The 72,089-nt window shown below is 38.7% G+C and overlaps 4 protein-coding genes across 5 annotated transcripts; 2 read left to right on the top strand and 2 right to left on the bottom strand.

Annotated features, from left to right (window-relative positions):
* Window positions 1–4,388: 4,388 nt before the first annotated feature.
* On the bottom strand, window positions 4,389–8,732 carry kazald2 (Kazal-type serine peptidase inhibitor domain 2). The gene is made up of 4 exons (XM_062999757.1): window positions 8,246–8,732; window positions 7,575–7,735; window positions 6,864–7,011; window positions 4,389–4,513 (listed from the first exon to the last, which is right to left on the bottom strand). Exons 1-4 carry the CDS (start codon window positions 8,730–8,732, stop codon window positions 4,389–4,391), a joined length of 921 nt encoding a protein of 306 aa, XP_062855827.1.
* A 15,191-nt stretch (window positions 8,733–23,923) lies between these two features.
* Window positions 23,924–39,175, top strand: aup1 (AUP1 lipid droplet regulating VLDL assembly factor). Of its 2 annotated transcripts, none has more exons than XM_062999756.1 (12): window positions 23,924–24,021; window positions 26,594–26,731; window positions 27,481–27,631; window positions 28,909–29,099; window positions 29,586–29,658; window positions 32,685–32,758; window positions 33,028–33,094; window positions 34,492–34,597; window positions 35,152–35,295; window positions 35,466–35,605; window positions 38,189–38,277; window positions 38,720–39,175. In XM_062999756.1, the coding sequence occupies exons 2-12, from the start codon at window positions 26,628–26,630 to the stop codon at window positions 38,763–38,765; spliced, it is 1,185 nt and encodes a 394-aa protein (XP_062855826.1). In that variant the 5' UTR covers window positions 23,924–24,021; window positions 26,594–26,627; the 3' UTR covers window positions 38,766–39,175. The 2 variants fall into 2 exon arrangements, with proteins under 2 accessions (XP_062855826.1, XP_062855825.1); XM_062999755.1 differs by having other exon boundaries at window positions 23,932–24,170.
* A 5,196-nt stretch (window positions 39,176–44,371) lies between these two features.
* tubb4b (tubulin, beta 4B class IVb) lies at window positions 44,372–49,163 on the top strand. Its single transcript, XM_063000402.1, has 4 exons — window positions 44,372–44,490; window positions 46,415–46,523; window positions 47,648–47,758; window positions 47,907–49,163. The coding sequence occupies exons 1-4, from the start codon at window positions 44,434–44,436 to the stop codon at window positions 48,965–48,967; spliced, it is 1,338 nt and encodes a 445-aa protein (XP_062856472.1). The 5' UTR covers window positions 44,372–44,433; the 3' UTR covers window positions 48,968–49,163.
* Window positions 49,164–51,006: 1,843 nt separating this feature from the next.
* On the bottom strand, window positions 51,007–67,966 carry loxl3a (lysyl oxidase-like 3a). Its single transcript, XM_063000401.1, has 14 exons — window positions 67,877–67,966; window positions 66,231–66,513; window positions 64,943–65,106; window positions 63,471–63,676; window positions 58,479–58,683; window positions 57,879–58,059; window positions 56,571–56,722; window positions 56,191–56,361; window positions 55,729–55,888; window positions 54,899–55,142; window positions 54,186–54,301; window positions 53,803–53,939; window positions 51,710–51,821; window positions 51,007–51,477 (listed from the first exon to the last, which is right to left on the bottom strand). Exons 2-14 carry the CDS (start codon window positions 66,508–66,510, stop codon window positions 51,404–51,406), a joined length of 2,202 nt encoding a protein of 733 aa, XP_062856471.1. The 5' UTR covers window positions 66,511–66,513; window positions 67,877–67,966; the 3' UTR covers window positions 51,007–51,403.
* Window positions 67,967–72,089: the final 4,123 nt, after the last annotated feature.

Genomic DNA, 72,089 nt, shown 5'->3' with positions numbered 1-72,089 from the left:
TGTTTAAAAACTCCATCAGCATTGCTGTGTCTTATCCACTCATACCAGCACAACACACACTAACACACCACCACCATGTCAGTGTCACTGCAGTACTGAGAATGATCCACCACCTAAATAATACCTACTCTGTGGTGGTCCTGTGATAGTCCTGACCATTAAAGAACAGCATGTAAGGGGGCTAACAAAGCATACAGAGAAACAGATAGACTACAATCAGTAATTGTAGAACTACAAAGTGCTTCTATATGGTAAGTGGAGCTGATAAAATGGACAATGTGTGTAGAAACAAGGAGGTGGTTTTAATGTTATGGCTGATATATATATAAAGCTATATACATATATTAAATTTATGATGATGTGTATTTAAAAGAAAATGCTGTCTTGTTTTGTATTCCTGGAACATATTTGGAAAATTATTGTTCATGAGTTTTTTTCCCACAGGCTATTGAACCACGACTTACTGAAATTAGCTGAATGCAACATCATCAACATCAGCTCAGTAATAGCTGACAACTGTCGACTCAGAGAGGATTAGCAGTCAATATCATCTTGTCTTTCTCTCCTGTGTATATTCATGACATATTCCTTTGACTGGGGCATTTTAAAATGTCTATCACAGTCTGTCTGGACACGTTCACTAAATGTGCTCTTTTGTAAGTAAACAATTAGAGGGAAATATTTGTGAGCACACTCATTTTTGTAAATATTGCTCATAAAATGTAATTCTACACAAATGTATTTTACCAAGGTTAATAACACAACAGTACATCTCATGTCTTATTCCCTTACAGCATAAAGGGTCTGGGTTTGATTCTTTAGCTGGGGGACCAGGGTCCTTTCTGTGTGGAGTTTGCATGTTCTCCCTGTGTCCATGTGGCTTTCCTCCTAGTGCTTCGGTTTCCTCCCAAAAGTCTAATAACATGCAATCAGGTCAACTGCAGACACTACAAATTTCCCCTAATATATATGTGTGCTTTGGGGGGGGTGTTGGGGGGGTGTTGGGGGTGCTTGGTTTCCCTGTAATGGACTGACGACCTGTTTGGGTGTTTCCTGCCTTTTGCCCAATGAGTCAGACTCACCGATAAAGCAGTGGTAAAACAATCAGTGAATTAATGTATTATTGATGTGTTTAAATCTATAATTAATATAATAAGAGTTTGATTGGTCCCATATTTAGGGGACTCAACCACTAATCTGGTCCGCATAACAAACTTGGCACAGTTTTTATGCCAGATGCCCTTTCCTAAGGCAGCCCTTCTATTTTTATCATGTGACATGTGACCGGCACTGAGAGTGCACCTCTCAATGGCTAGGTTCTTTGGGCATCCCCCCTCCACCTCGAATATAACCCAACCATGTCCGTGCAGACGTCCGACCAGTTGTTAGCACAGCTGAGATTTGAACCCCGGATACCCATATCCCCAGATCTCAGTAGTAGTGGACTAACATACTTTAACTCCACTTTCTCTCGAGGTCAGGCTGGTCAATGGGTAAACTAACCCTGCTTTTTACTGGGCTGTCCATTATAAGCAGCCTTCTGCCCATGACCTTTGACCCTCGATGACCCCTGCACATGGTGCTACTGGCTGAGGGAACTAAGCTCTGCTAACCCTACACCTCCCTTCCCTAACATGAGCTCACACTCTCATCGGAGAAGGAATCATTAAGCCGGCCTTGAGAAAGAGGGCCAGGGGAGAACTTTACCCAGCCAAACACCATCATGAGGAAGAGTGTCCATTCTAATAATCACAGATACAGTTACACAAAAGTGAGAATGAATCATCTTTTAATTGCATTCTCTCTTTTCACCTTCTGTTTTTTTTTCCAACCACTATCTCTGCCGGCCCCTCCATTTCTCTTTCTCTCTCACACACATATACATAGAGTCACTTTCTCTCGACTGTCATCTCTCTCCATTCATTAACACACATCCACTGGCAAATAGATGCGCCGCATTTTAGCCAGGGATTCATTTTCAATTAAACACTTTCACAGACGAATCTGAAACCCATTTATTTTAAATGATGCGTTTATTTTAAAGGTCCGAGTCGGATCGTTTACCTGGGCACTTTGTCAGTAAGCTGTGAAGAAACCCTGCCACGTGCATCTAAAAATAAAAGCCACATTGCCCTCTTTAAATGCTTAGATAAAGTTTCAATGTGGCTTTCTCACCCTGGATGTCTCGCTCTTCCAGCCAGCCACAGCAGCCTGGGAGCCGGCGGTGTTGAAAACTTACACCTGACCCCCCTTAACTGCCTCCCTTTTGGTCATTGTCACCTATCGGAGCTCTGGCAAGCTATCACCTGCACCGTCAGGATCCCGGCTGAACCTGATTGAATTCTGATTGATTTCTGCCCAGGAAAGAGGAGGAGAATTTAAAGGTCTTCCTTTTTAATTGGGTATTTGGTGTGTGCTGGTGAGAGGACTGTGGCCATCCCGGGGGATCCTTTATGGGGCAATAATGGTGCTCGGCTACAGCTTTGTCTGCTCGTTCTCTGGAAGGCCATAACCCCACATTTGTACTGAGTGCTTTTCTATTATGCATTGATAGTTGAGTATCAATCAATATGAGAGAGGGAAACAGAAAACCCAGTGAAACCAACTTCTTAAGTGTAAAACGCCTCTTAATACAGAAGCTTTCAAACAACTTAACCTCAGTTTTGTTTTGGTTTTTTTGGGTCTAGCTCTGCTTCTGGTTCTCTCAGAGGAGACAAATATGGGGATGGCTTACTTAGTGATGGCTTACCTAGTTAAAGGAAAGTGGTTCTACTCTCAGTGCACATTAGGATAACGTTTTAGCTTTTTATTTGGTACTAGTATGTACATTCTAGTGTTTTTATATTGATTCTGAGTATACACTTACTGACTGTAGCCTTTCTGTTGCTCTGTACACTTCAACACCTCCTGCACCGTGCTTATTAATCAAAAGGGACCCTAATACCACCACCACTGACCAGATGTTATTTTTGGTGGTGGAGCATTCTCAGCAGTGCAGTGACACAAACATTATAATAACAGTGTAATTACACAATAGTGTGTGTTGTTTTAATATGAGTGTATTAGGCTAGTCCGCCACTGCTAAGATCTGGATTTGAATCGCTGCGGAGCTATCGGCTGGCTGGGTGTCTACACAGACATGATAGGGTATGTCTGAGGGGTGATGGTTTAGGCCCTGTGATGGAAAGGCGCCCTGTACAGTGTATTCTTGCCCTGCATCCATACTTTTTGGTGGAATTAGATCTGACATGACACAGACCAAAGTAAAGTAGTTGATGAAAATGAAATGAAACTTTTAAAAATGTGTGTAGCAGTGTTGCTGGAATATTTAAATACTTGATTGTCAATGCTGGAAGGAGAATAGTGCTCTTACCAAGAATTTAAAACCCACAGTGTCCTGTGATCTAAACAAAGAAAGAAAGAAAAAACTTGAGGAAGATTAACACACATTTACATGTGAAAAAAATAGCTTTTCTTTACTTTTTGTCTATACACCTACATCCAGTGCTGACATTAAAATCCATACACAAACACACACACACACACCTGAACTTGTAAAGTGTTTTTTACAGCTGACAGGGCTAAAGTTAAAAGCAGAAGTAAATCATATGCTGTAGACAAGAGCAGCATAATAGCTGTCAGCGAAACTGCTTGCTAGCACTAAGCATTATTTTACCAATGCATCAGGATGAGTTACAAGATACACACACACAAATCTGTCACCCATACGCTTTTGATTATAGCAAATCATGAGAACAATCTAGTTGCAATAGGGGTTTAATTTACTTCTTTCAAACTGTATGTCTTAAAGTGTAAGTCCAGCCCAAATTTAGTTAGTCCCACACTTGAGATGTCATACACAGTGTGTGAAAAAAGGCAGATCTTGTAGTCAGTGTGTGGCTAGTGTGGATAAGTGGGCTCAGAATAGGATCAGCTTCTCTTTATATTTATGGTATTTAGCAGATACTTTTATCCAAAGTGACTTAACATTGTGACCATATACAATGCAAGCAATTGAGGTTTGAGCGCCTTGCATTGGGCCCCAACAGAGCTCTATCTGAGATTCAGCAGACCATATTGTATCTACTTGCATCTATTCCTAGTAGTTTAGTCAAAACAAATTTAGCTGTTTGTCCATTTTCATTATACTCTATTACTTAGTGATGTGCAAATGTGCAGTTCAACTAACCTACATAACATAATGTATATACTTTTGGTAAATTTAGTATTTAAATAAAGTAAATTCAAAGCAAATGTAGAAAGATAATATATTTATTTACAGTGCTCAAACTATTGGTACAAACTAAAACAAGACATCTAATATTTACAGATAAAACTGTACAAAAGAACTTTTGTAAAAGAAATAGTTTTATGATTGTCTCATAATCCTACAAATACATATTTCCACTTGGTTGTCCCTCATAATCTTCATCGTCTTCACTCTCGGTTTTACTGATAGGTGTTCTGTGAACCTCATTTTTTCTTATGGATGGTTCTCTGTCTTGTTGAGACCCTGAAACAAATAAGAACAACTTATTATAATGGACAAAATATTGTACATTTTACTGACAAATGAAAAAGCAATTCTTCACACAGACACTCTGTGTTGCACAGAAAGCAATAAATTAATGTTACACATGAAATCTTGCTTGATCATTTCATAGAGCATCTATAAGCATTCTTCATTAGATTTGATTTATTTGATTTGATTTCATTTGATTAATTTGATTTTTTAAGCTTTACAGGGGGCATTTTGGATGAGCTGGGAAAAAGCATTTTGGCAAACAGTACAAAATGCCTAATATGACACACTCATGCTTGGTCAGTAATGACATACGGTATGCATGGTTAATAGAAGCTTCAACTTTGCAGCTCTGCCTTGATTAAATAGTACAATGTTGTCTGACACATACCATAACAGCAACTTAACTGGCATTAATGATTAATCAAATAACTACTTACCAACAAATAATCAGTGTTTGATGTTTTTAGTGTAAAAGATCATTTCATTTTAAAAGCTGATGATTGATATTAAGAGCAGAGCTGTGGATATCACACACTGAAATTCTATATATTGAGTCAGGGTTGTTCTTAAATCTGCATGAGATAAACTTGTTTTCTTTAAATATAGATTCTAAAAATATGCTGAAATAGCTCTTTATGTAACTATTCTATTTTTCTGCCTTGTTTATTCATTCAAGCTGGTTTTTTTTTTTAGACGTTCATATCGAGCGGCTTTCTGTGGTTCCTTATTTAAAGCATGAACCAGACTTTAAGGTGCTTCAGAGTTCTGCACTGTGTCTGGATTCACCTAGCTTCACCACATACAGTTCCCAGAGTTCATTGTGCTGAGGACATTCCGGGAAGTGGTAAGGAAAGTAGGGGGGAGTAAACTGTAGCTCAGATAAGAAGAAAAGAGAAGCAGACCCCCCAGAGAATAAAAAGATAACAACCAGACAGTCACACCAATGACTTGCCACATAATACAAAAATCCCCCCACCACCACCCCATTCGATTCAACTGAGACTCCTCATCCGAATCTCACCCGACTCCATCCTCTCGACCTCCTGTCATCACTAATACTGTGTTCTTTTAGGAGAAAGTCTGTGACTGGTGTAAAGCTATCTGCTGTTTCGTGGGATTTCTCGGAAAGCCAAGTTCACCTTAGCTGGTGCGGAGATGATGGGTACAGATAGTTGGGGGTCAAAATCGATTTTGCTTCCATTGTTGATGCTTATGCATGTCTGTTATGTCTACAGTGCAGACAGCAAAAAGTGGATATGGCATACCACTGACATTTCTAACAAAGGACGCAGAGTATGTGCTATGTGCATTATTAATGTTTTATTCTATTCGACCAACATGACACTGGGCCTTTTTTAATGCAGACTGTACCATAACTTTGGATATCAGAAAACTTAAACTGAGCTTTTTTATTGGCTTATAAATCATGATTTAATGTTACTGTACCTGTTTGGAACAAATAGCACCCATTAATATTTACACTTGTTCAGTTATGCATATTGCATTGCGCCAAACGGCATGCAACACAAACACACCAAGCACAGCGGAAAAGAAGCAAACCCATTTAACCTGCTGGCATGTTTTGGCGAGATGGAAGAATACCCCCTTAGATAATGGGGAACATGAAGAGGATCAAACCAAAATTAAATAGTGCACAACCACACTACCAACTGTGCCACACTATTTTTATTATTCATTATATTTAACTATTTAGTTTTGTAATCTATATGGTCCCCAGGAGTTGGAATTGACTTGACAGCTTTTAAGAAAAATTATGTTCATATTCAATGATATTTTAAAATTAATTATAGATTTATTAGTATAGATGAATTTAAAGCATGTTCTTATATATACACCTACATTTTACTCTGCAATATATGCACATACAATGAAATACAACAGTGAAATAGGAAATTTTTTACATCTATATTTATCTAATAATGAATGAAATGTCTGTTGTCTTTAATTGTACTCTTTGTCTAAAATATACATGCATGTGAATAATAAATGCAAATCATATTTAAATGTGGGCTTTACAATATAAATGTTTATCTATATTTGTCTCTACGTGACCTCGTGTTTAAAATGCAACCTTTATTGTCCACACCATTTGTGGGCCCTCTCAGCTACCCCAGGTAGTCAGTTGTTACTATTATTTTCCCCCTCTATGAGACCCCTGTGTTTGTGTGTATGTGTGTGTTTTCCTGCATGAGTGTGATGACTCCTACATTTTTGTTTTCTCAGGCAGTTGACCTTTTGACATTGTTTGCTAGACCTGTGTGTGTGTGTGTGTGTGTGTGTGTGTGTGTGTGTGTGTGTGTGTGTGTTTAAGACATACCTCTGTGCATAACTCGTAATCTGGCAGAGGCAGACACCTCACCATAAACGTTTCTGGCAACACATGTGTACAGTCCTGCATCATCGGGGCCAACTGTGTGAATCTGGAGCCAGCCGGTGAGCTCAAAGCGCCGAGGGCCACCTTGTGCCTGTAATTACACAAAAACACAATCATCCACCATCTGTAGCGGAGCTGTGGGAGGGGGTATATACATCTTTTAACATTGCCTTTAGATAAAAGGGTAGAATATACAGTAGGTACATGTATATTGTTTAATGGTTTTATTAATAATACACATGATTGATACATGTGAGTATTTATTTAACCCTTGATTTCAGGTCTTGGTCTGTTCAGTAGCACCCCACTGCTGAGATCCATATTCAGATTTCAGCGGTTCTGTCAGACAGACCGGCATCTAGACAGACAAAATTGGCTATGTGTGTGTCTGAGGTGTGTGGCCAAAGCCCTGCAATGGACAGGCACCCTTTTTATTGTATTTAATGCACTCAGTGTTTCCCGGTGTTCTAGTATGTGTAAAAACGAGTGGCAGTTCAGAATTTATATTTTATTTAGCGATTCATTTAATAGAACGTAGACATGTCAAAATTTCCCCCTCCAATTTATGTAGGAAATGTTAGTAAACAGGTCAGCTAGCTCATTGAACTTGCAGCACTAATACAAATGAATCTTAATGTATGAGAATACACATACCTGTATGGCTCTGGTTGAATCCTCGGCAGCCCGAAAGGTGCTGTCCCCCTCTTTTTTCCACTGGATGGACGCAATTGGGTATGATGACACCTCACATGAAAGCAGAACATCACTTCCCTCCAGAGCATCAATGTCCCGCGAGGCGTAGGTGATAATCGGCTCTGCAAAGTCAAGACAGGACAGAAATTAGAATTATACATGGACATACACCACAACTAGCATAATTCATGTTAATAGAGTGCAAAAAAATTTTTGTAAAGTGGGAGTTTTACCACTGAATGAGAAATCTGAGAAACTAAACAGATACTATTGAAAAGAAATGTGTGTTTTTTGCAGATTTAGGGTCAATATGTGACACAGCTGAAGATTTGAAACCTGCAGCCCAGTGGTACAGGGCTAGCGTAATTTACTGTTGTACCAACAAGTAAAATGATTGCTAGCTGTAGTGTAAATTGCTCAGCTTCTCTTTAAATTGTTAATAGTATTTAGGCAGGTTTGCCCATTAAAAGCAGGGGAGATGACGGTGATAAAAATGATTAATATGAGTGTTCTAATATAATAAGTTGTACCCATGTAAATTGAACATCTAATATTTTGGAATATAAAATAAAATCAGTATCCTTTTAACTATATTAAATAAAGTCATACTATTATACAGCACATTTACTTACTTGCTTTGCATAGTCCATGATGCACCACTGAAAGCTTCATCAGCTCACCCAGCCTGCGCTGAGTCGCTCGTAATTGGCACACATTTTCATACGTCTTGCCATCCGAACCACAAACCATCTCCTGCTTGGCGCACACACACACTGGCTTGGGTTCTTCCTTTGATGTGGGGTCCCTGCGTGAGGTTTTACACCGGAGTCCTTCAGTGCAGCGTCCAAAAACAGTCGCCCCAGTCCAGGGTTTAGGGTCACAGAGCTGGCCCTCTCCATTCCCACATTCCCAGCAACACCCGCACACGTCCCGGATCAGACCTGACGTGCAGCCCTGGAGCATTCTAGTGTCAGGGCATAGCTCCGGTTGGCACTTCGGCGGGCACCGTCCATTTGGTCGCATGCCTCTTTGCCAGTCTAAGTGCCTGAGGTGGTCCATGGGAAGACAATCAGAAAGAGAAGCTAGCAAGAGTGCTAAGACTGCTGAAAAGTATGGCATTTTCTGGTTCTTAGGTTAGATTTGTTGACAAAAATCACAGTCCAGTTTGGTCAAGAGGTTCTGTGACTGGAAAAGTTCCAAGTTCCTCAAAGAGCAGCTTTCATCTCAGCGCTGACAGACCAGCTTTTAACAAAGATGAGTGATCCTTAGCAGGCAGCAGGTCTCAGAGTCCCAGACTGCAAGTGTCGAGAGTGCAAAGCAGCGTATATACTTTCACTTCTAGGCTAAACCTTTCCTATAAAGAGAGAATTAAGATGTCTGACTTCACCCCAGGCCCAAACAAGCACACGGCTGAGAAAGTAGGTCAGAGCTTAAGATAAGGAAAGGAGAAAATAGAGAGCTGAGGTTAGACACCCTTCTTAAAATGCAGGGTGCCATCCACAAGATACAAGAAAGGTGTGATCAAGGATCTGCATCAGCCAATCACAAGGTGGAGTTTTGGGGGGAAGGGGGTGCACAGGGCACTAATCCGGCCTAAAGTGTAACAATCAGCAGGAAAGGTCATAAATTCAGCCTGAGACACCTGGTCCTTGCAATAGCTTGATTACCAACAGGCCCAAGTGTTTTCATGGCTCCAAATGGAACAGTATAACATCATGTTGTAGAGTTTTGTTCTAACCTGTGTTTAGTTTTCTTAGATCTGACATTAAAATGGACCCTTTGATTTGTATAGGAGTGGCAAACTCGAAAACAACATAAATCGTAAAATAAAAGCCTGCCAGATGCTTCCAGGCATGCGTAGTGCTTGATGCAATTAAACAATCTTCCAGCAATTTGTATAAATATGGTGAGCAGGCCTAGCTTACACGAATTTGAAATTTAAATGGAAAAACAAGAAAACATCTAAGTAACTTTAAATAGTGTAAAAACCACAAGGTACTGGTTAACAAATGATATTTTTAACTGGGTAAATGCAAGTGCGACATACACCAAGAGAACAGAGCACTATTAAATGCTTAACCATTACAATCAGGTCTGCTGGGGTGCTTTTCATGCTGTATTAGGCATGCTATTAACATGATTTGATTCGACATATCCCCTTAAAGAGAAAGGCAACTGAACATACAGAGTTGTTCTAACAGATCACCTAATCAATATCATAAAACATTTGTAACATATCCTGACAGAATTTGTCTCTTTTAGGATGGCAATGCCCCCAAACACATGGTGTGAAGCATTACTGGATGGTTAAAGGCTATTAAAATTAAGGCTAGGCCTTTAAGGTCACTTTAGTCTTTACTTAATTAAACCCCTAGACATTTTCTGACTGGAGTATTAGACAGAGCTCTTGATTGTCATTAAAACATCAGTTAAAAGAATATTAATTGGAAGCATGATGTTCCATCTCTGTATTACAGTTTGCCAAAGTGCATTAAAGCTTTGCTGGCAGCTTGTGTTGACCTAGCACTTTACTAAGACGCTTCACGTTGTTTTTAGCTTTAACTTTCTAATCTTATTCTCACATTCAAGTGTATATTTGACCTTTTTTTCTGAATGGCATTACAAGCTTTCTGTGGACTTTGTTTAGACGAGTAATTGAGCACACGTTCAGCGCCTCTCTCACTAATCTCTAAACCTACCTGCAGTTCTCACCTCTTCACGTTAGAGCAAAACAAACAATTAGGGGGCCATTAAGGGCCCATTGTTAATTCTAAATAATCCATCATTAATATTGATTAGCTGCAATGAACAGATCTCATTCAGCACATGCCTCCTAATGAGTTGGTCTTAGTGGGGCTAATTGCCTCAGGTCATCTCAATGGGCCGCTGGAATGAATGGGTTTGCTTATATGCAATGCGGGGAGGCTGCAGGCGGCACTACATGCAAACGCAGCATTATTAAGTATCAAGTTGAAATGGACTGTACTGCACCATATTAAGAATTTATTCAAATGCAATATAAAGAAATGCATATTCATGGTCTATTATATACAGCAAAGCATTTAAACTGTTTTATATAGAATATCATGGGTGGTAACTAATTAATAGGTTTTATCTTCTGAGTGCACCAGAATGAACCTTCTAAGATTGATCTTTTTGTTCACAGAGCTTGTTTCTTCTTGTTCTTGTCACTGGTGGGGTCATGACTTTAACTTAGTCTTACTCTAGCACTTTCCTTATTAAGGGGGAACTACATTATCAGTCCTCAAGCCAAAACTTCTCTGGTTCCAATGTGTCGTTCTGCTCTAAAATTGGTTTACAGTTTTCAACAGAAGGCAGCACAATCTTATACATATCACCAGCAAGCTGAACCCAGTAAGAGTATACACTAAAAATACAATGCCTTTATTTGTCATATATACATATCGGGGTGTACAGTACAACAAAATTCTTTTTGCGTATCCCAGCTCATTTGAAAGCTGGGGTTAGAGCACAGGGTCAGTGATTGTACGGCACCCCTGGAATTGAAAAGGTTAAGGGCCTTGCTCAAGGGCCCAACAGTGACTGCATGGCAAGAGCTGGGATTGGAATCCCTAACCTTTTGACTGATATCCCAAAGCTCTAAAATAATGCAAAACTCGAAGCAGATTAACCCAGTCAACTCTGGTCATTGTCTAATAGCATGCACTTCCCATTTCTGCATGAGTTTGCTCCAAGTAGGGCTGGGTGGTATGATAAAAAATGTGTTTCATGGTACATCATGGTATTGTCTTTTTACGGCTTATCCTACTGTCATAGGTACATAGAATATAAAATGTTTTAAGTATATAATGGTTTTGAGCACTATAAGCTTGCAACAGTTGCAATGAATAAAATTTTTATTGTTTATTTAATATTTAAGTATTGTACATTTACCCGTAGTTCTCCCTCGAACAAATAAAACGACGGTATGGCGGTATTTGAAAAATCCAGCTTATGAGACGGTATAATCAAAGACGGTATAGCGAATGTACCGTCATACCGCCCAGCACTACTTTGGTTTCATTGGGTTTAATGTAGTAACACACATTGTACAAGGTTCCAATAACTTATAGTGTTTAGGGAATATTTAAATTAGCCAATTTACCTACCACATGTTTTTGGAAGGCAGAAAAAAAACCACATGAGTAGCTGGTCCAAAACCCATGTTGACACAGACAGTGAGGGTAGAACCCAGTACCATTGGAAATTTGTTGCTCCACCATGGTGCCACATTGCACGATCATCATGTTATAATCACAGAACTGAGAATGAACCACCATCCCCAACACTGTTCCTGTTACACGGCTATTTGTTTCTTATTTTATTTTATGCTAGATGCTAAAATGAATATAAATACGATATGTGAGCACATAAAACTTGTGCATTAAATTGAGCTTTAGCTTCCGGATCAAACCTACTACTACAATCTACACATCTATTTCCATTTAGGCACTTTATTCCTATTATTAGTCACATATTTTGAAAAGTTTCACTAACACAGTGATTGTAAATGTTCTTTGTAATGGGTGCTTGCCTCTGATGATTCATTTTTAAATGGACATGTACTGTCAGAGCGATGAAGATCTATAACATCATCATCTCACCTCCGTTCTCCCCTCTCTCTCTCTCTCTCTCTCTCTCTCTCGCTCTCTCACTCTCTCTATGTTTTTGAGTATCTCACCCTCTCGTCTCTTTTAAAAAGCAACATACAAGCAGGCGAATAGGCGGAGAGGCCTTGCAGTCATTGCGGAGCCCGTGCAAATTCGATTCATTTATAACAATGACACAGAGGGGAGGTCATAGATGGTGCAAATGCCTCTCAAGCCATGAAGGCTGCTGTGTAGCTTATTAATTGGAGCTGAGATGTGATAAGCACAAACATGGAAAATACAGCAAACACAAAAAAAAGATTTTTTACCTCTTCTTCATTATGATATAATAATACCATAACCATTAAATAATGAAATAACGGTGACTGTTTAACAGTAAAGTCTTAGTGTTATGCTTATATGTACAGTGTATCACAAAAGTGAGTACACCCCTCACATTTCTGCAGATATTTAAGTATATCTTTTCATGGGACAACACTGACAAAATTACACTTTGACACAATGAAAAGTAGTCTGTGTGCAGCTTATATAACAGTGTAAATTTATTCTTCCCTCAAAATAACTCAGTATACAGCCATTAATGTGTAAACCACCGGCAACAAAAGTGAGTACACCCCTTAGTGAAAGTTCCTGAAGTGTCAATATTTTGTGTGGCCACCATTATTTCCCAGAACTGCCTTAACTCTCCTGGGCATGGAGTTTACCAGAGCTTCACAGGTTGCCACTGGAATGCTTTTCCACTCCTCCATGACGACATCACGGAGCTGGCGGATATTCGAGACTTTACACTCCTCCACCTTCCGCTTGAGGATGCCCCAAAGATGTTCTATTGGGTTTAGGTCTGGAGACATGCTTGGCCAGTCCATCACCTTTACCCTCAGCCTCTTCAATAAAGCAGTGGTCGTCTTAGAGGTGTGTTTGGGGTCATTATCATGCTGGAACACTGCCCTGCGACCCAGTTTCCGGAGGGAGGGGATCATGCTCTGCTTCAGTATTTCACAGTACATATTGGAGTTCATGTGTCCCTCAATGAAATGTAACTCCCCAACACCTGCTGCACTCATGCAGCCCCAGACCATGGCATTCCCACCACCATGCTTGACTGTAGGCATGACACACTTATCTTTGTACTCCTCACCTGATTGCCGCCACACATGCTTGAGACCATCTGAACCAAACAAATTAATCTTGGTCTCATCAGACCATACAACATGGTTTTAGTAATCCATGTCCTTTGTTGACATGTCTTCAGCAAACTGTTTGCGGACTTTCTTGTGTAGAGACTTCAGAAGAGGCTTCCTTCTGGGGTGACAGCCATGCAGACCAATTTGATGTAGTATGCGGCGTATGGTCTGAGCACTGACAGGCTGACCCCCCACCTTTTCAATCTCTGCAGCAATGCTGACAGCACTCCTGCGCCTATTTTTCAAAGACAGCAGTTGGATGTGACGCTGAGCACGTGCACTCAGCTTCTTTGGACGACCAACGCGAGGTCTGTTCTGAGTGGACCCTGCTCTTTTAAAACGCTGGATGATCTTGGCCACTGTGCTGCAGCTCAGTTTCAGGGTGTTGGCAATCTTCTTGTAGCCTTGGCCATCTTCATGTAGCGCAACAATTCGTCTTTTAAGATCCTCAGAGAGTTCTTTGCCATGAGGTGCCATGTTGGAACTTTCAGTGACCAGTATGAGAGAGTGTGAGAGCTGTACTACTAAATTGAACACACCTGCTCCCTATGCACACCTGAGACCTAGTAACACTAACAAATCACATGACATTTTGGAGGGAAAATGACAAGCAGTGCTCAATTTGGACATTTAGGGGTGTAGTCTCTTAGGGGTGTACTCACTTTTGTTACCGGTGGTTTAGACATTAATGGCTGTATATTGAGTTATTTTGAGGGAAGAATAAATTTACACTGTTATATAAGCTGCACACAGACTACTTTTCATTGTGTCAAAGTGTCATTTTGTCAGTGTTGTCCCATGAAAAGATATACTTAAATATCTGCAGAAATGTGAGGGGTGTACTCACTTTTGTGATACACTGTATATGAACTAAGTTGAGATGGTATTTTACAACCACTCTGGTTACCAGGACAACCCTCAATATTTTATAAAAATAAATGCCAAGTTTTCATACAGTTTCATAAGGAAGAATGTATTCCATGACAAACTTAAAAAAAAAAATTATTAAAAGCTTTCTTATCAGTGTATTGATACTAAGTTGCATTTAACTTTGCATAAATTTATATGCAGATTCATTAGGAAAACATTTAATTAATTGATTAATGTACTTAAATTGTTTACTTTTTCCTATTTTGTTTTGTAAAAACCATGGACAGGGTGCCAACCGACTGCAGGACATACACTCAAACATTCATCAACCCATTCACTCCTAAATGCGATTGAAAGCAGCCATTCCACCTTCTGCATGCTTTGAGAGGTTGGGAAAGAAAAGCTTCACTGTTACCTTGCCTTAATGTTTGGCTGCCATAATTCTAGCGGGCATAATTGGTAGTGCCTGCAGCTGACACAGTTCTGCTAGGGCGCGGTGACCGGACTATGTGGGTCTTCAAATTCTGCGTAAGGACCCTGATTGGCAGATATAGAGGCGCCTGTGCAGAGTGCATAGGTGAAAAGGGTTACACTAAGGGCTGCGCGCAGGTTGGAGGAGGTGAGGAGCAATATACCCACCTCGACTGTAATCAGGGATCCCCCAGCAGCGGAAGACAAATTGACTGTGTTAAATTGGGAGAAAACTGGGAGAAAATGCATAAATAAAATAGAAAAAAAAACATGAATTTATTGTAATGCATTTATTTCAGTTTGTGAAGTAAACATCTAACCAAATCTACTTTAAAGCTGTTATGTTAGGGGCGCCATAGCCTAGTGGTTAAGGCACAGGTCTAGTAATCCAAAGGTTGCTGGTTCAAGCCCCACCACTACTAGGTTGCTGCTGTTGGGCCCTTGAGCAAGGCCCTTAACCCTCAGTTGCTCAGACTGTATACTGTAACTGTAATGTAAGTCGCTTTGGATAAAAGCGTCTGTTAAATGCTGAAATTGTAAATGTAAATGTAAATGTAAAATGTAAATGTTATAACGAATTATTACACACCTGTCTGCCAGTCCAAAATGTGTCTATAGTATAAATACAATAAATAAATATATCAGTACTTGTTCACATAATAAGAAATTACTGTACACTAAATTAACTACGTGAACACTAAAGCTAGACTGCCTTTAATGCTTCATTTATCTGAGATTAATTTTAAAATTATGAACATTACATGGAGTTGGTTTAATTACTGCTGCTTTAACAGATTCCACTTTTCTTGGAAGATTTACCTGTCTGCATGACTGCCCAAGCATGTAATCCATCCATATGTTCTAGGTGCACATATCTCATGTTGACTTTGCTTCCAGAAACTATGCACACACCTTTTTCTAATGCTTCAGCACTCAGTCGACCCATTCTAAGAGCTTAATTTTTAATCTGCTTCATAGCTGAGTTGTTGTTGCTCCTAGATGTTTTCACTTTACAACGATAGTAGCCCAGGGCAGTTCTAGCAGGAGAAAAAATTGACTGACCCATATCAAGCTTTTCAGTAGGACCCATTTGAATATATAGATTTCACAGCCACATGCTACTGTATGATGCACCTAATCATTATTATGAACAGTGCTCACTGTAATATTCCTTTCACAATTAATTTAATTAATTTAATTTTCACTTTTTTTCATTTTTATTAACTAGAAACGAATAAATAAGAAGAAATTATAAACATAAACAGGGATCTGCATTTTGCAAACTGCACAGCTTGATCCCTCTACTCACCTGCAAAAAGCTGTTAATGCCAGATCTTTTAAGTGTATATTCACTGTTACATTAATCGCATCACCATATAACAGGTAGATCCTGAAGCGGTCATGGTATTTCCCAACAGTCACACCCAATGCCTAGCTTGAGCTGAATAATTAAAGTGATTGTGTATACAGTAATTCATTTGAAGTGCTCTCTCATTATTTTTACCCCTGGGAGGGTTCGAGCGGGAAAAGCTGTACTGTGAAACGCTTTTAAATAAATAAAATAAGCATTACGCTTCGGCCTAATGAGACTGGGGTAAGATATACAGCGCCCCACAGCCATTATAGAATTCATACACAGAATTCAGCTTTCCAGATAAGCAAATGTGTGTGGGTGTGTGTGTGGGTGTGTGTGTGTGTGTGTGTGTGTGTGTGTGAGCATCAGCGGAAAACACCAGAAGTGCATCTACTTAATCATTTTGTCCGTTGTGCAGTTTGCCATTTATCTCAAATAAGTTTTGGCAAAACTACACAACATATATTTGAATCAGTGTTTAAGAAAAATTAAGACCCTGGATTTTTGCAATAATTATTATAAAAATGTGTCTGATCTACTGTATATCTTGGTCATTTACAGTTTAGTCCAGGTTAGTAAAGGTTTATAAACTGGATTTCTGTAGTTTTATTTGTCATATATACATATACACATGAAATGCTTTGTCTGCATATGCCAGCTTGTTTGGAAGCTGGGATCAGAGCGCAGTCAGCCATTGTACAGCATCCAGGAGCCGAGAGGTCAAGGGCTTTGCCCAAGGGCCCAAAAGTGGCTGCACGGCAAAGGCAGGATTCAAACTCACAACCTTCCTGTTTGATGGCCCAAATCTCTACCCACCAGGCTGCCACTTTTTCTCTAAGATCAGATGAAGTCAGACTTGTACCATGGTATGACTACTCACCTTCTTCAGTTCATGTCACCTTATTTTAATTTTATTAAGGTCCGGACTCTTAATCCTCTGAACTCTTGGCATTGTTTATAACTATATCTTAAGCAGACCCATGCCATGATGATAGGGCAGTTGTAGCCCAGCTGTTAAGGTACTGGCTTAGTAATCGAAAGATCACTGGTTCAAGCCCCACTCCTGCCAGGTTGCCACTGTTGGGCCCCTGAGCACGGCCCTTATCCTTCAATTGCTTAGATGAAACACTGTCACAGTAATGTAAGTCGCTTTGGATTAAAGTGTCTGCTAAATGCTTAAAATAGGGCGGCATGGTGGCTAAGTGGGTAGCACTGTCGCCTCGCAGCAAGAAGGTCCTTTCTGTGTGGAGTTTGCATGTTCTCCCCGTGTCCGCATGGGTTTCCTTCGGGTACTCCGGTTTCCTCCCACAGTCCAAAGACGTGCAAGTGAGGTGAATTGGAGACACTAAATTGTCCATGACTGTGTTGGATATCACCTTGTGAACTGATGAACCTTGTGTAATAAGTAACTACTGTTCCTGTCATAAATGTAACCAAAGTGTAAAACATGACGTTAAAATCCTAATAAACAAACAAACAACTGCTTAAAATGTAATGTAATCCCTTCACCATGCTTTACAGTTACTTTGAATGAGGTTTTAGAGTTGTTGTGCATATTTCTCTTATTTGCATTTCAGACGACCCATTGTTCATGTTAACATATGGGTCAGGGCATCTCTTCAACCCCCACCTCATTATGGAGAAGTCTGGACTGTAAATAATTATTTAGTGGATTAAATAAAGACATTAAAAGTACAATTGTTTCCATTATTAGTTTGGACAGAATTTCTTCGTCTGTGATTATGTCTTGGATGAAGATCAGAATTCATTGGTTAAGAAATCTGGGTCGTTTAAAAAGAGTTGCTTGGAACTGTGAGAGAAAAGCAAAGACTTGTTTCTATTAAGAAGTATGAGCTATCTTTAAAAGATTTATGTATGATTAGGTGCCAGTCATAATGATAATAAATAATGCCTGAATATTCAACATTAAATGATTATTTCTTTGCTGGTAATTACCTCGAGTAATACAATAAATCTTAGAGATTAATTTCTCACAATTAGTAATAAGGAACGTTCATAAGGGAGAAATGGGAGCTTGTAATTCAGAACAGCAAATATAGATGAGCATCATCAAACCATAAATTTACCGTAATTGGACTCTGATGGGCTGTTTATAAATTATATTCTTAACACATCTGTCCATCTATGTATGGTAGGAACGTATGCTACATTTTAATTCTATAGTTAAAGTAGAACCATGTACAACAGCATCCATTCTGTACGTGCCATACCTTTTCATTAGTCATACATTTATTCATCTTCTATTACCACTTCATCCTGTTCAGGGTCAATGTGAAACCTGAGCTGACCTGCAAACACAGGTAGGAATACATCCTAGACAGGGTGCCATTTTAGCAGGACAATCAGACAATAACTTATTCACTTTTTACTCACACTGAGGAAAACACTGTTGAAGCCAATCCACCCACTGGCTTTTTAATTTGTGTCCATTGTAAAACATGGTAAAAATAAAAAGCAAGCCCTTGTTTCCATGTAGCTTTATCTGTGTACTAAAACTCAATGAGCAAGGTTATTAAAGGATGAAATGCTGAATGAAATGCTACCCTTGAAATGTAATCTTTTTAGTTATATTCCATTTGACTGTGTGCTGCCTCTAATGGGCCAAAACTACATGTCAAGTATCTTGTTGCATTTTGTTAAAATCTTATTATATTTTTAAGTCTGTAATAGAAGTAACAGCTTCACTGTAGTTAAAGTTTGGGCTGACATGGAAAGTTGTTTGCATTAACTGGTACAGTTACTCTGTGTAGAAGACAGATCACGCCATGAATCCGGCTTTTTTAAGCTCCCCACTGACTGGTTTACTATCAGATGTATTTTAAGAATTAAATATTTGGTTTATAGACACTTTTTCATTGTCACCTACATTTGAGCTGGTGACCCCATTTGCACATGTGACTAGACTTACCATGCAGGCAATGTTTATTGTTCTATGTTCCATTTTTATGTTTAAATTATGTCTTTCTATAAACTAAAATAATCATTCTAATAAATTATGCTCAGAAATTAAAAGTCACTTTACAAAAGTTTAACATAAAATAGGCACTCACTACATATACTACGGTCATTGCACTTTGCTTTACTAAACATTTCTATCATGATGAAAGTGGTCACTTTTAAGAAGGCAAAGCATTCATCTACAGCATTTAATCAGTATGACAACTATGTAAAATATATCTTATAAAACAGCAATAAAATACCAGTTAAAGGAATATCCTTTAAAAGAGTGGTGTTCTTTCCTTCAATACAATTTCAGAGACTTATAGACTAATGGATAATCGGTTACCAATCTGTATAAATAATGTAGTTGGTAACCACAACTTTTAAACAGCATTCTATCGACTAAGACACAGTACTTTCCATGTAGTTTTTCTATAGTCCATAACTCACCAGTTTGAGACTTGTCTATTTCACAAGCTGTTTGTGACCAGGTGTGAGGAGTTGATTGGCTCTGGTTTCAGCGTGGGAGGAAAAGAATTTGTTTTCCCAATCAATCATGCAATGGCAGCGAATCCAGTGCACCTGTGGGCTTGTATGATTGGAGGTGGGTGGGAAGTCCTTCTCCATACACTGTCTGAAACATATAGTGACCTGTTCACTGATTGATTATTGTATAAGTATTGTTAACCCAGCAGGTCTATTGATTGTAATGTTGCCGGTTCAAGCCCCATCAATTTGCCACTTTTGGGCTCCCGAGTAAGGCTCTTAAATTTTAATTGCTTGTATTTGGTCATAATTGTAAGTCTTTTTGGATAAAAACATCCGCTAAATGTCATACATACCATACATATAAATGAAAATAAGCTACTGCTAATAAAGATGTGGTTGGCTGGCTGAATATGTTTTAAAGGAAGCTCATGATAGCCTGCTCTCATCCATGAAAGATTCAGAAAGCTGTCAAACATAAAATAAAAGTATTGAAATATAAAAAACATTTTGCACCAGGGTCAGGGTTGCGGTGGGTCTAGTTTTTCACTGAATCACTGGGTGCAATGCAGCAACCCCATACAGGATACCAATCCATTGCGGGAACATTATTTTTACATTAATTAATTAATTTATAATTATGTACCATAAATACACTTAAGGGGACATTACATGTCACTTAAAAATAAAAAGTAAAAAAGCTCAGTTCTGTGGATACTTTTACCAAGTATATAAAGTAAACTTTAAATAGATTAATTGTAATAAAATGTAAAATATTAAGTGAAAACCCCTAATCTTTTCTAGATTTATTTTCTATATTAAACGACAGGGTTAGAGTACGATTCACTGGTGTGTTCTTTGTGTTATTAAATCAGATGATGTAAGCTCTCAGAGACAGACTACACAAATACAAACAGAGAGCGTACATGAACCATTGTCTCTCAGGCACGATGTTGTGCGGCACCAAAGTTCTACGGTTACACAAACTTTGCTTTTGCCCGTTCTAAATCAAACCCGTTTATGTGCGCCTGCCATCTGTTCCACAAGAATCTGTTTCACTCTCTGAGCCAAGCCCAGGCTTTATTGGTCTTAATGGCGCTATCAGCTGAGCCGCTAAACCAAATTACTGCTTAAAAAGGGAGGCCACCCCAGCTAATCATGGCCGTCTAACCTGATTTGGCTGTGATGAAGAGACGGGATAAAGAGCAGTTAATGGAGGGAGAATGATCTCACAAATACAAAAAACTCAATTCATTTCTCTGGGAGGGCAATCTGTCCGATTCAGCTCTAATGGAGTGGAGTTTCATTAGACTCGGGGCCTAAGCAGCCATCCCATCCTCTTTTATCATGCCAATGACAAATACTAGCAAATGTGTGCAAGTTCTTATTTGGCTAGTGTTTTATAAGGAACATGATGGCATGGTGACACAACATGGGTACTGGGGAATTGGGTTCAATCTTCACCTCTAGCCAGTGTTTGGAAAAACTTTCATGTGTATATGTGGGTTTCTTTCAAGTACGTAGGTCTCCTTACACCTCAAAAGATGCAGAAAAGATGGAATGGTTCTCCTAAAGTATACATATGTGTGATTGTGTGTTTGAGTGGACTGGCAAAAATGTCTTGCACCAAGTATGCATATGTGTGAGTGTGAACGTAATAATATGCATGGCATATTTATACCAAGGTTATCTGGTGGTGCGGCGGTAAATTACCCTAACCCACTATTACTAGATTCCAGGGTTTGAATCCCCAGTGGTGCTATCGACCCATTGCGTGTCTACATACAGACATGATGAGCATTATTATTACAGGGTGTGTTACATCACTGTGTCCAATGATTCTGGGGACCCATCGTGATTCTGCCAAAGATAAACCGGTAGTAAAACATACAAACATACATGTACTATGACATCTTTTTTACACATTTTACTTCCTGAAAACTTTACCAGGGTTAAGGATTAAGGGCCTTGCTCAAAAACAAAACAGTGGCAGTAATCTTTAACTTTCTGATCAATAGCTAAGAGCCCTAACCATTGAGCCACTGTATTTACAGAATTCAGAATCCATAATGACAATGCTGAGTGCACAATGTATTCTAATCTTGGGTTTTAGTGCATTCAACATGATGGATACAAGCACAGTACTATATATGTTCCATATACCAGATAAAATGATGGTCCTCTCTACCACTGTCCAATAGCTTTTAGCTTTTCAAAAACAAATCTCTCTCTCAGCTGCATCATGTGTAAATAAATGTATGTCCACCTGAGAGCTCAGACTCAGCAGGTTTCCCATCCTGTCCAACAGGCGAGCAAGAGAAGCAGAAGGGCAGAAGATCAGTGTTGGCCTGAGCAGAGCTGGGCCAGGCCTTACAGACGGACATTAGGCCAAGCTGGAGTTAAAATCCTATTAGTTTGAGTTGGAAATCGGATTATCGTCGTCGAGAATCACTCGTCTGGCAACTAGGGTCTAATTTGCGCCAATCAACAGCAATTATTGAGGGGAAGGGGAGCATCTATTAGGGAGGCTCATCCACTTAGGCTAATGAATGGGGCAGATTCAATCTCTTGCTGCAGAGACATATTGGGGCGATGCAGCTGGAGGCAAATGCACTGCACTGAACGAGGACCACTGTTATTCATCAGTGTAAGAGGAAATGAGATGGACTTCAGCTGGGAGTTACTCTTATAAATAGTAAAGAGTTAAGAAAGGCCTTGTTAAATTCTGTTCTTACTTCCAGATAGTAAATAAAGAAGTGTCTGTTGCCCTGCGATGGACTGGTGCCCTGTCCACAAGTTTTTAACTTACAGCCAGTGTTCCTGGGATAGACTCTGGACAATATGCTTTCTGATACTAAATCCAGTGATAAAATATTTAGTTTTTTTATTAAAGGCTTTAATGTAGACCACAAAAATCTTTTTACTATAAGCTACCAAGTATACAACATTGTTATATATTGTTTCTTTACTGTAACTTATTGCACTTTTTTACTGATTTTACCAATTCTGTGCAAGATATGTTATATTAAAAAAACATTAATTTATTTTATTCGTCTTATCATTGTGTTATATTTTTACCAGTAAATGCTGCCACAAATTTTATGGGTAATTGTGCCCTCTAGTGTGTAAACTGTCACTGTAAAAATAGTCATCAAAAAGTACACTGAGAAAAATGAAGTGAAATAAAAAAGATAATTAAATCAAATAATTGAATTTTTATTATAGTTTTATCCAGTTTTATTTTACTAGTTCAGTTATGAGATTGGAAATTTCACTTGTTTTTATCTTAAATTATCCAAAAGTTGAAAAGGCAAAATTTGGAAAAAAAAATGTGAAATATAAAACAAATAAACTGAAATTAAAAGTCCACATTTTACATTCTGCCGCCTTTATATATATATATATATATATATATATATATATATACTGTATATATATATATATATATATATATATATATATATATATATATATATATATATACAGTATATATATATACCGCAGAGAAAAGAGCTTTTTTTATTGTAATAACAGAAAAAAATATTATATAAAATTATTATAATATAATAACATAAATTATATAATACATAATATTATAATTATTTTTGAGAAAAAATTAAATAACACACTAAAAAGTCATAATAACATTTTGTCCATTAATCTTTTAGGTAGTTTACTAATTGTATAAAAAAAAAATATTATTATTATTATTATTATTATTATTATTATTATTATTATTATAAGGGGGCTTTTTAGTGACATTAGCAAAAAATTATAAACCTACAAACAGCAACTTTAATACTTTAATTATTATTTTGGTTGTCCAGAACTGTTATATAATGTCACTTAACGTTGTGTCAACTTTGTGGGGACTTTTCTGTGCTAATGATCTGTAAATAAGGCTAGTTTGGTTGCAACCAACAGTGGTTTCCTGTCTTTGTTGGGAATAACTTAAAACAGTAACTTAAACTTTATTCAAGACAATAAATTAAAAGCTGCTGGAACACACACGTAACTGTTCACTGTCGACAGAGCTTTACATGTGCTTTGAGGCTGCCTTAAAGGAAAAAGAAGTTACTGTTCCAATTATTTTTGCTTTTTCGCTCAAATGTTTTGATTTAAAAAATTTAGTTGCATTTTATAACCTTTGTGGTATTACAGAGGACCCTAATATTGCTGTTCCCCTTTAATGGACTCTTGTTAAACCCCTCCATGCAGCTAGAAGTCAGTGTTTAAAAAGAAAGCTGTGCGTTAGAAAGCCTGAGCTGTACCTTCACAGCCTGTCTGAGTTTCCCGCCTCATGCTGATCTGGAATCAGTCTACACTTTCACCTGCAGTGCGTGATCATTAGAGTTGCTGACGTAGCGCTGATCTGAGATCGGTGTTTGGAAGCGATTCTCGGGACTCCTTTCCTATAGCAAAATTTCATCATGGCGACAGACGTATTGCTGGTAAATAACAGGCTAGTGTGAGAATATACTGAGTTGTAACAGGGTGAAGAATAGCATGCAGCAATATAATCAGCACATATTGAGTGAAACGCACATAAGAGTTTGATAATGGAAACGCGGGGAATAGAGCAGATGTTTGATTTCCAGCGGTAAGAGTCACATTTACTATTAACGCTAGTGTTCGGCATTAGCTGGTTAGCTAACTGTGTTAGCATGAAGCTAGTTAGCTTTGAGTAAAGAATATGCAGGAGTGAACTGCGAGCATGCTAAGGTCATTTAAAAGTTAGCATATGGTTGTGGTAAACTAGTCAACTTATAGATAACGGGTCTAATCAGCAGATAGATATTGCTACAGCCAGATAGCTAACATGTCCTAGTTTCAATATAGTTAGCAATGCTAAGTTTAGGTCCTCTTGGTAGTGAGCACATAACTTAGTTCACTACCTGCAAAACTAGTTGTTAAATGTCTTGTAGTAAAGTAATGCTAATCTTTAGCATTGTTTAGTAAGTAGGGGGGAAACAAGCATTCATCCACTTTCGTTTTTGTTATCTAAAGGAGCACTGGTGAATATTTTGGCTGCTTGTACTATAACCAATTATGTCGAAATATCAGGAGGACACAATAATATATATTTATTAAAACAACCTAATCAAGCCAATGGCATCATATTCCTAAGAAAACAGTAGCTGAAATGCACATGTCAAGGCCAGACTTCTTGTTGTGTTTACTTCTGAACTGCCAGTCACATTGGGTGCATCCCAAATCACTTACTGTGGCCACCTTAACACCTAGCTCCTACATCCTCCAGCCAGTGACCTGGAAATTATTTAAAAATTGCAATCCCTAATGGCATCTCATGGCTAAGTGGGTAGCACTGTCGCCTCACAGCAAGAAGGTCCTGGGTTCGATCCCCAGGTGGGCCGGTCCGGGTCCTTTCTGTGTGGAGTTTGCATGTTCTCATTTTCATTTACATTTACATTTTCAGCATTTAGCAGACGCTTTTATCCAAAGCGACTTACACAATGAGCAATTGAGGGTTACGGGTCTTGCTCAGGGACCCAACAGTGGCAACTTGGTGGTGGCGGGGCTTGAACCGGCAACCTTCTGTTTACTAGTCCAGTACCTAAACCACTAAGCTATCACATGTTCTCACCGTGTCTGCGTGTTTTTACTCCGGGTGCTCCGGTTTCCTCCCACAGTCCAAAGACGTGCAAGTGAGGTAAATTAGAGATACTAAATTGTCCTTGACTGTGTTTGATATAACCTTGTGAACTGATAAACCTTGTGTAATGAGTAACTACCGTTCCTGTCATGGATGTAACCAAAGTGTAAAACATGATGTTAAAATCCTAATAAACAAACAAACATCTCATGGCTTTAAATGTGTCCAGATATTTATTTCGTTTATTTTGATTGATACAATTGACATTCAACACTGCTGGTAATACATCATGGAAAAGTATTGAGCCTTTATAAAAGCTTTTTTTTGTTTGGTCTGTCTAAGCACCAAAAGGTCATGAATAGAAATCCACTGTATAGATCCACATGTTATACAACCAATTACGGGTCTTTATGTTCATTAAACTAGGGTAAATAGTACAGTATTCTTATTCAAAAGTAGATTACCAACTTTATTGTTGTTGGGGATTTGAGCAAACATGTTATGTCATATGCCCAGCTCTGGTTTGTGAAGATCGTATCAACTTTCCTAATAGAAATTTCCAGTTGAGGGCCATTTTTCTTTTATCCTAGTCAGAAATTAAGATGCTGTCCTTTTGTTGGGTAGAACCTCTTAAAGTTTCTAAACAATTTTCAAATATAATTTAAACATGTTTAAAACTAGTTGAAGGATGACCTAAAAATATAAAGAACAATTGATACAACTGTTATATGATGAGTAATAAGCCAAAAAAATGAAACATGGAAAAAAAGTGTCTAGTTTGCATTACATTTAGACGAATCAGAAGTGACCTTTTTGGTTATATATTTTATATCAGTTGCGTAAACAGGCAAGCCGGCACATGTTAATAAAGCCCATTATGGCCTGATACATTTACATTTTCAGCATTTACACAATGAGCAATTGAGGGTTAAGGGCCTTGCTCAGGGACCCAACAGTGGCAACTTGGTGGTGGCGAGGCTTGAACCGGCAACCTTCTGTTTACTAGCCCAGTACCTTAACCACTGAGCTATCACTGGCCCTCAACCTTATGCACACACTGCAAATTGCAGTCAGCAGAATCATCTGTGCCGCATAAGTATGTTACAAAGTCTTCTTAGGCAAGTTTCTATCTGGAACCTATTTCTGTCACTTATGTTTTGTAATCGTCCAAAAGTTACATACAGCAGCTTTAAACAGAGCAAAGTGGAATCAAACCTGACATCCAGACTAGATCAGTACCTGCTGTTCCTGTTTTAAGTGCCTTGCTCAAGAACCTGGCAATGTCTTCTAACTGGCTCACCTGCAGTATAATTTCGTTTCACACTGATTCGTTTTCAGACGTGATGTCCATAATATGTAACTCTGAATCTGCATTCCTTTTTATTTACTAAATTGTCTTGTCTTTTCAGATTGCCAAGTGATGGTCTGATCCTACTCCTGCTTATGCTGTACTTCCCAGTCGGCCTTTGTTTAGTGTTGCTCCGAATATTTATTGGTGTCCATGTATTTCTAGTAAGCTGTGCACTTCCTGACAGTTTTGTAAGAAGGTAAGTAGCTTTTTATTCAGAAAATTGTTGTAACTGAATTTTGAGGTTTGGTGCCAGATCTCAGAAAGATACAGTATATGGCCAAAAGTTTTTGGATACCTGACCATGAGCTTGTTGTACATCTCATTTGAAAAACAAATGGTATTAAAATAGAGTGACCTCTATGTGATCTTTTCAGCTTCTGAGAAAGCTTCTCACAAGACTTTGAAGTGTTGCCTGTGGGAATTTGTGCCCATTGACTCAAAAGAGCGTTTGTATGACTAGGCACTGATGATGTTCAAGAAAGCCTTGGTTGATGTTCCAGTTTATTCCAGAGCAGTTTAGTAAGGCTGGTGTTTGTCTTAATATACTTGCTTTGTGCACAGGGACAGAAAAGGGCCTTCCCTAGACTGTTGGTGCAAAGTTAGAAACACATAGTTTTTTTATATATTTGATTTATTACACCTGTTAGCAATAGTTGTGACTAAAACACATTAATTCAAAAACTAGAAAGGGTGTCCCAGTACCTTCGTCCTTATAGTGTATATGAAGTTCTGCGGTCACTGAGGCATTAGAGTTTATGTTGGTCTGTTATATGTTTAGGGCTGGTGGTACAGGACATTTCAGCCCAGTTTGCACTGCTCATAGAATAATTTTTTTTGTACTTATTTTTAGCTTCATATTAAAATGGTTTAAATTACGTTATTAATTGCTCTTACTGCTGTTATCATTGTACTAAACACTTGTCTTTCTTTCCTCTTTGTTTTCAGATTTATAGTTCGAGTCATGTGCTCTGTGTTGGGGCTGCATGTGAAGCAGAACAACCAGCGCTCAAAGGACAAAAATGTCAAGCTGTATGTTAGCAATCACGTCACTCAGTTTGACCACAACATTATCAACCTCCTTACCTCCTGCAACACTGTAAGTCTACTCTCAATACCTAAAACATTTCTGCAACACAATGCAGATTTTGTATTTGCTATTTTTTTGTGAATGATAAAACATATTTCTTTTAAAAAAAAAAAAAAAAAAAAAAAAAGGGTCATATTTCATACATTTATTGTGGGTGCTCTGAAAACTTTGCCGAAAATATACGATTGCAACTTGGAATGATAATGGGTGCTTGGGTCTTAATGTGCTAGCACACCAAATGCGGAGTGTTTGAACTCATGAATCTTAACAGAGCCACAAACCTAGCCTATCAAATGTGTTATTTTCATTATTGTGTGGTATGTGGTATTTTTACACACACTAGATTAATCTCCACTAAATAGCATAGGAAACTCATACCCTACCAGTGGTCACACTGTTTTTACACATATTTAGTATGGTAGTATGCTACTTAGAGGCACCCCATCTAATGGATGCACATACTGTATTTTCTGCTGCTCAGCCAGCATTACTCCAAGGAAACATTGCCAGGAAATGTGTGATCGACAAGGCTTAGCTGCTCTGTAAAAGGTTTCTTGGCTCACAACAGATTGGAGACCCAGGCCGTGCCAAGTGCAATCTGTGGTCTTAGTTCTTAAATATTTTAAATATTGGAGAGCGGGCATGCGCTAGCCATACTGAGGAGAGAAACACCTGAGTGTGGACACTCACAGGGGAACTTTCATCCCAACTACTGTTTTAATTACACCAGAGACAAAACTGATATTTTTAGGAAGACCAAGATGGAAATTCTGACTGTGGAGGTACTGTTGGCACTAAAATTCATGGATTCTCTCTTATTTGTCTTTCAAATTGTGAGGCTCTAAACTCTCTGCAGCAATGTTCCTAGAAAAACTGCAGCAAGATTTGCTTGCTTAATGAAAGCTTGAATTATTGAAATTTCTGAGAATGGATTCAGACTGGTCAAGCATTCCTCTCCTGATTCATGTATTGTGCTACCCTTTAAAAACGTATTGTTCAGACCACGTTTGTTATTGGATTTTTCACAATAAACTGCAGCTGTGTTTTTTTTCACATTTTGGACACATTGGATTAAAAAAATCTTTTGCTTTTGGTCCTGAGTAACCTGCCATAATTAATTCAACCATGTATTTTGCTCTCTACCTGAAAATTGGTTCAGACAGGTGTAATGCAGTGATTCAGAGCACAAGTTCATGTGCACTTCTGTGTAGCTCAAAATAAACCTATTTGATTCATTGTGTTGTATTTGATCTCACAATAAAACAATACAATCTCTCATTTTATAGCCTCTGTTGGAGGGCCCTTCAGGGTTTGTGTGTTGGGCACGGGGTTTTATGGAGCTGGGAACTGTGGCAGGCAGCAGAGCTGAGCTGGCACAGACCTTGCGTAGCTATTGCTCAGTTCCTGGAGCACTGCCTATACTGCTCTTTCCAGAGGAAGACACCACCAACGGACGTGCTGGTCTGCTGAAGTTCAGGTGAGGGGAGATTTGTCATGATACCAAGATGTTGGTAGTTATTACCAGTACCAGGAAAATTTGTTTGCTGAATGCTACACCCGAGGCCTTGATTCTGTACCGAAGAAGTGGAAAAGGATACATTAGTCTTTAAAAATCTCTGTGAAGCCACTGACACAGATTGCCATGTCTGATTTTGTGGCCAGCTGATACCAATAACTTGTGTGATAAGATGTATAGAGAACTTTCTTGCTGTAAGCATTCAGGTGATAAGATGCAGAGCTGTCCTGGGACACTGGCCAGGTCCTGAGTAAGCTTCCCTAAAGCCGTCCATAAGCTGTGATGGTACACTAATGTGACTTTGCACCCATTACAGTCTCTGTGAGCTCAATGTCATTAAGCATCCCCACAAACAAAAAAATTAGTTAGACTCATAGTATAATTTTTTATATAATTTAATAGCATCATTTACTTTACTATAATAATAATCTCACTTCCACATTTCAGCTCCTGGCCTTTTTCTGTGGCGGACTCTGTACAACCTGTGGCCTTGATGGTGAAGAGGCCGTTCATAGCTGTGGTAATTATTATCTTGTTGATTAGGAAACGAGATTTAGACATTGTGCTTTGTATGTGCTGTGAATTTTATGATAAGTAGCTTTTAAAGTTGGAGGCTGTTCAAATGCAGAATGTCTCATTTGAATATTCATATAAAAAATTATGACACAGGATTATACAGAAACCCATTTAAAAGGAGCAGAAATTAAAATAATTCTAACATTTTGTCTTTTCAAATGTACTTCGGTACCACTGCAGAATTGCCACAATTAAAACCATTTAAATTCTTTAAACAGTGCTCAGTTTGTGGGCCTGGGGCTTTTCTAAGCAAAAACCATAAATTAGTAATCATTAGCCATTTAAATGTGTTTGTAGATAAATTTAGGCGCTGATGCTTATAAAGCATAGCCGTTACAGCAGCCTTAGTGTTATAAGATGCCATCCATTTGTGAGCTGTATAGATTGTGGTTGGGTAAAAGCCTCTTATATGATTAAAACAATGCATGTAAACTAGCCAGCCCAACATTTAATTTACAGTCTTTTTTTAGAAGCTGCTCATATATTTAGAGGTCACCCGCATACCTGAGTTGGCTTAGGTTTTATGCCGGATGCCCTTCCTTTCATAACCCTCCTATCTTTATTTAGGCCTGGAACTGGCACTGAGTGCACACTAAGAAGTGCACCTCTCAATGGCTAGGCTGTTTGGCCATTTTAAGATGTAGACCATCCTGGATGTTGGTGGAAATGGGCTAGTGTATGTTACCGTTGTGACACTTGAGCACCTTTACAGTCTTGGTACACTTACTGTAATCAAGTTGTGTTGACGGTTTTGTGACATTGTGTTCTCCATACATTTTCAGATTACTTTACTTTTTGTAAGAACAATGGAATTATTGAGCAGTGCACCTTTTAGTAAATAAAAAGGGGTTACTGATATGTATTTCTACCCACCCTTGTTAATTCTGATCACAACAAGCTCATAATTTAACGTGCAAACGGTCAGGCGTCCAATACAGAAATGCGTGGGTGTAACCCCAAACACTGCTGCAGAGGTTTGTGGCGTCCACAAGGCGGCAGCAGCGCATCAACCAAACTAGGAATGTAAAATCTCCACATTTCCCTAATTTATAGCAGACCTTTTTATATATGGTGGTTTCTGGATTACATCTGACTTCCAGACGAATTTCCTAGCAGAATTATTTACCTTCCAGTATTGCCTTAGTAGACTGGACTTTAAAATGTCAAATCCTTACTATTTGTCAACATTTTAGCTTTGACTGGCAGATTTGATTCATTCTGTTAAACACAAAAAAATGAACAAAATATAATTCTGAAAATGGTTTGAATGTTTGAAGCTTAGCTCAAGTTGATGTGTAGTAAAAAGATTAAAAGAGAGGAAAAAAACTGTTACTCTTATATTTGGCTGTAAATTCATTTTGTCAGGTTTGAAGTCTGTACATCCTCTTCATGAAGTGTCTTCATCATGAATAGAACAACAGTAATAAACATGGAATTAGAGTGTTTGTTTAAAACTAGTTTTCCAGGAGAGGTTTTGATGCACATCAGCTAATGGATGTAAAAAATGTATTATTAACATTCATGATAAATTGATAATTAATGCCTACTACATGAAAGTCTTAGTAAAATGCTTTGTTGCTTGGTGATTGAAAAAGAAAACACCCAATGAGCTAAGATGTGGAAATGTTATGTACGAAGGCTGTAGCCATGAATTGAACACTGGGTGAGTCTAAAACATTTCTGCCATGTCAACAGCTGATGGAAACACTGATGGATCCTAACATTGTGCACAGCTAGTTAGTGGAGTGTGTTTGTTTATAATTTTACATCAGTATATGGGGGGGCATTTTGAGCATATCTAACATACATATACACACACACAAACACATTTTGTAATATAGAATTGCTTGTTTTTTATTTCCTTTTAAAAGAATGGTAGCATATTTTTGCAGAAATAATCCACAGGACACACACTAACAAACAAACCTGCAAATTCCATCATAAGCTTACATTACTTAAGTTAATTGACAGGTGACAACCAGAGAATCAAGTAAAGTGATCTTGTAGTTCCTGTGAGAAACTTTATGACAGCCATTTGTGCAACATATAAACGTATTTTATAATCTCTGTTCTAAAACATGCATCTAAAAAGTAGCAAATAGGTTCCATTCATTCGCTTTCCCAACAGCATTCATACAAAGGCATTTTTGTCTACGTGCCTGCCTGATTACAAGGTTATTTATAGAAGGATTCAGACTCAGTTGATGATAAGTGACAGGGTGTAATGCTGTGAGTGTTGGAGAAGGTCACTGGATCAGTTGCTGAGCTCCTCACATCAGAAAATATGCATCAGGGTTTTTACACCAGTACATAACCACCTGTTTTACCAATAAACTTGATGATTATCTTGAAGTAGAATCTTAAATATCTTCTCTTTGTACTGTTTAAAAACAGTTAAAATGCTAACACATATTTTTTTACCTTATTATCAAAGCATTAATACGCAAAACATTCCTTGAGGACTCTTAGATCTAACTCTGCAGTATAAATCAAACATATGTTGTGTTTCCTTTTTTCTTAAGTCCAAGATTTATTTCTGCCCACAAAGAAATCATGTGTAATTATGAAGATAATTTTTCTGTGGATTGGTACAAACAAGAAGACTTTAATTTATGTTTAAGGTTGTTGCACCAAGTTTTAAGCTTGTAAGTAAGAACTATTTGCCAGTCATAACAAGTAAGGTAAGATTTGTAGCCAGAAGCGTTCCTTCCTTTTGAAAAACTTTAGCTAGATACAAAAAATAAAAAGTGGTACAAAACTTTAAACAGCAAACCTGTTTTAGCTGATCAACTTTGTGTTTGAGGTTAGAGGAAAATTGTGTACTTTTTTGCCCTTCAAGCACACAAGTTACACGGCACCGAGTGATAGTGGGAGAGGTGGGAGAGGTGGAGATACCCAGCTGTCTAGCAAAAATACAGTGGAATTCACTGGTGCTCATTTTTTTTTCTTTCTTTTTTTCTTTTTGTTTAGAATGTACCAGAGACTTCATGGCTGACTGAATTGCTGTGGGCGTTTTTTGTCCCTTTCACAGTGTATCAAGTAAGGTACTAAATACTGCTCTCTTTTTAAAAAATTTTTAATTTATTGTTTCCCATTTGTATTCATATGCTATTAATATGACTTCACCCTGATACACATTTAAATTATTAATAATACAGCATTTGAATAAATAAATAATTAAACTATCATTCCAATATTATTTAAACTTGTTTATTTTATACCATTATTACCGATTAAGTAATCATTTTTTTGGGTCGTTTCTGTCATCGTCCTTTTTTATTTTATTTTCTATTCTCTGCTTAAATACAATTAGGTGGCTTCCTCCAGTGCAAAGACAGGATGGAGAATCAGATCAAGAATTTGCCAACAAAGTACAGGAGGTATGATCATAAATGTACACTTACTGAGCATTTTATTAGATACTCCTGTCTGTTATATATATTCATTGAATATTGTATAAGATACACCTACCGCACAGATGAACTTTGTGGATATACAATTACTGACTGTAGCCCATTGACTAGTATACATCTGGACAGATGGGCTGTAGTCAATAAATGTATACTCACAAATAGATCTGCATATTGGGTGTAGCTTATAAATTAATCAGTGAATGTATGTACCAATAGCTGTACTTAATAAAGTGCTCAGTGGGTATATAGAATATACTGAAATCCCAGCAGAGCAATTAATGTGTACATATACAAGCCAAGTTATCCTGTAGAATTAAAGTAAACTGTTCTAAGAAAAAATATTAAGCCAATTCTGAAAGTAAGTAAAATACAAATATAAACAGAAAGCAGAGCTTTGTTAATTGTTTTACATGAATTAGATTTAAAGTGGCAACAAGAGAAGCTGTTTTATCACTTTCACCTTAAAAAGCTTCAACTATATTCATTTTTATAAATATACTCTAATTACTAATTAAAAGTCTGCAATACATTCAAAATGGGCAGCATTATGATAGGGGCAGTGAAAAACTGGGTGAACTTTCACTGTTTTCTAACCATTTAAAAACTTTGTTTACATCTGCTCAGCATTACTGTGACAAGCTCTTGTCAGTAAACACAGGTTGTTGCTGTATCAACTAATACAACTTAAGACTCCACTACACAAAACAGAAGCCCTTTTTTATTAACATCCTGAAACGTCACTGTTTTCCCAGGACTTACTTGAGATGGTTTGATGCCAAGTAGTAACTTTGGACAGTGTTCTCAGGGCTAAAGAGGAAAAGAATAGTTTGTTGCCAAGAAGTAGTTTAAAAGCCGTGTATGGGGGTGTCATGGTATGGGGGTGTGTTAGAGCCAAATGAATGGGTAATGCACACAGGGGTACTTGGAAACAACATAACCTACCATGTATGTCTTCTGCATGTGAACTTTGTAGAACGAGAGCGCAGATGCTAAGATGGTCTGGAACAGTTCAGGCATAATGAAGTGCAATATAAGATTGATTAAACTTGATTTTAATGCATTCAATATTTTGTCTTTATACTGTATTCACCAAAATTCAGGTCAAATGGTTTTTAAAACATCCGGGTTTTGTTTATTCACTCAGACAACAAACTGTTGCATCAAAGTCAGTCATCCAGAATGTTTAAACCATTTAAAAAAAGAATAAACCAGAATAAACACCCAGTTCTTTTTTCATGTCATGACCGGGTTACCAGAACCATTTGCTGAACTGTACACACATCAATGTCCACTACATGCTGAATTGCTTTAAATGAAATTATTTGTGTGTTTGATCTCGTTATATCTATTGTTACGTTCTTTAGCTTCTGGCCACTGAGCTGGGTGTTGTCTCAACCCAGATCACCAAGGCAGACAAAGCTGAACACATCAAAAGGAAACGGCACACAGTTTCCCACACCATTCACCGGGGTAAGTACAGTATCAGTGCTGAGAAACTGGATAGTACAGTTTTCTGTGATATAATCTAATGACCATGTTAAAGCTTAATACACTTTACATGTGTCACTGTGCTACTCCTATTACACAGCTCAGTGATCATAGTGTAGTAGATACTCCATAATACCAACCAGACATAATAGCCTGAATACAAAATCCTGCTGTATCACTCATGACTTGAAAAGTGCAAATGCAACTGCCAAAACAATGTTAAATACTCACAAATTACCGGTCTGCTAGGCAGTCAGTGATCCTACTTAATGTGCTCAGTGAGGATGAGGTCAGGGCTTTGTTCAGAATACTGGGGTCCTCCACATCAAACTCATCAAACCATGAGGACCTTAGTCTGTGGACCAAAAGGGCTTTCTCCAAACTGTTGCCACAAAATTAAATTGGAAATTGTAATTGATTTTACACAACTGTTGTTCACAATGGGTGTGGTTGAAACATCTTTATACTTTTTGCCATATAATGTACTGAGAAGGAAAAAAATCTTTCTAACATTTCACATCTATCTGTCTGAGTAGATTTGGGTGCCAGACCTCGTACTGTGGCACATGGTTTCCTGAGCTCAAATGTAGGAGCAGAAGACCCTAGAGTGATGCGCATGGCACTTCAAGTGAAGGATGTCCTTCCTGACGTACCTCTCAGTGTTATAACCAGAGACTTGTGTAAGACAACTTTTGTATTCCTCAAACTCAAACAACTCACGACTGTAATGGAGCATTCTGTCTATGCTTAGGATGCTTAATATTAACATTTTTCTTCTGGCATCATTTTTATTGTATGTTGTTGATAAAGAGACTTATCTTTCTGATTCTCCAAATGATTCTGCTTTTAGTGCAAACAAACTGTGTGGATACAACTATTACCAACCTGCTAGAGAGCACCGAGCAGTATCACACAGAGCCGGCAGCAGGTCCATCCCGACCCTCAACCTCCACCAAATCTCCTGTTGCTTCCCCACCACCTACTCTAGAGGTAAGGGTAATAGATGTGCTTCACTCACAACCTGACTAATTCTATAGGCCCCTGACATGCCAAACTGTCAGTAAAGAACTACTAACAACCATTACCTTACAAATTCTCTACAAAGGTGCACTCAGACACACCCAAATGTCCAGCTGGTGCCTGACATGCAAATACATTGTGCCAGCATCAAAGGAAAGTACTTGCCTTACCTAAAGGCATCATTCAGCCTGCATTCATTATCAGAAAAATAAAACAACCAGAACTGCAAAAAATTGCACCTCTGAAGTATTACTGTATTAAATTCTACAGGGGTTGGACAAAATAACTGAAACACCTGGTTTTAGACCACAATAATTTATTAGTATGGTGTAGGGCCTCCTTTTGCGGCCAATACAGCGTCAATTCATCTTGGAAATGACATATACAAGTCCTGCACAGTGGTCAGAGGGATTTTAAGCCATTCTTCTTGCAGGATAGTGGCCAGGTCACTACGTGATGCTGGTGGAGGAAAACGTTTCCTGACTCGCTTCTCCAAAACACCCCAAAGTGGCTCAATAATATTTAGATCTGGTGACTGTGCAGGCCATGGGAGATGTTCAACTTCACTTTCATGTTCATTAAACCAATCTTTCACCAGTCTTGCTGTGTGTATTGGTGCATTGTCATCCTGATACACGGCACTGCCATTGGATGCACATGGTCCTCCAGAATGGTTCGGTAGTCCTTGGCAGTGACGCGCCCATCTAGCACAAGTATTGGGCCAAGGGAATGCCATGATATGGCAGCCCAAACCATCACTGATCCACCCCCATGCTTCACTCTGGGCATGCAACAGTCTGGGTGGTACGCTTCTTTGGGGCTTCTCCACACCGTAACTCTCCCGGATGTGGGGAAAACAGTAAAGGTGGACTCATCAGAGAACAATACATGTTTCACATTGTCCACAGCCCAAGATTTGCGCTCCTTGCACCATTGAAACCGACGTTTGGCATTGGCACGAGTGACCAAAGGTTTGGCTATAGCAGCCCGGCCGTGTATATTGACCCTGTGGAGCTCCCGACGGACAGTTCTGGTGGAAACAGGAGAGTCGAGGTGCACATTTAATTCTGCCGGGATTTGGGCAGCCGTGGTTTTATGTTTTTTGGATACAATCCGGGTTAGCACCCGAACATCCCTTTCAGACAGCTTCCTCTTGCGTCCACAGTTAATCCTGTTGGATGTGGTTTGTCCTTCTTGGTGGTATGCTGACATTACCCTGGATACCGTGGCTCTTGATACATCACAAAGACTTGCTGTCTTGGTCACAGATGCGCCAGCAAGACGTGCACCAACAATTTGTCCTCTTTTGAACTCTGGTATGTCACCCATAATGTTGTGTGCATTGCAATATTTTGAGCAAAACTGTGCTCTTACCCTGCTAATTGAACCTTCACACTCTGCTCTTACTGGTGCAATGTGCAATTAATGAAGATTGGCCACCAGACTGGTCCAATTTAGCCATGAAACCTCCCACACTAAAATGACAGGTGTTTCAGTTATTTTGTCCAACCCCTGTATGTAAAACTAGCATGCTGTCTTGCCAATCTCAAGGTTTTTTCAGTGGTAAAATGTAATTATAATTTTTGCATATAATTATTCTATGAAATAGTATTTTGAGAAATGCATCAAATACATATTTATTGGTATCAGTCTGGATACTGGCACTTAACTACACCATCGGTACATGCAATAAGAAAATACCAACACAATATCTATCTTATATCTATCCCGTCATATCTAGAGTTTCTTCCTTTATTAGGCCCAGTGTTTGAGTAGCTCTGAACTATGTCATGCCTTAATCAGGATAAAGAATGTAAAGTAGGGTAAAAAAAAAAAAAGACTGGGGTGGGGGTGAAAAACACCTATCCAGTATTAAGATCAGAGTTATAATTGGTAAAAATACACTTCATTTGAAGTATCTGAAATAACAAAATGGGTTTGGCACATCCCTTCTAACAAATGAGCTAAAGTTGAGAAGTTCTTGTGTGCATACATTTTTACATATTTAGCTTGCCTTGGTTTCTCTTATCTTGCATCAGTTTGCCAGGCTAAATCAAGAACTCCTTCCTCTGCCACTGATTCAGAAATTTGTTTAATCAGTAATTTCATTAAGCGATTCTAAATATTGGAGCAAATTAGACATAAAATCTAAATAAAAACATACTTTAGTTACATTGTATAATGAGAAAGGAGGGTGCAGGTATGGGGACAATAGGGGTGGTGTGGTGGTGTTTAAAAAAAAAAAAAAAAAAAAAAGATCTATTTTCTTTGAACAATTTAACTTCACTCATGACATTTGACTATATTTTCAACATGACATTAGTTGTATATGGCACTCAGGTGATGGCAATTATTCTGGGGCTGACTGTAATGGTATTACATTAAACCTGTATGGTTAAGCTAGTTTGACTGATACCAAAAGACAGTGTTTTTTCTATGACCTAAGACTTGATAGTCCACTTAACTTGCTTGTCATGTCTTGCATGCTGAAGTTCAAGTTTGTCCATGTTTGAATGAGCATTTTATTCATTCCTTTTGTCATTTAATCTACAGCCAACAGCCAAATCGTTTGGGAAATCACCAGAACACAGACACATGTCTTTACAGGAAAGAAAAGCGGCTTTGTACGAGTATGCAAGAAGGTAAGTCCTGAAGCTGATACACCTAATAAATATTTATATTGTAAGCTATTGTATAAAGTAATATACAAAGTAATTGGTCATTTATCTTAAATTACTCATTTTGCACTGAGTAAATTAATCTTAGGATGCACTAGTCTTAGGCAGAATCTGTACAAAATGCATCTAGATGTCGGTTTCTGCAGTTTAAAAGTATTATGAAGACTCCATATTTTATCATGTAGTGAGCAGGCTGTAGCACTTATGTAGCAATGCAGATTGGCAGGTTACCAATGACTGCATTATAATTACCCTAAAGTGGAAAGGCTTTAGAGAGGATGAGTATTATTGGTTTCTCACCACCATGTAAAAAATTGACAGTAAACAAAAATGTTTTGGAGGCATAAACTGTATAACTGGACCATTCTAGCCACCTACGCTAACACCTTCCTCTCTCTTATTACAGACGATACATCGAGAAACATGGACTAAATCTAGAGGAAGACTCATGAGTGTTGTTTTTCAAGTTTTGTTTATGGAGACAACAGACACACACATGCTGTTATGGGAAGAGAAAGGAAAAGAAAGCACGGCATTGAGTTTTAAGTTGGGAAGAGAAAGTAGGGTTTGAATAAGTTCAGTGGATTTTTATTAACCCCTTTGCATGGCAATCATGCATGTCTTTTTAATTATTTCTCTGCTCTGAAAAAAAGTTTATTTTGGTAAAGTTTGTACTACCCCCCTCCTGGTACCAGTGGAACATCTTATATTATTTTTATAAAGTTCAGAGTTAGAAAGCAATAGCTTGACATTGTGTGGTATCAAATGAAAACTATGGGGTTGTGTTGTAAGGATATGTGTTGAGTCAGTGTCCTCTTTTAAAGACATTAAAGAGCATTTTGATGCAAATTTGACCTCTAAATGTGTGACAGTTTTTATTTTATAATACAGGTCCTTCTCAAAAAATTAGCATATTGTGATAAAGTTCATTATTTTCCATAATGTAATGATAAAAATTAAACTTTCATATATTTTAGATTCATTGCACACCAACTGAAATATTTCAGGTCTTTTATTGTTTTAATACTGATGATTTTGGCATACAGCTCATGAAAACCCAAAATTCCTATCTCAAAAAATTAGCATATTTCATCCGACCAATAAAAGAAAAGTGTTTTTAATACAAAAAAAGTCAACCTTCAAATAATTATGTTCAGTTATGCACTCAATACTTGGTCGGGAATCCTTTTGCAGAAATGACTGCTTCAATGCGGCGTGGCATGGAGGCAATCAGCCTGTGGCACTGCTGAGGTGTTATGGAGGCCCAGGATGCTTCGATAGCGGCCTTAAGCTCATCCAGAGTGTTGGGTCTTGTGTCTCTCAACTTTCTCTTCACAATATCCCACAGATTCTCTATGGGGTTCAGGTCAGGAGAGTTGGCAGGCCAATTGAGCACAGTAATACCATGGTCAGTAAACCATTCACCAGTGGTTTTGGCACTGTGAGCAGGTGCCAGGTCGTGCTGAAAAATGAAATCTTCATCTCCATAAAGCTTTTCAGCAGATGGAAGCATGAAGTGCTCCAAAATCTCCTGATAGCTAGCTGCATTGACCCTGCCCTTGATAAAACACAGTGGACCAACACCAGCAGCTGACATGGCACCCCAGACCATCACTGACTGTGGGTACTTGACACTGGACTTCAGGCATTTTGGCATTTCCTTCTCCCCAGTCTTCCTCCAGACTGTGGCACCTTGATTTCCGAATGACATGCAAAATTTGCTTTCATCCGAAAACAGTACTTTGGACCACTGAGCAACAGTCCAGTGCTGCTGTTTCTGGTTCAAAAGTGGCTTGACCTGGGGAATGCGGCACCTGTAGCCCATTTCCTGCACACGCCTGTGCACGGTGGCTCTGGATGTTTCTACTCCAGACTCAGTCCACTGCTTCCGCAGGTCCCCCAAGGTCTGGAATCAGCCCTTCTCCACAATCTTCCTCAGGGTCCGGTCACCTCTTCTCGTTGTGCAGCGTTTTCTGCCACACTTTTTCCTTCCCACAGACTTCCCACTGAGGTGCCTTGATACAGCACTCTGGGAACAGCCTATTCGTTTAGAAATTTCTTTCTGTGTCTTACCCTCTTGCTTGAGGGTGTCAATGATGGCCTTCTGGACAGCAGTCAGGTCGGCAGTCTTACCCATGATTGCAGTTTTGAGTAATGAACCAGGCTGGGAGTTTTTAAAAGCCTCAGGAATCTTTTGCAGGTGTTTAGAGTTAATTCGTTGATTCAGATGATTAGGTTAATAGCTCATTTAGAGAACCTTTTCATGATATGCTAATTTTTTGAGATGAGCTGTATGCCAAAATCATCAGTATTAAAACAATAAAAGACCTGAAATATTTCAGTTGGTGTGCAATGAATCAAAAATATATGAAAGTTTAATTTTTATCATTACATTATGGAAAATAATGAACTTTATCACAATATGCTAATTTTTTGAGAAGGACCTGTATGTTATTTGCTTAAGATCCACAGCCTCACCAGGTGATCCACAATAAGCATTTTATTTCTATTTTTGCAACTGTTTATCCATATTTAAAACCAAGATTCTGTTTAAAGCTTTGAACTTCTATATTTCATTTGTCAACCATTTTAGCTTTGATTTTATACCCAATATGAATGTTTTTGTATCAGAATACCATGGTATAAAGTAACAATTTTTTTCATAAAGTTATTATTTAAATTATGATTGAGTATGTAAGTAATTAAATTTACATTAATGATGAATAAATAAATCAAATAAACTTTTAAAAACTGTAATGGATGAAGGGCTGCCATTTAAAATAAATGTTTTAGTTAAGAATTCAAGTTACCAGAACTGTGAGCATTGATACACTATTAAACTTAAGGCTGGTAATAATCACCTCCTTTTCTTCTTTGGCCAGGAGAACCCGACATACTTTATTTCCACAAATATGGTAAAGGTAATTTAACTGTGTAATAGTTTTTTTTTTTTTCATTTGAGCCAGGGAGCAGAGAACTATGGCTTATGACATATGGCTTCTGCTGTGCATAGTACTTTACAAACATTCATAGATGCTAGTTTTTTTTGACAATGATCCATGTTGTGAAATCTGTCCACAGGCATGCTGTTTTTCATTTCACTGCCATTTAAGGAATGAAAGGTCACAGGCATTTATCAGTGATTTTTAGCCTTTTTTCTTGAAATAATTTTTTGAATTATTTTAATGATTATGCATTGTAGTGGCTGAAAAGTCTAAAATCCCTTTAATCACTTGTTTAGTTTTTAAACATCTTGTTTGATTATGAATCATTCAAATTTAAATTATTTTAAGTTAATAAAATGGATTCAAAGCAATAAAATTAAAATGTTTTTGAAATGGGTTTGAAATGTGCTTAGACTTGAGGTTCTGTAATTTACAATACTTTTATCATATTTTATACACATGAAGTTTTTAATACTTTAACCTGGGTCATACAAGGTGATATGATAGACTGATCCTTTCTAACTGTGATTCAGAAATTAGTGAATGTGCTCCATTGACCTGCAACTGCTAGCTGCTTATAAATTCATCTTCATCTACATGTCATAACTGGCACATGTAGGTGAGTCATTTATTAGTGCATTACAGAAGTCATGTGGTGTTTTTGTGATGCAACAACCTGTGAACTTTTCTTAAAATAATTAAAAAACAATACAGTTTTTTGTTGTTGTTTTGTATGCTGTCAGAATTGTAAATTCAATTTCTAACAGCTAAAGCTTTTTATTTTGCCAACAACTTTGAATTGACAGATGGGCAGCTACATACAGACGTGATTGCCTATAAAGGGATGGCCGAAGCTCCATGATGGATTGGCGTCCTGTCCAGGGTGTGACAGCATTGCGCCCTGTGATTCCGGGAAAGCCGCCACCCCCCTGCAACCCTGACCAGGATAAAGTAATAGAAAAACATAAAAGTGATGATGAACTTTGGAAACTGTGTATGCTGTGCTGCAAAACAGAATATGATGTGGTTGGGTCTCTTGTGCAGAGCAAGGGGCATGAAAACTATGCCAAGGCCAGGAGAATTACAGTTTCTGCACTAGAGTAAATGTTGATTCTGTTCAATGTCAATACTTTTTTTAACCATTTTCTTTACTGAGATTTTCTTTTATCAAACCAAAACATACAGAGACATCAAGAGAGTAAAAGACGGATTAACAATAAACTTAATCAACAATAGAAACTGCAAAAAAGCAAAAACAACCCCATACAAAAAAAAAAGTGAGGGACAACAATTCTGGAATAATACAGTTTTCCTTAATAGTGTCAAAAGCACGTAGCTTTTCCAGTTTGATGTTACTCAAGAGCTCCTGGAGCCACCAGTTATGGGTAGGTGGAGAGGGAAGTTTCCATCTCAGGAGAATGGCGCATCTGGCCAGTAGGGTACTAAAGGCTATTACACGCTGTTTTGTAGCTGGGATCTGAGAATCCAGAGAAACCCCGAACAGCACCATAACAGGACATGGGTCCAAAGTGATATCTAGGGCCCGGCTAAGTCAATACCTACTTATTTAGTATTGGGATCAATGATGTATTTAAAATATTGTTTTGGTTATGAATGCTAGAGCGGCTAGACCAGAGTTTACATGAGGGGAAGATACATATATGGGTAGGGTGACCATACGTCCTCTTTTTCCCGGACAAGTCCTCTTTTTGAGTATGTTTTTGCATTGGTTTGTTTTTAGGTCTTTTTAGGAGTGCATCTGTTTTGTTAAAATAAGTCTGATTTTCACATGCACGTACTAACACAGAGGCTCTTGTCAACACCGTGATGGCCCTGCATTCTGTGGAAATTGCTCAGCAAGCACTAGAAGACACATCTTACTGCTGGGTTTCTACTGATGGGAGCAAGTAAATTAAAGTGAATCAAATTAAAGTTAAAAACACTCCTGTTAAGTCGGCTGATACGATTGTACAATACATCAAAGAAACTAAAAAATAAAGGGATTTTTATTTATAGGTGACAACTGTTTTTTAATTTGTTGTTATTATTGTTTAGGGCTTAACGCTGAATGTGAAGGAATAAGATTATCTGACCATAAAGACCCGTGTTAAAGAGCAGCTGTACATTTATTAAAGTTCAGTAACACAGCTGGATGGTTATTGACTCATTTGTCAACTATTTAAACCTCTACCCCATACACATTGCCATGGTGTCACCAACGACCTTCTTCCCCGAACCAGGCGTCCTCTTTTTTAAAAACCAAAATATGGTCACCCTATATATGGGCCATATATGGGCTGTATAGCCTAGTGGTTAAAGTACTGGTCCAGTGATCAGAGGGTCGTTGGTTCAAGCCCCACCACTGCCAGGTTGCTGCTGTTGGGCCCTTGAGCAAGGCCCTTAACCCTCAATTGCTCAGACTGTATACTGTAATGTAAGTCACTTTGGATAAGGGCGTCTGCTAAATGCTAAAATGTAAATAATTATATGGTAATTGGTAATAATAAACCAGCATCATTTCTACATTTAATGAGACTCGTGTAAAAGACTTTTTTTCTCCCAAGAAGTCGTTTGTAGGTTTATATTATATAATATAAGTAATAATACTCTGGTGGTGTGGGTGCCACAGCAAAATTCAACTCCTGAGGACTTGGGTTCAATTCTTATGAAGAAGTCCTCATAAAGAGCACAAAATAAACTTTGTTTTATTATATATCTCATAATTTGGCACCTTTTTAACCTTTTTTTTTCTAAAAATGCTAATTAGTTCCAGACCTGCTCGACCAGTCAGCCGTTGTTTTGAATGTGTTTTTGCCGCGCGATTCAAACACGTGAGCTGATCAAATTCTGCTGCCGTTACAAACTCGCGACTCGCAGGTGAGGTAAATACATGGAGCAATTTTAAAACTGCGCTGTGAGCTGATCTGCCAATCACAGGTCAGTGAAAGCACTTTCAGCCAATAGTATTACGCTTTGCCGCTTGACAGGCGTCATGCATTATCCAATTGAAATAACGAGGAGGCGGGCGTTAGTCATTAGGCAGCCAATAGCGTTGTTTAGGAGGTCGAACGGACTAAATAAATTCAGGTTCTTCTCGGATTTTCGTGTCATTGTTACTGCGCAGAGCAGCGAGTTGTTTCGTTACGTGTAAGTTAATAGTTTTACTGCGCTCACAATGAGGGAGATTGTTCATCTGCAAGCTGGACAGTGCGGCAACCAAATTGGTGCCAAGGTAGGAAATGTATTTGTTTTGTTTTTTGTAAATTTTTTTTAGAGAACGGTTCTTTGAGTCAACGTCCACAGGGCCTCGGTGTAATTTAACGTTCACTGAGTGGTCAGCATCTTTTTATTATTAATTATTTATCAAAATAACATCCATAGAAGGTTAGTATCAGTGACTGTAATCGGATACAAATCCACAAGTCGGTTATTTAATTATCGTAGATTAACCTGTAGTTATATGAGCACATGAAGCTCTGTATAAAGCCTGTATTTCATTCCTAGCAGCGGTTGGTAACGAGTGAAGTCATGCTCAAACGCTGCAGCTGCTGAAGGGTGTTGGCCGGTAAAACATGGCCGGTTAAATCTGGTTTAGCTCAGGAAAGCGCGCTCAGTTTAGAACCGTTAACACCCGAGGATATTCACTATTTTATATAAGACTTCGGAAACTAAACATAGCGCTTTTACTCGTCGAATAAGAACTCATTTCAATAACCTTTTTATACATTTTACCAGACGTGTAAAATGGCCTCAGTGACTCGACAGACTCCATCTTGTCCATAGCGAATAACTTCACGGTGTTCCGCACACCACGAGTCACGATTTTTTTAAAACGTTTGCTCATTAACATATTAATTAATAATTATCTTATAAATGTAAAAATCCCGACAATAATTTCTCTTTGTAGTACCCTGACATTACCTTTACGAATTTGCAGGGTTATGTCCGTAGAGAATTAGTTCACGGTGTTCCGTACACCACGAGTCACGATTATTTTTAAAACCATTTGCTAATTAAAGCGTCATACTAATTAATTAGCTTATAGATCATGTTTATCTTCGAAGTACCCTGACATTACCTATATTACTATTCAGGGTTTTGTCCATGGAGAATTAGTTCACGGTGTTCCGTACACCACGATTCACTGTTTTTTTGTTTTTTTAAACAGTTTGCTCATTGAAGCGTCATATTAATTAGTAATTATCTTATAAATCATGTAAAAATCCCGACAATAATTTCTCTTTGTAGTACCCTGACATTACCTATACGAATTTGCACGGTTATGTCCATAGAGATTTAGTTCACGGTGTTCCGTACACCACGAGTCACGTTTATTTTGTAAACCATTTGCTAATTAAAGCATCATACTAATTAATTAGCTTATAAATCATGTAAAAATCACGACAATGATTTCTCTTCGAAGTGCCCTGACATTACCTATATTACTATTCAGGGTTTTGTCCATGGAGAATTAGTTCACGGTGTTCCGTACACCACCATCATTTCTTGAACTGACTTGAATTAGTTCAAAATCTTCTACCGCAGTATAGGTAACATTTTATATAGGTTAATTATGTATATTAATAGCAATGTAGTAGGTTGAACACCTTTCAACATCTTTTTTTAAATGTATTTATAGGGACGGTGGTAACTGTATGGGTGTGGCTTTGGGCTATCAACTCAAAGGTTGAGATTTCGAATCCAAGCTGTACCATGCAGCCACTGTTGGACCCTTGAGCAAGGCCCTTAACCCTCTCTGCTTCAGGGGTGGTGTACAATGGCTCACCCTACCTACACTCTGACCCCAGCTTTCAACCAGGCTGGGATATGTGAAGAATTTTGTTGTATTGTACATCTGTATATGTATATATGACAAAGGCATTCTATATTTATGTATGTTCAGGGATAAATGTATTACTCGTATCATATGTCAGATCATTTGAGTCATACCTTTGTTTTGAGAAGCAGTAATGTTTGTGTACAGTAAATTTGTAATCGGACTTCTGTGTGAAGGACGTGCACTTTCATTCTTGAAGTAGCTGTGATCTTTGTCCAGAATTACATCATTATTTAAGATTTAAAGGTGGAAAATGTGTCGAAGTAGGTAATTTGTATGATTTTAGCATCTAAGACAGTAAGTTGCTTTTTGTTCTCAGTTCTGGGAAGTGATCAGTGACGAGCATGGGATTGACCCTACAGGCAGTTACCATGGCGACAGTGATCTTCAGCTGGACAGAATTAATGTCTACTACAATGAAGCCTCGGGTAAGCCGTAGCCTGTATCAATGCTCCTATTCTGTCCTTTTTAAGAAGTTATATATAGTAATTATAAGGTGTAATGTATGTTTAGCTGTATCAAGGATAATAAACTGCATTAAATCTGTCCTGATATAACGACTCATCAAACAACATTTCTGGAAAAACGGACAGAACAAACCTTACACAAGATGCCGTATCGGACACACCCAATTCACACATTCATATTTGATAAGAAGAGAGGAGCCCCTTGTATGCAACCTATGTCAAGCCGTCATTACTATAAAACACATTTTCATAGAATATGTTAAATATAACAGAGAAAAAACTACTGACTCCATAAGCAATATCTTTACCAGAAACAATGAAAACATGATCATAAACTTTCTTACAATACAAACTTGAGGACTTTTTTATGAACGCAATAAATTCCTGCCCCAAATAACCGGTCTTGCCTTGAAATAACTCGAGTAAACAAGGCGTTAGAAAAACCAAATAAACAAACAAAACTATCAAGGGATGTATGTAATGCAATAAGCTGTTAGGGATGGCTGCTCATCTCCAACTAAAAATTGTTTCCAGATCTTCCATTTGTGAGAATTGCAAACTTATTACCAGATTGTTTAGTCAAGACTAAATCTAGATAGATACTTTAATTTCCTTCTGGATCAATAGAGTCCCAGTAGCATTGTAAATCAAATACACACTATAAAGAAAAAAATTACAACAGTATAAATTTGAGAAAGTACAAACACTTTCTTATCAAACTTACACGTTCATTATAGTAAAAACGCCTAAAACATAATCTTTTCAGTTAAATGTATAACAGTATAAAAGTGTCATTGTTTCTCTTAGCAGTGCCAATTCAGGACTAAAAACATGTTCTTTCCATGCTGCCACCAGCCCAAATGAACATGTTAAGGACTTGAATCAGTCTGAATGGGTTGTCTAAAAAGCTTAGGGGGTTCCTTATTTAAAAAAAAAAAAATAATTATTATTATAATGGTTTGTATTTTAAAGCTGCATATTAATATTTAAGCTGGATTTGCTTGTATTTAGAGCTTAAATGTAGTTTTCCCCCCTTCATACTTTGTAGAAGGAACTGATTTTTTTCCCTGTTCATTTCTTATCAGGTGGCAAATATGTCCCCCGTGCTGTGCTGGTGGACTTGGAGCCGGGCACCATGGACTCAGTAAGGTCTGGACCTTTTGGACAGATCTTCAGACCAGACAACTTTGTTTTTGGTAATAAAAAAAGATAAACTTGTTTTTTTACCATGAAGTCACAGATAGGATGTCTGATCTTAGCAAATTTATGTAAATCCGTTCTAGTTTCGGCTTGATTAGAATTTTCATGCTTTGCATGCGATGAGCTAAGGCTTTCTCTTCACAGGTCAGAGTGGTGCCGGTAACAACTGGGCAAAGGGACACTACACTGAAGGTGCTGAGCTGGTGGACTCAGTCCTGGATGTGGTTCGTAAGGAGGCTGAGAGCTGCGACTGCCTGCAGGGATTTCAGCTCACCCACTCGCTGGGTGGTGGTACTGGCTCAGGCATGGGCACACTGCTTATTAGCAAGATCCGTGAAGAGTACCCTGACCGTATTATGAACACCTTTAGTGTAGTCCCCTCACCTAAGGTCTCAGATACGGTGGTAGAGCCCTATAACGCTACCCTGTCTGTCCACCAACTGGTAGAAAACACAGACGAGACTTACTGCATTGACAATGAAGCTCTGTATGACATCTGCTTCCGCACCCTTAAGCTCACAACACCAACCTATGGTGACCTCAATCACCTTGTTTCAGCCACCATGAGTGGAGTCACAACGTGTCTGAGGTTCCCTGGCCAGCTCAATGCTGACCTGCGCAAACTGGCTGTAAACATGGTGCCCTTCCCTCGTCTGCACTTTTTCATGCCCGGCTTTGCCCCCCTAACCAGCAGAGGCAGCCAGCAGTACCGTGCTCTCTCTGTGCCAGAGTTAACACAACAGATGTTCGATGCCAAGAACATGATGGCTGCCTGTGACCCACGCCATGGCCGCTACCTGACAGTGGCTGCCGTGTTCCGTGGTCGCATGTCCATGAAGGAGGTTGATGAGCAGATGCTCAATGTGCAGAACAAGAACAGCAGTTACTTTGTTGAGTGGATCCCCAACAATGTTAAAACAGCCGTCTGTGACATCCCACCACGTGGCCTCAAGATGGCAGCTACCTTTATTGGCAACAGCACTGCCATCCAGGAGCTGTTCAAACGCATCTCTGAGCAGTTCACGGCCATGTTCAGGCGCAAGGCCTTCCTTCACTGGTACACAGGGGAGGGTATGGATGAGATGGAGTTCACAGAGGCTGAAAGCAACATGAATGACCTGGTGTCTGAGTATCAGCAGTACCAGGAAGCCACCGCCGAAGAGGAAGGAGAGTTTGAGGATGAAGCGGATGAGGAGCTGGCTTAAATATGTCAATTGTTTGGTTTTTTTTCCATGTTTTTCCGTTCACTACTTTTCTTTGTCACTTTCTTACTGTTTGTCCAGTCATTCTAAAGTTGTACCTTAGTAAGCCAAATAAAATATGCAGTTACTGATGGCATCTGTTAAACTAATTTGTTTGCATTTAATTATAACTTGCTGTTATTAAATGTAAACTCGTGTTTGACTTTGTTGGTGTCAAGTTTGTTTCTCCACTTTTAAAACTGAGGTATTCAGTTACACTTACAATTTAATTGTTTAAAAATGTTATGTCCTCTGTCCTTGAGGGGTGGTAAATCTCAAGCTTTTTCCCAGTAATGTACCCAGTTGGGGTAAATCACATGGCATGATGTGCACATTAATTGGAATCCATGTTTTCAATGTACAGTGAGGTGATTGGTCTTAAAAATATAAATTTAACACATTGAATTCAGTATTAAATTCCAGTTTTTAATTAAGTTTCAACTACATTATCACACAAATTCAAAGTTCACTTAGTTTCTTGAGCTTGTTGATACTGGAGATGTTGATCTGGATTGAAGGTCCCATGTTCCCAATTCATGGTTTACCTCAAACTGCTAGGGCCCAATAGTGACAACTTGGTGTTGGGCCTTGAATTAGTAACTTTATTAGTCCAGTCCCTGATGGAGCTCCTACTGCACTGTGGAAAATGTTAAAGCATTTAACTGACCTTAAATGTTATTGTGCACAAAATGTTTACAGGTCCTGGTTGTTCCTATTAGGATCTGGCTTTTTAATCCATGAGTTTCAAAAATGAGGTATGGAGGATATCCTATTTTTGTAATTGAAGTCATTTATTTAACTTGTGGCCCTGCTTTATGGCATTAAGCAAAACAATTTCAGCATTAGTTGTGGTTGTGTATGATGGCCATTAGCCAAAATAATGGTGATCAGGTTTGTCTCTGGAGAAAAATGTTCATTTGAGATGCTGTAATAGGAATACTGCTCATGCCAAACCCCACCCGTGAACTTCCGGTATGTAATGGTTTGCTAAGTTTCCATGTTTTGTACAGGAATAATAATCAACAGGATTTCCTTTGGTCAGTCAAAGACCATGACTGCTAGCTCTCATGCTAAGTCTACCTAAAGTGTTTCAGGAGAAGTGAAAATCTGAAGCCTTTCTTGATAGTGGGATTCCAGGCCTGGAGCTGAGACACCCTGGTACACAGTATATCTTGGATTAGTATGTCCATTTAAACTCAGTGTCTTGTGCAGTAGGAGAACACTGAAGAACAAAAACTGTAGGATATAAGTGTACACATAAAATACAGAAACTAATAAAACTCTTGTAACCTCCACAAAAACTTTTCCTGGGCTCATCAGTTGATGGTGACAGCTGGGTGGCAATTACCTTCAATCAGCTTGTTTGCCGGCTGTTGTATTTAATATCAATTTCAATCAGCCTGTTTTGTGCAGCATGTAGTTTCAATACCACACGGCTCCGGGGTTCTGAAAATCTGTTCCAACTTCACCTCCAGGTGGATAGACTACTTTATTTGAGAGTGGATGATGACCCCTGATGAATGTATGTATATTTCTGCCTTTTAGTTAATTAAAGGTTAAACAACCAGTAGTTTGATTAAACTGTGGTCCAGTGTGCACCTACAGCTTTTTTTCTTCCCTTCCCTTCTATTGGCAGAACAAACAGTGCTGGAAAACAAGCCTGAAACAGCAGGTTAAAGAAAACTGTGTTGATTTTGTGCCCAGGGGTGGAAAAATTTACAAGCTAAACAAAATACTGGAAACAGGTAGCAAGACAGCCCTTCCTCTGTAATACATTTTATCCTTTTGAAAAGTGAGATTTCAGGTTCTGAATGGGTTGTGTTTTGAGTCATTGGACCATTCTGAACAGAAATTTAGTTTTGCAAGTGTTTTGAGGTTATCAATCACCTTAATGTTAAATATTAATAAATATAATTATACTTGTGGTATGACCAACAAAATCAATTTGTAAAAACAAGTTTGAACTGTTTAATCACAGCAGATCGATAAAATTACAAACACTATTGTTGAAAACACTAAAACTTTATTAGACATTCATTATAACTGCTCAATATACTTTCTTAACTTGATTTAGGTAGAAAGGGGTCATTAATATTCCCCCAGTAAAAAATTCATTTGGTATGGCTCATGATGGGGATGAGGATGCGTTAACTTGTATGCTACCTTTAGCTATTTCTTGTTTTCTTTTAAATTGGCAAAGGACTAATATAAACCCTTTTATAGTTCTTTACCAGCTCCAAGTGGCAATACAATAATACAATACAATAAATGAAAAGCTATGGAGATGTCCCTGATAAAAATTTTGAGGATAATAAAACTCAAAAACAATAACACACTATAAATCTTTACTGGCTCATAAATGAGGTGTCTAAAATCGGTTGCATGAATTGGTAGCTGCTGTTATGAGATCTGATTATTGAGCTGACCAGGATAAACTTCAAATAGCTTCTCTGCTTCTGCACTGTAGGAATCACCTAGGAACAGAAAATAAATCTAGTAAATATTTGGGTTTATAATACAACTGAATCACTTTTTTTTAAGTAAACATATTTCTGATAACCTTTAACAAAAAAAATAATGTAAGAAATCAAATTACATACATTTGGAAGAATATTTTGTTAAGTATGTGATGTTATGTTTGTGATGTCCAAATGTCTAGACACTAGTTCTTTAAGGATAGGGTTAGTAATGAGTAAGCATGCTTACCTAAATGGCAGTTATGCAACCAGATTCGATTGCCTTCATATTTACAGTTGCAGCGCATGGCGTTATTGGTAAAGTCACTTTCAGCAACCTCAAAGTTAGGATTTATAACAACCTGTGAAACACCAAACCCATTCATTTAAACAAGCAAAACAACTGCTTTCCACTGCTCTGCAAACTTAAAAGGGTTTTCTGTTGATGTGACAAATCAAATGAATCTTTTGAGAAATAAAAGAAACTCATAACTATTATTATTAATAAGCTTATATAAAAGAGGACCTTCTTATCTACAGAAAATAATGGTAAGATGAAAAGTGACCATGTGTTGGCTGTTGCAGAGAAACTATTCATGAAACTTAATTTGAAATTTAATTTGTGTACTTTTTTTCCCCACATACTCTTTAGGTGGTTTACATAGTTTGGGGGGAAATGATGGTTACTTACATCTAGCAGAATGATAATTATGCTGATTTATTTAAGAAAGGGTTTTGAATGATCTGGCCATATTTATCACAATGAATAATGCCTTTTAATGAGGGCAGCAAGGTGGCTAAGTGGGTAGCACTGTCACCTCACAGCAAAAAGGTCCTGGGTTCGATTCCCAGGTGGGGCAGTCCGGGTCCTTTCTGTGTTGAGTTTGCATGTTCTCCCCATGTCTGCGCAGGTTTCCTCCGGCTTCCTCCCACAGTCCAAAAACAGGCAAATTAGGTGAATTGGAGATACAAAATTGTCCATGATAATAGACGATAATAGACTTGTGAACTGATGACTCTTGTGTAACGAATAACTACCGTTTCTGTCATGAATGTAACCAAAGTGTAAAACATGACGTTAAAATCCTAATAAACAAACTTTTTAATGAAAGTAAACATGTGAAAAGAGACAGAATATACAAAAGCTGACACGGGTTATCAACATTAGCTTAGTGTTCACCTAGCTAACTTGTTATAGCTTATAGTAAAGTATCTGCTGTTTGTTGTACCATATTTGGAACCGCTTGATTTGTTATTCTAGTAATTAATATACAATTTAACAAGTTACAGTCAGTCAATTTGTTTAAAATTGCATTTATCACATTGTTAGCCAGTGTTGCCAGTTAGCTTAGCTTAGTTAGCGTGATAGCGTCTGTCCTTAAAGGTAACTGGTATTGTCAGTTACTACAAGCATAACTAACAGGCAGGGTGGCTGACTTACTTCAGTATGATTTATGATTTATTTACTATTTTTTTTATTACTTTCTAAGAGACCAGTTTCGGCTGTATGTTGCTTAAGTCTTGGAAAACAGCTTTTGGTTTTAATAGTTTTAATCTCTATTTTTACCATAGCTTTATAATCTTAAAACATTAGTGGTTTAAGAGTAAGAGCACCCACGTAAAACGATTATAGAGTAAGAAGAACTGAAGGGCTGGACTGTGTGTCTATATTGTGACAGTCAGGGATTGTAAACTAGACAACTTTACAGCCACTGTTTCTCAAGCATGTGATATACTTGGTATAATAACAAGGTTTCAACCATTCTGGTTATAAAAGCACCTGCAGCTGTCTGCACTCCTGATATATCGATCAATAACTTATACATTACACATTTTCCCTTCACAGGATCTATGGATTGGTTTGTTTATGTCAGTGCAATAGTATGTGTCTACCACTAGAGAGCAGCCTTTCTACATGTACTTATTGCATTTGAAGCCTGAACCTGACAATGTGGTCCCTCCTAAGTAATTAATTATTTAAATTAATTATTAAGTTTAAGTATCATCCACACCTATTGTTAATAGGTGGACATAGTCAATTATGAAACACTTTAAGAAAGGCCCTTTTTGTTTTAGCATGACTGTGCCCTTGTAAAAGGTCTATAAAGTGACTTGCACAGAACTGAACTCAACCCAACTGAATACCACTGGGATGAATTAAAACGTTGATTCCTGATCTAACTCACAGACACACTCCAAAATCACGTCAAAAGACTTCTAAGAGAAGTGGAGGCTGATAAGTTATTTGTTTAACAAGCTCATGGTCAGGTATCCTCATGCTTTTGGCCATGTAATTAAGTATTATAATAAAATATGATAGAATGTACAACATTCTGTTTGTACCTGCAGAATGTAGTTTCCCGGTTGAACGTCTGTAATGTCAATCCACTGGCAGTCAATATCATGCCTGTACGTGTCCCAGCAGCCGATCGTGATGCCCTGCTCACCGAAGTTGGCACACTCATATTGTTTTGAAACACCTGCAGTCAATGGTTAATTTTTTATTTGTTTTTCGTATATGTACACATACAGTAAAACAGTGAAAATAGTCAGCTGATGACAGCAAGAGCATGAAGTTGTTTTTCATCCTCCATCTTTTTTGTGCATGCAGCTCAGGTTCTCACAGCCCTACCATTACTATTCCCTAATAAAATGCAAATTAAGCCCAGGTGTGCAGCCTGGAGCTCTGCATATCAACCAAACCATAATCCTAAATTCTGCCTTACCTTCATGGCAGTCTGTATCCTCCAGGCAGAAGCTGGCTTTGTGACCATCTGCCACTTTTGTGCCATTGAGATCCAGCAGGTCATAGTGGGTAAAAATATCCATGCTGTGATAGTGCCTGGGAGAGGGAACCACACACAGTTTTAGTGAACGTTGCAGGGGAAATAACTGAGGAGGATTAATTACCGCCTTCACAAACATCGACATGTATAGTGCAAATCATTTTAATGCCTGGTCACAGTAGATGAATTTCAATGGGTACAAAGTACAATATCTAGATCTAAGCTTAAATCTAGTTTACACAGATGATGATCATGGTCGAATTCAGCACTGTATGTGGAACACTGAAACCCCGGAGTAAAAAGTTATGTTTCTGGGTTATGGCCGCTGTATGTTTCATGATTTGCAGCACACACCAGGCTCACACCAGCACTACAGTGCAGACAATGCTGCTGTCTTTGGTGACTGTAACACAATAAAAAGCATCGTATACCCCAGTCTGTTTACATGCTTCCATAAGCATGTCAGTCCTATTTGTGTCGATGATGCATCATTAAATGTGATCTAAACACCTAATAAAAAACATGCATATGTACTGTGCAATGTATAAACCTCTAGGTATGTTGGGAAGTTGTACTAATGGCAGCATATTGTGGTGCCTCTGCCCATTGGCCTGGCACTGGTCTCTAACAAAGAAGTAAACACCATGATTTACCTGTGGCATTCATGCCACACCCAGGAGTGACGACTCAAGCGGGGACGGAAGTCGGCCCGGCCTACATTGTGGATCTCTGATGAGAAGCGGAGCAGGCGTCGTTGCCCGTAAGGCCAATTGGCTCTGGCTGCAGATTTGGAGAGGCAGTTCTCCTCCGCTGCACAGTACAGCAAATGCAGTGGTCGGTCCTCGATGTAAACACTGTACTCCACCAGAGGAGCATTTAGCACCAGGTCTGATACCACTGGAGATTGTAGGAGAGGAAAAATAGTCATGGGATAATAGCAACAGCAACAGTCATTAAGTGTCTTAAGTAAAGCTCTAATTGTGAAAAGTAATAATACCAACTAATTGATTGTAATATATAGTGTCCCTTTGCATAAGGCAGAATTTATTAGCAGAGCTGCATTGATCAATGTTCAGATTCCAAACGTGAATTTGCACTTAGTGCCTCTTTGATTAGTTACACACTGGTTGCACATTCAATTCAGGGTTTTCTCAAGACACATACAGCCACAATGTATGATAGTTTAAAAAAAAAAAAAACAATTCTGTTCTATTTTTTGTTAATTACTGCACTATTTTTGCATTTACTTCTTTTCTTTACTGAGACTACGAACCTTATGCCTGAAGACCCTCACACATGAAAAACCTGGCAACCTTGGGAACCTTGGCATGCAGTAATAATAGAATCTGAATTCAAGAATAAATGTTATGCAGGTGTCCAGAAGAAATCTAGATGTAAATAACTGATACTTTCCCACTTTATTTACAGATATAGGTGGGCAATTCTCTATACGGCCCATAATTAATGAATGCGTTTCACTCACTGTCTGAGCAGATGACTCCAGCAGCAAACTCAGCTCCTGCCCTCCTGCAGCTGACAACCTGATGGTGCTGGCAGTCATTTAGAGTCATTTCATCTCCACGACACTTCACTCCACTCATTATCATCTCAGTCACATTACTGCTGTCCCAGTACCACGTTTCCTTAGCAACAAAGAACATTAATTACACCACAATACAGGTTAAACGTGGATTATCTATTATACACTACATGGTCAAAAGTATGTGGACACCTCTTATGATGAGTTTAGGAATTTTAGCTACACGCAAAAAAGGTTGCATCTGCAAAATTTGGTAAAACTGGATATTGATTAATACAAGAAGTGCCCTTATTAAATTAGCTAATACTTTCCAATGATTGGCTGTTTAAGGTAATTGTTTAACATTTCTGCCTAAACAGTAGTTTAGTATCCTAATCATATTATGGACATTCTAGAAATTCTTACTCTCAGGCCACTGCTGGCATATCCCAATCCCAGCTGTCTGCATACCACCATGGCCTCTCGAGAAGTCCAGTCATCCCCGCAGATCAGGCCCCACTCCTTTAAAGCACTGCCATTCGTAGCCTGAATTTCTACCCTTCCCTCTAGATTTGTACGTCCACCAGTGAGACGGATCTGTTAGAAACACACAAAGAAGAGTCGCAACAGTGTCGATTACAAACGATCACACCAAAGAACTACTCCATCGTTTTTTAGTTTGCTGTTTCTCTGAGAATATTGCTTTTGTGGAAATCTATTGTGTCTACAAAGAAAAAACCCTAATCCTGTAGCAGTAGGTAATCCTGTAGCAGTAGGTAATCCTCTAGAAGAAGCGATTGTCTGACCATTTTTTCATGACCCATGTAAGGGATGTTGCACTTGACAGCAGCGTCTTCCATGTGTTTGCACTTCTTGGTTATGTTGTTATGAGGACAGTCCCACAAGCTCTTCTCATCCCCACGACACTGTACCTCATTCATGTAGATGGGACCCATGCCTAGGAACATTATATTATTACATTTTTAAGACATGCATTAGCACAATACATCAAGACATTGCAGTTACAGATTGTGCACAATAATAGTATAATAAAAGGATCTTATCTTATTTTAGGTTCATTCTATAGCCAAAGGAATGTGAACACCTGACCATAAGTTTGACTGACATTTCATTATACTTCAAATTTTGTGTGGAGTGTGTTAGTGGGAATTTGTGCCAATTTAGTCAATACAGTTTCGTGAGGTCAGGCACTGATGTTGGGCAAGATGGACCAGCTCATAATCAATCTTCTTTTCAATTCCAAATGTGTTTATTGGGGTGGAATCAGAAATCTGTGCAGCACCAATGCTTTAGCAGATGCTCTTATCCAGGGCGACATACAGAAGTGCTTCCATAGTGAACATTAACTTACTCTAGTTTAAGTAGACAACAGTCCAAGAATACAAATCTGCTAAAACCCTGTTAGAACCAAAGTTAGTTTAATCTTTTTTGGACAAGAAATAAGGGTGTTAGTAGTAAGAACAAGTCAGCTTAATAGTTTAGTAAAGATGTGATGAAGGTTTTTCATCGTTTTTTAAAGACAGCAAGCGACTCAGATGTTCGAACAGACAAGGAAAGCTCGTTCCACCACTTGGGTGCAAGTACAGAGAAGAGCCTTGATGCTCGTCTTCCTTGAGTCCTGGGTGGAGGATCAAGTCGAGCGAGACTAGTGGCTCGGAGGTTGCGTGATACAGAGCGGGGTTTGATTAGACCTCAAAGGTAACTTGGGGCTGCTTAATTTTTGGCTTTGTAGGCGAGCATCAGTGTTTTAAACTGAATGCGTGCAGCTACAGGAAGCCAGTGAAGAGAACGCAGCAGTGGGGTGATGCTGAACTTATGAAACCATGTTTTTATGGACCTTATTTTATACATAAACAGGCATCTCCCAAGTCAAAAACATTTATATTTATTACATTTATACTAAATTTTATACACCTGTTAGTGATAGGTGTGGCTGAAACACTTAAACTCAATACATAAGATGATTCTCCACATACGTTTGCCCATTTTATAAGCAAACGTTCCAAACAGAGATAATAATTTGAACATTCATTTTAAATGTATTTTTTTCCGTAAGCTAGCCTATATTAGCTACAGTTTTGTGTGTGACCCACCTTGCCCTATGTGTGCTCCAGTCAGAGCCTCTTTAGCAGTACCAAAGCCCAACTGTCTGCACACCACACTTGCTGAATTCAGGTTCCAGCGATCATCACACACAGTTCCCCACTCAGTCCCCTTCAGTACCTCCACCCGGCCTTCACCCACCTTTGCACCACCCTTCAGACGCACTGTAGACTGGCACAGAAAAAAAAAGTGCTTAATTTCACTGTGCACCCTGGCAGCCTCTGCCTGCCACATAATGCAACTGATGGCTAAAGAGAACTGCAGACTAACAGACGGCTTTTTTAAGTCTGTACATCAGCCAGTGGTGGATTCTTACAAAAAAGCCTTAGCATGTAGATGTTTAGTTCAAAACATTAGTGTAGAATTAGCTTATATTTATGAAAAACAATAAATAAGATTATAAGGTAAAACATCACCACTTTCAGTTTTGGGTAGATTTCACATATTGTTCCAACTTTTCTGAAACTGAGGTTTGTCCATAATATTAGTAAATAATTCCACCCTTACAGCACAGATTTCATAAATATATTTTAGGGTTTCCAGAAAAGCTCTTAATATTTACTTTCAATTCCCATCAGAATTGTCCTTACTTTAAGCTTGAGCTTGCTTCTGTGCTGCTTGCCCCTGTGCTTGTGATCTCTAGTGAACTGAGGTCCTGGTACACAGCTCACTGCAACAGGACCTCCACCAGGACAGGGGGCGCTAGTGTTCTGACTGAACTCCACAGAACAGGCTGAGAGATGAACTTCATTCCCACTGCAGGTGACAGACTGGATTCTATACACACTGTTGTGACTGTCAATAAAAAAGAAATGGATAAGTGAATCAACAATTTCATTTAAATACATACATGCTTACATTCATTAAATGGCTCAAAAGTAATAGATTTGATGTTTTGGTGTGGCCTTGTTAAGGTCTGAAGGAGATGCTGTGATGAGGCCTCAAATAAAGAGTTGTTCTGATTTCAATTCATTTTTTAAAGCAGATTCAGCTAAACCTCCTTTACAGGAATTAAACATGTCTTCTAATTTTAAATCAGGTTAATTTTCTATGGTGGTGTATTGCTGCCATGCATAGTGAAAAATAAACCCTTCAGCATGTAATTTATAGGATGTTACAATACTGAAAAAGTACCTCATTATTACGAGAAAGTATGTTGTAAAATCAACAACGACTTCTTGCTGTGAGGCGACAGCACTACCCACTGTGTCACTGTGCCACCCAAGACAGAACATATGTAGTTTTTATGACATACTTTCTCGTAATGACAAAACATCTCATGCTCGACGTGCTGAAGGATTTATTTGTTATTCTGCTTAGCAGCGATACGTATATGTATTTTTTCACACAGATAATAAAGATGTTAAAAAAATTTCATTACAATAAATAAAATTATGTTGTACATAATGTGTTTAATTTTTTGTGTAGTTCATGTGCTGTTTTATTAATATGTATTAATGAATTAATTATGACAATACTATAAGCAATAACGGAAGCTTTTTTACACTAGTTTATAACAGAGCTCTAAATATTGGTCAGTGCCCAATGCTGATATAATGCTAAAATGCTTTTGCTAAATAGGCTAACAAGGCAAAATATGAAAACATTTATAGCCGTTGCAGCAACATACTTAAATGGGCCTGATGTTTATGTTCATGAGTAATGTTGAGTTTGTCACTATCATCAGCCTTAATAGATAAAACATACATTAGGAGATTGGACTGGAAAAGGAACCTAATCCACTCAACTACCAATTCTAGTTTTAGCTTTTAGCTCAGTATAAGATCTAATATAAATTCCTGAAGCCACCATATTTAATACCAAGTGTTGGTGTAAGGGATGATACTGACTTCTTTTAACATTTATTGCACCTTGTGTGATGTTAAATAACGTGGCACAGACCATGCTCATGAATACAGAACACTTATTTTCATAAAGCGAGCTGCATTCACCACTTCCTTGCTTGCAGAGAGTTAGTTTGCATCAAATACGTGAAATTGGGACATCGTTATATAATTTATATATAGTTATTACAAGTATTTATTTGATTAATGAGGACAGGTGCAGTTTAAGTCAGTGTAGAATCCACAGCTTATGAACGGTGCATCAGTATATTACAACATTTCCAGGTCAGAAGGACGTCTCAACCTAACACATTTGTTACATTTCTAACATTTTAGCACATTACTGACAAAGAGATTCCAGGGGCACATTAGAAGAACAGCACTAAAGGAAAATATTTTCCACTTAAAAACTATTCTTAAAATGTTAGGAAAAATGTGAATACTACGCAATATTGGGGTGGTGGACCACTCTCAAGACTGCAACAACACAAACATGGTAATGGTATGGTGTTGTGCTGGTATTAGTTTATCAGGTAAAGCAGTACTGTTGGGATTGTTGGGATTAAAAAACCTTAATGTCAATTCTGAGAGCAAAAGTACAGTTCATACTTTTTAAAATCCTGTTTATATTTACTGGGGTAATTTTTAAAATTCATTTTCATGTTTTTCCAGTGGTGGGTACAGCTTTCCCAGAATCACTGGGTGCAATGCAGTAACACACTCTGGCTAGGATGCCAATCCTCAGTCATGCTTTAGACATACCTAATCATGTTTATATGTAGACGTTCAACCAGCTGAAAGCACCAGTGGGGATTTGAATGCTGGAGCGGCAGTGGGCTAGAGTCATTTACTGCTGCGCCACCTGAACGTCATTACCTACTGGCATCTTATTGTTTCACTAAAAAACAAAACAACACACTCCGTGTGTGTGCATTGGATTCAGAAAGTAGTCGGACTCCTTGACTTTTTGCACACTTTATTGTGTAAAAAACCGGGGAGGGGGCCTGAGAGTACATCTCTCACCATCATACAACGCCGTAATTGGAGCTTTACCCCAATCATGTGTGAAAGACACACATGACCATTGTAATTAATGGTCATTGTGAATTTCATATGGTCCTGATCACCAGTTCCATTGTTATGCAATGGGCAGTGATCAGTCGTTATGCAAATCAACTGCATATAAGGTTGGGGTATTCAACACCAGCTCAGACTGAAGAAGTCATTCGGATTGAGTGACGAAACGTACAGTATCTCTACAACAAACTTGTGTCCAGATGAACTGATTCAACTTTGTGGATTTGTGTACCTGGATTATTGAGCATGCATCAACAGACTTTATTGTGTAGAAGATTTGGATAAGATCAATGGATAAAATGCTGTTTTAACTGAGGTTAAGTCTGTTTACATTTTTTGAATGAATTATTTGTAATGTGGTTCTTGAACCTAATAGTCTCAATAAGTTCAGCCTTTCATGGATTCCATCCATCTCTTCTTGGCTCAGTTATTTTTCTTCTGCTTTTTTATGTGCAGTCAGTCTCTCTCAGTCTGACTCTCTCACCCACACTCATGCTCACATGTTGTATCACTCACAGTCTGTCAGGCAGTGTTCTTACTGCTTACATTCCACCATCTGCTGTGAATCTACAGTGTATCACAAAAGTGAGTACACCCCTCACATTTCTGCAAATATTTCATTATATCTTTTCATGGAACAACACTATAGACATGAAACTTGGATATAACTTAGAGTAGTCAGTGTACAGCTTGTATAGCAGTGTAGATTTACTGTCTTCTGAAAATAACTCAATACACAGCCATTAATGTCTAAATAGCTGGCAACATAAGTGAGTACACCCCACAGTGAACATGTCCAAATTGTGCCCAAATGTGTCGCTGTCCCTCCCTGGTGTCATGTGTCAAGGTCCCAGGTGTAAATGGGGAGCAGGGCTGTTAAATTTAGTGTTTTGGGTACAATTCTCTCATACTGGCCACTGGATATTCAACATGGCACCTCATGGCAAAGAACTCTCTGAGGATGTGAGAAATAGAATTGTTGCTGTCCACAAAGATGGCCTGGGCTATAAGAAGATTGCCAACACCCTGAAACTGAGCTACAGCATGGTGGCCAAGGTCATACAGCGGTTTTCCAGGACAGGTTCCACTCGGAACAGGCTTCGCCAGGGTCGACCAAAGAAGTTGAGTCCACGTGTTCGGCGTCATATCCAGAGGTTGGCTTTAAAAAATAGACACATGAGTGCTGCCAGCATTGCTGCAGAGGTTGAAGACGTGGGAGGTCAGCCTGTCAGTGCTCAGACCATACGCCGCACACTGCATCAACTCGGTCTGCATGGTCGTCATCCCAGAAGGAAACTGACGCACAAGAAAGCCCGCAAACAGTTTGCTGAAGACAAGCAGTCCAAGAACATGGATTACTGGAATGCCCTGTGGTCTGACGAGACCACGATAAACTTGTTTGGCTCAGATGGTGTCCAGCATGTGTGGCGGCGCCCTGGTGAGAAGTACCAAGACAACTGTATCTTGCCTACAGTCAAGCATGGTGGTGGTAGCATCATGGTCTTGGGCTGCATGAGTGTTGCTGGCACTGGGGAGCTGCGGTTCATTGAGGGAAACATGAATTCCAACATGTACTGTGACATTCTGAAACAGAGCATGATCCCCTCCCTTCCAAAACTGGGCCTCATGGCAGTTTTCCAACAGGATAACGACCCCAAACACAACCTCCAAGATGACAACTGCCTTGCTGAGGAAACTGAATGTAAAGGTGATGGACTAAACCCAATTGAGCACCTGTGGCGCATCCTCAAGTGGAAGGTGGAGGAGTTCAAGGTGTCTAACATCCACCAGCTCCGTGATGTCATCATGGAGGAGTGGAAGAGGATTCCAGTAGCAACCTGTGCAGCTCTGGTGAATTCCATGCCCAGGAGGGTTAAGGCAGTGCTGGATAATAATGGTGGTCACACAAAATATTGACACTTTGGGCACAATTTGGACATGTTCACTGTGGGGTGTACTCACTTATGTTGCCAGCCATTTAGACATTAATGGCTGTGTGTTGAGTTATTTTCAGAAGACAGTAAATCTACACTGCTATACAAGTTGTACACTGACTACTCTAAGTTATATCCAAGTGTTAGTTCTATAGTGTTGTCCCATGAAAAGATATAATAAAATATTTGCAGAAATGTGAGGGGTGTACTCACTTTTGTGATACACTGTACATGAATGTCTGCTCTCTCATGTGGACTACAATTTTACAACCAAAAGAGAAAGCAGGACAGGCAGTCTCATGGAGGATATTGTGAAACTTCTTTATAAATTAATAAACCAGCTTGCAGAAAAACAGAACAGATCAGCATTAGATGGTTGCTGGTCTCAATTGTTTTTATTCTGCCAAATAATGCAGAGCTGTCTTTGTTCAGTACACAGCACTTACGGAACTTGAACCGCTATTCTCTTTTGTTTGGCACCCAGCAGACTAATGTATTTAGTAGTACGTCCGCATTTGTTTCGAACCCCCTATCTGATGTTTTTTATTCTGTTCAGACACTGCACTTGGGTCCAGAATCAGTTTGGTGTGGAGTCCTCGTCATTGCCCTGTTACACTGCTTTCCAAGTTTTACAGTTTTCCTTAGGTCTTTGTTTCTTAGTTTTCAGTACTGTTGTGTAAAAACAGCATCTTCCTTCAGTGATTGCATATAAACCCAGATCATCTACCTGTGTGTCTTTCTCTCGATTGTCCTCTCTGAGGGGAATCCCATCATGCCACAGACCACTCGAGAGTTTTTGCTGGTCCAGTTAATGTTGCAGATATGAGCCCATCCTTCCTTAAATTTCACCTCCACCACACCTTCAGTAACAGGCAGTCGAGCATTACTGGAGCGGAAACGAATCTCCTGCATCCTGTTCGTATCCACCTGCATCTGAAACATGTGGTTTTGTTACAGAGCCCATAGAATCAGAATGTTTAAGTAAAACTAAACTCACTGGCCTGGTCAGCGCTCCATAACCAGAGTTGGTCACGTCTGAAAGAGGGAATAAGTTTGTTATTGCTGACTTCTACTGTCTGGATGTCATCTTATATTAGTTAGAAGAACTAAATAAAAATGTGACCTTTATTCAGAAATAGGAGTCAAAGAGCATATTTTTAAGGACACTAATGTAATTCAAATGAACACTATGTTCAATATGGGGAAATGCACACGTTACCTTGTTTATAAGCATGGATTATGTAAGACCTTCTATTTGCTTATAACAGTATGTCATAGCATTCTTTGAATTTCAATGATTCGAATCAGACCAGCTATAAATACATAGAAGAATTCCAGATGTGGGCACTCGTGTGCACCTCGGTCTAATGCTAGCCCACTAAGAGTTTAAATGTCAGCTGTGATATTGACAGACAAATCTGTATGGGAGGGGATTGGCAGTACATCATTTATTGTCTGGTTGTGGTGACTGCGCTAGGATGATCTGGAGAGTTTAGTGTGTCTCTCTCAAAACAAAAAATGATCAGATTGAAATTATGCTTTTCCAATGTGTAAGATTGGCATTCGTTGAAAGGAGAAAATAAGAATGGTGGTATGGACTCTCTCACTCTGTGTACCGCCCCTCCAACACACACACACACACACACACACACACACTGTGTGTGCCTGATATGAGGTCAACACACAGGCAGGCGGATCATAAGCCCACCACTTCTTGTGAAGCTAAATTCTCTTCAACAGCTGGAAAAAGAAAACAGCACTCTCTCTGTACACAAATCAATTCTGGGAACTTATTCTGTAGATGTTTACTGAGAAGAGAAAATAGATTGAGAGATTGTGAGAGCATAGAAAGAAAATTGGCTGTACCTTATAGTCCATGAATGACTGCTAAAATTTCCCTCGAAATGCTTTTTTTCCAAATAGAAAAGTCAAAGTGATATGAAAAATAGTTGTAATAAAATAATCTGTTATGTTTATGATTTTACTGGATTTAAAAATTTGTGTCTTCTTAGAATGATTTGAAGTGTCACATGCTTTATTACTTCAGTGCTTTCATATAAGCCCAGGTTCATTCATACATTCATTGTCTGTTTTACCAATGTGGTACATTTATTTCTGACCACTGAATCTACTGGCATTATACCACTAAATTATGCATGTTTACAAAGAAAATCCCTCTTTCTACCATGATTTGCTTACTTCAATGATGTTGACATCCAAAAACCCAGGCAGCCTCTCATCTTTACAGACAATCCCTGCATCCTCATCGTGAGTGCAATCACTGTTCCCCCATCCTCGAGATACACACTTCTCAATGCTGTTTTCTGAACCTCTGCATATCACGTTATCCAGCCAGATTTTACCTAAAAAAACAGGCATCTGGGATAAAGATAAACTCAACCTGGATGTAATCAAAATCAGAGTCAGTAAACCACTAGCATAAGATTTTCAATTAAGATTTGCTGCTTAAATGTGTCATTATTTAACATTATTAGTATGCTAGCAGAATCTCTTCTCTTCTGGCCTCTCAAGTACAGCATCCAGAAAGGGTTATGCCTTTTATGAGCAGATCTAATTGTGCTGCAGTTCCAGATGTCTTTGACACTGTTAGGATTTTAACTTTTAATATGTCTACAATTGTACTATTGTTAACAGCCTGGATAAATAAAAAAACATAACTAACATTGGTCTTTTGTACAAAACATTTATTTCCTGAGTTCTCTGTTGATGGGAGTGATGTTTGCCAATAGCTTGAATAGACAGAATGGGGCCATAAGTAAAACACTTTAGGTTGATGGTTGAGTCTCTGTTTCTTGAGAGCACATTATACAGATTTCTAGTGTAGTATAAATTTATAAGGTTTTTGCTGTGGCAATAAGCAGACACTATCCAAAGCAACTTACAATTGCAACCCATTTACTATAAGGATTTATGGGTTAATGGCCTTGATCACAGGCCAAACAGTGGCAACCTGGCAGCAATGGGTCTTGAACCAGGGATCTTCTAATTACATTAACCAATTAGCTACCAGCTGTGTTGATGGTAACATGATGTGCTTAACTACTGCATGCACACCAGATTCTAGCACAGCGTCAGCTCTTTCTGCAATATACTGATGTGTTTGTGTGTGTGATATCAAAAGCACAGCACTAAATTTAAACATTAACTGTCAGCTGTTGGAGATTTATTTAAATGACCCCTTTAACCAAAAACATTGATTAAAATGATCAAAACATCAGTAATCTAAATAAAAATGATGTCAGCACACCATCCTCAGGCATTTCAACCTATGAGAAATCAGTTTTTCTCAAACTAACAAATCCAAAATGTAACTAAGCCAAATAAGTCTTGGACCTAACATGGCCTTCATGCTCCAAATTGGTACACATTCATTAAATTGGACAGAATTCAAAGCACTTATGAGGCAAAAAATACACAACTACTAACACTGAATCCTCATTTCATAATCACAATCTGTTATACCAACCTGTGCCTGCTCCATACTTGGCACTATGTGACCAGCTTAGAGCCTCCACAAATCCTAGGTGGCGACAGAGCACATGGGCATTCGTCAGAGTGAAGTCGTCATCACAGATTGTGCCCCAATCTCCGTTATAAAAGATCTCCACCCGGCCCTCGTTGTGTTTGCGTGGGTAACCGGCCAGACGAAACTTTAGCTTGCCAGCTTGAGGGGAGACAGTCTGACACAAAGAGGATGGAAGCCAGACAGTACCCAGTAGCACCACTAAATCCCAAAGTCTCACCATGGTCTGTGTCAAAAAGAGTGGGAAAGAGTGAGCATTTTTAAGTTTTAAAGAATTGCTTTAAGTTTTAAAGACCTGGTTTGAGCAGTTTGTATACATTTACATGTATGGCATATAGCGGATGCTTTTATCCAAACTGGTGTACAATTGTGACCAAATACAATGCAAGCAATTAAGGATTAAGGGCCTTGCTCAGGGGCCCAACAATGGCAACTTTGTGGTGGTTGGTCAACCCACTCCAGTACCTTAATTCCTGAGCTACCACTGCTCTTTGGGATAACATAAAACACTGATAAAGAATTAGGCCTTGTTTTGACAAAATTGGCACAACATTCTGTTAATCCATTTCCAAATATTGAACTGCTATTAATTTGTGATACATTGCTATTACCTACATTTGGACCCAGTGAATATAAGCTACTCAGAGGGTTGCCAGGTTTTTGATAGTATTGCATGCACAACCCAGACCTTGCTGTGTTTTGTATAGGGTCCTGTGACTAAGCCTACAACTTGATAGTGAAAGACCATGATTCAGAAGATGCCCCAAAATGCCATGGCAGTGGTAGTTTGATTTATCCACATCTGTAACAGCTGGTATAGTAGAAAGTTTGTTGGTAACATTGCTGCCACAATGTTTTCAGTTACACAGTTCAGCCAAATAGTATCTTAGTTTCCCATTAGGTATGTAGAAACATCAAATCTTTATTTAAAAAGCTAAAAGTAATTATTTGGATGATTCTTGAATTATAACAACATACATGTATACAAAGATACACGAGACGTTAACTACCAGGCACTTTCAAATTTGGCGGGTCCTTCCTTACCATGGTCCATGACCTCTGTTAACCAGGAAAAGTTTTTTAACTGCTGGTATTTTAAATGTGCATTTATCATCAGGTAACACCACAGACATTAAACTGTAGATACATTTTAATTGTTCAAAATTATTTTACTTTAAAATAATACAGAGGGTTCTTACTCAAAGAGTCACTGGAATGTTCTGTATATGTAATTAAACTTTCACTGTCCTGCAAAACAAGGCTTCAGACTTTAGTAATGCATAATTCATGCAGAAATTCAGATCATAACCTGTGTTTCTGCAGCTACAATATCTTGCAAATGTTAAATTCTAGTTGGTTTTAGCAGAATCAAGAAAAATAATTCAAAAGTCACTGATTGAACTGTATTATATGAAGCTGTTCTTTGTAAATCTTATATTAAATGCAGTTCTAGCTGCATTGGGAATTGACCCCCTTTAGAGGAGATTTTATGTGGTTTAATCATGAATTTAGTTACTAAATCTGCTTCTCCTAGTTTTTCATATGGTTGGATAGAAATAGTGTATAGAAAAGTAAGTATTTTATCTTACCCAGGTTTAGGTACGGCGTCACCCCAGCCAGTTATAATAACCCCAAAGCAGCTTTTTGTGGACTCTCTGAGCAGACTATGTTCATGACTGCGCTCAGCTTTAGAAGTGAGGCAGAGGGAGCTGGAGGGAGGCAGGGGTTACACTGGGATTGTGGTGAAAAGTTCTCGGTCCTAACCGCCTACTTTTAACCAGTTCCAGGTGGGTGTTGTGGACAGTGTTACATTATATCATCTCCAGCTGTTTTTGTGAAGGATACAGGTTAAACCCAGGTTTCCAGAGAAAGCTGGAGAAAGAGTTTTTATTGAGATGATCAGTTTTTCAGTTCAGCAGCATTCCATGTCAAATAGCACATAGTGTAAGGTTCAAGTAATTCTACTCTTTTTTAAGAGCAGATTCAGACTTTGCATGGTCTAAATGTGGCAGAGCACCTCTGCAATCCTCCAATTAAAATGACTGACTTTTAATCATTAATTAAAATTACTGACTTTAGGGCACCCAGGTGGTGCAGTGGGATAATCCGCTAGCTCACCAGCGCTGGGATTCTGAACTCTCAAGTTCAAACCTCAGCTCTGTCGTGTGGGCGCCCTCTAGCGGGTATAATTGGCAATGCCTGCAGCAGACAAAATTGGCCATTAAAGTCTGCTGGGTGGGTAAAACACCGGACTGAAAAGTGGGTGGGGTCGTCAACGCTGTGTAAGGACCTTGGTTAGTAGCCCAAGGCACCTGTACAGAAAATGGAGTTGCACGGAGATCAGTGTGCGGCTCTCCATGCGTGAATACCGGCCTTATGCACGAATTCACCGAATGTGTGGGCGAATAAGAAGGGGTCGGTGGACTTCCCACGCGTCTGAGGGAGCGTGAGACAGGCAAAAATACACCTCCTCGGACACGACTGGAGTCTCCAGCAGCGGAAGACGAATTGACTAGGCTAAATTGGGAGAAAAGGGGAAAAATGCATAAACAAAATAAAAAAAAAGACTGACTTGGAAAGGTTGTAAAGTTGAGCACTTTATCCAATGATGAAACCAGTGCCACACTGGAAAGCTTGGCACATGCCACAGCAGACCCTGCACAGGTCACCAATCAATTGCAGGGCAATATACACTCATACTTTAATATATTCATACTTAGGGCCAGTTTTATTTATAATTTAGATAACTCCTAAGGTTTTACAAACTTGCAGAGGTCAATGTGTCTTGGTTTGATGTGGGCAGGCATTAAAATGATCCAAAGGCAACAGGCCCCCTGCTTAAATGTACACTCCATCTAACCCTAGGCAAATGTTTCCTATGTCCCCAGAAATGCTTTGCAACAGCTTAACCAGCCGTGCTAATGTCGCTTCTTCTCCACTTCATTTCTCCCAGTTTGAGATTTTCACCCAAATGATATGATCACATGGCCTGGCATATTTCCAGGCCGCCATGGCCTCTGAACAGGGGTGATCTCAGCCTGTCTTCAATCTTCATTCCCTGCTGAGGGCAAACCAGCCCTGTGGCACAGAGCACTCATTTAAAACCATCAGTCCAGATCTCTGGCTCCTTACGGTCAATCTTTTTCCTCTCTATCACAAGATTAATCTCAGCATGTCAGGACCAGGACAAAATGCCCAGCTTTGCCAGACCTATAAAGAAGACATCTAAAGTGCACCAGCATGCCTCAAACGGTGCTTGTTTCATTTTGACATTCACCATGTCATTGGCTATACTCCATTAACCCACCAAGCAGGTGGTTTGCCTCACGGATGCTGCATCCAGCGGGTAGGTCAATGTCAAATAGCTGGTCCCAGCCTCCTAAAATCACCAATGCATACATTCATAAGTACCTTAAGAGCTGCGAAAAGGCCACCCTCTGCTTTAGCTTTAAATGTAATCAGCATTTGGAGTGTGGCATGCACAGCCGAGTGTAAGAGTGCTGATTGACTCGGGATTGGATGTGTGAAGGGAGGATAATCAGCTGCCAGAGCAGAAGTGATCACCATCAGTCATACAGTCTCACCAAAGGACTGAACGGGGAGGCTTTTCTCCACTGTTCTACTGTTAGGATCACACTTCATCTGCTGCATTGCACACTGAGAGCTGTAGACCATACGGTGTTAACCACCCCCCCTCCCCTCCACCACAACAGCACCTGATTAGGAACAATAACCCGGGCAGGGGAGGAACTGTTGATTTAAAATCACTGCAGTGAAGGGAGGAGAATGAAAGAGTGTGAGAGGAAGACCGGGGTATTTATGAATTAATAATGAATAATGAATTAAATGAAAGATTTTGATTTTATAAAGTAGGGATTTGTACAAGTTTATTTTGAAGATTTAAGTTTATATTAAAGTTATGATAAGGTCTAGACAAACTGTGGAGCTTTGTCTCGGCAATCAACGCAAAAGCTAAGCTAATTACAGCTACGCTATATGGACAACTTGTTGGACTTCATCTTGTTGGAAATCCTATTCCAAAACCATGGACATTAACATGGACAACCTAACTTTACAGTGTACACTCCTCTTTGAAACCGTTTCACAAAATGTTGGTGTGTGTTTGTGGGAATTTGTGCCGATTCAGTCAGATAAGGAACTCATAAATGCAATCAGGCACTAAAGCAGTTCAATTTAGCTCAAACCAAAACTGGTTGAAACTGCAATCTATGTAACATTTCTGAATGTATTTATTTAATATATTATATAGAATTTACATTGTAAAAAATACTGGGGACAAATCTGCAGTGGATTAGCTCCCAGTGTTTCCTGGTAAAACTGCAGCCCTGACCAGGAAAAATGGTTGGTGAAGCACCCCTAATACTGAAGCACTACACTTGTGCTTTGCTTTTGTCTAGACAGATTTAAAATCCATCAGGTCAAAGATCATGTTAGCATCTTTTCCTCCAGGGTGAGTCACTATGTGCTTACATTCCGGACGAGAACAGAAAACCTGCTGAAGTCATTATGTCTGGCCCATGCTCAGTTATAAAGCAGTTACTAACCACCTAGCTTCAGCGCTAATAGCTTTGCTGACAGTAGATTGAGCACGTGTATCGACTTGGCATAATTACCACTGTGTGAATTAACATAGCCGAGAGGAAGCAGGGAAGAAGTGATTAGCACTGAAAAAACCAAGATGTTTGTTATTTCCCCTGAGAAAACCATTCGGGCAAGGCAGAATCCGTAATGCGACACTGATAAATGACTGGCCACTGATGTTATCATCAAGTCCAAGTAGCCACCAAGCATTTCTGCATCTTCTGCTGTTAAAGTGACAGTAATAAATAAAGCTTCTATCAGGAGCTTGTGTCAGGTTTAAGGAGTTTCTTAATACCTGTGAATTTAATTTTTGTTGAACGCGTCACTTTTGTATTGAATGTGATTAGACTGTGCAGTGACTGCTCAGTACAGAATTGTTTTCACTATAATACATTAAAAAACAAATATATCTACAAGAAAACTACAAGAAATGAAGGTACCAAACAGGTACATTATTGTTACTTTAAGTAGAGGCTGGGTATGATACCATGTTAAGGTAAAAATGAGTCCACCAGTACAGATTTGGTTGCACCATTTTAAAAGGGTTTATAGCTGGCTTATAGGCTCTGTATGGAACTGACTAAAGCCGAGCTATTCATGTAACTGAGATGAGACAGCATGGCTGAAAAGAAATGTAACTTACACAGATGTGCTTCCAGTGTACTGAACACAAAAAGCTTTTTCCCTGTTGATCTATTAAACAGTTGTTTTCATAAAAACATGAACAGCTTGAATCTTTATACAGACTGTCAGTATGGTAGATACTGTCCACATTACAAAAAAAACTGAAGTATGATTAAACCAAGTCAGTGGCCCAAAGCCATTTTAATGAATCGAACACTGGACTGCCATTGTAAAACATTCCTGTCAAATCAACAACTGATTGTAACACTGACGGATCATGACATTACATAATGCTAGTGAGTGGAATATGTTTATTTATACATATTATACATATTTTTACATAAATATGTTGGGGGGGACATTATGAGCATATCTAAATGTTGGGGGGGAGGAGGACATGTCCTCTTAATCACAGTATACATATTGTGTTTACGGCCTTCAGTGACCTAATCATAAAGAAGCAGATTTGCAGAAGGCTACAAAACCATCTCAAAAACACTAAACATACACTGTGTGCCAAGAGTCTAAAGCCACTAGTGAACATGAATCTGTTTAAAATTTTAAGTTTAATTCAAT

The sequence above is a fragment of the Trichomycterus rosablanca genome, chromosome 8 (genome assembly GCF_030014385.1).
Source record: "Trichomycterus rosablanca isolate fTriRos1 chromosome 8, fTriRos1.hap1, whole genome shotgun sequence".
Classification (NCBI taxonomy): Eukaryota; Metazoa; Chordata; class Actinopteri; order Siluriformes; family Trichomycteridae; genus Trichomycterus; species Trichomycterus rosablanca.
The sequence above is the reverse complement of the archived record's forward strand: the minus strand, read 5'-3'. Positions and strand labels throughout refer to the sequence as shown.

What these genes read in the sequence shown, in the direction of transcription:
- kazald2 (XM_062999757.1), bottom strand. Translation starts at nt 8,732, where the DNA reads ATGCCATACTTTTCAGCAGTCTTAGCACTCTTGCTAGCTTCTCTTTCT. An exon ending in TCATGGACTATGCAAAGCAA is followed by an intron (nt 7,736 to 8,245) that starts GTAAGTAAATGT and finishes TTGACTTTGCAG; the next exon opens with AGCCGATTATCACCTACGCC. An exon ending in ATTCAACCAGAGCCATACAG is followed by an intron (nt 7,012 to 7,574) that starts GTATGTGTATTC and finishes GTGTAATTACAG; the next exon opens with GCACAAGGTGGCCCTCGGCG.
- aup1 (XM_062999755.1), top strand. Translation starts at nt 24,130, where the DNA reads ATGGAAACGCGGGGAATAGAGCAGATGTTTGATTTCCAGCG. An exon ending in TTGCCAACAAAGTACAGGAG is followed by an intron (nt 33,095 to 34,491) that starts GTATGATCATAA and finishes TACGTTCTTTAG; the next exon opens with CTTCTGGCCACTGAGCTGGG. An exon ending in TTGTACGAGTATGCAAGAAG is followed by an intron (nt 38,278 to 38,719) that starts GTAAGTCCTGAA and finishes CTCTTATTACAG; the next exon opens with ACGATACATCGAGAAACATG.
- tubb4b (XM_063000402.1), top strand. Translation starts at nt 44,434, where the DNA reads ATGAGGGAGATTGTTCATCTGCAAGCTGGACAGTGCGGCAACCAAATT. An exon ending in CTACTACAATGAAGCCTCGG is followed by an intron (nt 46,524 to 47,647) that starts GTAAGCCGTAGC and finishes ATTTCTTATCAG; the next exon opens with GTGGCAAATATGTCCCCCGT. An exon ending in ACCAGACAACTTTGTTTTTG is followed by an intron (nt 47,759 to 47,906) that starts GTAATAAAAAAA and finishes TTCTCTTCACAG; the next exon opens with GTCAGAGTGGTGCCGGTAAC.
- loxl3a (XM_063000401.1), bottom strand. Translation starts at nt 66,510, where the DNA reads ATGGTGAGACTTTGGGATTTAGTGGTGCTACTGGGTACTGTCTGGCTT. An exon ending in TGGAGCACACATAGGGCAAG is followed by an intron (nt 56,723 to 57,878) that starts GTGGGTCACACA and finishes TAATGTTCCTAG; the next exon opens with GCATGGGTCCCATCTACATG. An exon ending in ACATGGGTCATGAAAAAATG is followed by an intron (nt 56,362 to 56,570) that starts GTCAGACAATCG and finishes TGTTTCTAACAG; the next exon opens with ATCCGTCTCACTGGTGGACG.